Source organism: Onychostruthus taczanowskii, unplaced genomic scaffold (assembly GCF_017590055.1).
Source record: "Onychostruthus taczanowskii isolate IOZ18803 unplaced genomic scaffold, ASM1759005v1 scaffold58, whole genome shotgun sequence".
Taxonomy (NCBI): domain Eukaryota; kingdom Metazoa; phylum Chordata; class Aves; order Passeriformes; family Passeridae; genus Onychostruthus; species Onychostruthus taczanowskii.
Window position 1 is genome coordinate 365033 of NW_024503457.1, and position 72089 is coordinate 437121.

The window sequence follows — 72089 nt, forward strand, 5'->3', positions numbered from 1 at the left end:
AAATTTCTGACCTAGGGAAGTCCACCTGCATTCTTTCTTAGACACTCTATATTCATCGACTATCCACTTTCTGATAGATGATACAGGAGTTCTCTTTTACAGCAAGAAGTTTTTCATAGTGAGGTCTGAGTAAACCATTCCCTCTGCTCGTCTGGGATAATGTCATAACCTAAAAACAGTACAGTACACCATCACCCCACTTCTTCAGTAGGAGAATAAAATACAGTAATACAGTGACAATTTAGAGAAGCGTGAAGATCCAAGTAGTCACCATGATTTCCCTAGGAATATTAGTGAACTAAGGTAATGATCTATTAAAGAAGTAATATTTGCTTTCTAAAGGGAAGAAATGAGAAGTTTAATATGTAATTTTATATGCAATTTCTGAGGAAGTTCATTGAATTTATTACCAATCAAATCACAGTAGAATAAGATATCAAAAAATCCTTAGACCACCTTCCCCCCATACCTTCCTTCTTCCTCAACTCATTTTACTCCCTAAATTCTCTACCTTCCCCTCCCCACCTGGAACCGCAGTGAGATGGGGAATGGGGCCTGCAGTCAGCCCCTTCCCCTTCACGGGAAAGACTCCTCACAGTCTTCCCCTGCTCCAATGTGGGTTTCCCAAGAGTTCACATCCTCCCTCACAGGGACACGTCCTCCAGTGTGAGGCACTCCATGGACTGCAGGTGGATCTCTGCTCCACCACAGACCTCGCAGGGCTGCAGGAGAATCTCTGCTCTCACACTTGGAGTACCTGGCCCTCCTTATTCGCCAGCCTCGCTGTTTGCAGGACTGCCTTTTTCACATGTTCTCAGTCCTCTCTGTTCAGCTGCAGCTGTCCAGGTTTTTTGCCCCTCCTAAATCTGTTATCCCAGAGGCAGTGCCACCATCTCCAATTGGCTTGGCACTGGCCAGTGGTGGGTCCATTCTGGAGCCGGTTGCCTTTGAATCTGTCAGACATGGGGGGAAGCTTCTGGCAGCTTCTCACAGAAGGCACCCCTCTACCCAGCCTGTTACCAAAACCTGGCCACACAAACACAATTCATTACTCAAATGTGGAATGTTGAAGCCAAGATATACAGAAACCATTGTTCCTCCTATGAGATGGATGAGTGAAAGCCTATCTACACACATAGGTAATTAATCCCTTCGTTTCAATTTTTTTTTTTTCATGGCTTATGTGGAAATTGTGAAGTTTGCATCTGTATTTGCCATAATGGATGTTTAAGAAAAATATAAAATTCAAACTGAAAACAAAACCAAATCTGTTTGCTGCTCTCAGTGGCATGCCCTCTCAATTTTCTGTTCTACACAAATAACAAATATTTTATTTTCAGAGGTAGCCTGAGTGATAGCTACATACTTTTCTACAGTAATCTCAAAACAGGCACCTAATATTTTTCTGCCACTACTAAATGGCTTCTGATTTATGCCTGTCTGCTTCTCCATAGTCTTTTCCCAGGTTTTCAGGTGTCATGTTTTGGTAGAAATCATGTTACCTCCTCAGTGTCCAATTCCAGCTATATTCATACTAATTACAGTAGGAGCTGTCTCCACTACTGCATTGGTATTTCATCCTTGTTATACTCTTTATTGGTTAATCACATCTGTAAGACTGTCCTGACATGGACCATTGCCCAATTCATTTTAGCTTTTTATGATTAATTTGTAAAACCATAGAATCACAAAATGTCTTGGGTTGGAAGGGACATTCTTTCCTAAAAAAAATCTAAAATTACTTATTTTCCATTTGGTAGTTTGTTTTTTTTTTTTTTTTTTTTTTTCTTTTTGGTTGGTTGGTTTGTTTTGGTTTTATGTTTTTTTGTTTGTTTTTTTCTTTTTTTTTTTACTTCTACATTTAGCTATAGGTTCATTTCCATAGTCCACATTTTTCAAACTTGTGGAAAATGTCACATACTTTTAATAAACCTCAGAAATCTACTTTGTTTGGGTTAATTATCATATTTTATATTTTTTTGCTTCCAGCATTGTGAGACTTTTCATACATCTGCACTTCTACTCCTGGGCCATGCTAACAGCATTTGTATCAGTCTTAGAACATAACAGCTTTCATCTGCAAGGCCTACATGTATCCCTTTTTTTCTTGTACAAGTCTGCAATATACCTGCATCCCCTTGTGCTCAGTCAGATCATTGATCTGAACATAAATGACTACATGGAAAGAGAAATACATAATAATAAAACAACACTGTTCTTTTAAGTCAATATTTCTTATCAGTAAATGACACATTTCATAATTAAAAAAATGTACTGTGTCCTGATTAGAAAATTTGTCTTTTCCTTTGTATAAAAGAATTAAGTAGATTTGCTATATACTCATATTTGATATAACCAAATACGATTTTGCAGTTTGCTTTCTTTGTACACTTCAATAGTGGAATTTAAGGATTAGTAAATACAGCTCAAAACACAAGTTTAACTCAGTCCAGGATAGGTCCCCAAATTGGAAATGTGGTCTTTATCTTGTTCTTAATGTAAATAAATGTTTAGGATATTTTTCTAAATTTTTTTTTTTTAATGAAGTCAGTTTCTTAAATTGGTACAAATTTTTCTGTCTTTAGTTCTATGTGCAATGAGCCATAAAGACTGAGAAAGGAATGGCCTCTGGAAAATGAGTAACAAAACCTGTTTGAACAGGTTGTACCTACAGATCCTGGGCATTACATTATGTGAGCTACTGCTGCTTCCCTTCTTCCTCCAGAAGTAGACTTGAATGGCTCAGAAGTTCCCATAGCAGCCAGAAGGATGCAATTAAAAATCTTGTGCTCTGGACGTGGCTCGAGAGCCAGTTTGGCCATCTTTTAGGCAGCATGAAAGAGCACAGCAGTTGTGAAACTGTATTGGCTTCACAAGGCTTCCTGGTGAGAATTTTCCAGATTCCATAGGATATCTTGATTAGTGCTTGATCACACTGTCCACATTTCCAACTAAAACAACATCTAAGAGTCATACAAACAGAGAAAATATTTAAAGTAGTTATAACCCAGATCCCTAAACTGATTGTTCTAAGTTAGAGTTTCCTTAATATACTTTAAAAATATGGCAAACAGAAAATTCAGGTATGAAAGCTTTTCTTTCCAGTGAAAATACTATGCACATGCTAATAATTTAATATTTGAGTTAAAGGCACACGCTTCCTGCAATATTCTTGCTAGATCTAGAACAAATCTACAGAAATTAGCAAAGATATGAAATTTTAAGAAGGCAATAAGTTTACTTTATTTATGGATAGATTAGGATAATGATAAGATAAATAATAAAGAAAATAGGAATAGGAAATATCCCCTCTTTGTTCTTTTTCAGTAACACAAAAAGCAATGACGAGAAAAATCCAGTTTTCAAAAGATTGGTATTTTTCTTAAAGCTATGTAAATAATTTGTGGAATGTAATTATTTACCTTTCTCTCTCTACATCTGGCTGTATTGCTATCTCTGTCTTCACTAAGACAGTAAAATAAAAAATAAAATATAGCAATCCTTGTTATCATCACACAGAATGATAATTTACAATTTAGATTTAAACAAAACAAAAAAAAATTACTTTTAATTTTTACCATAAAAACTGATCAGTCAATTATTTGGTATTAAATAAAACTCATATTTTAAATCTTTCTAATTTTGCTTGATGGGTGATTCGTGAGTGAAAAACTGGCTGAAGGGCAAAGTGTTGTAGTGAACAGGTCTACATCTGGCTGGAACCACCCAGCAGTGTTGTTCAAAGTTTGATTTTAGAGACAGTTTTGGTCAATATTTCTATCAGCAATCTGGATGCAGGAGTTGAACACACCATTAGAAAGTTTGCATCAAACTGAGAGGTGCTCTATGGATGGGATCACTGAGCTATGATGAATGGGATAACATATAGCAAGTCTAAGTGCCAAATTCTAGATCTGGGATGGAATAATGCTGGATACAAGTAGAACTAGGGGAAGAGCAGCTGGAGAGCAACCCTGCAAAAAGGGATCTGGAAGTGCTGGTCAACAGCAGGCTCAGCCAGCAGGGAGCCAGCAGGGAGCCTGGGCAGCCAAGAGGGCAAACCCCCACCTTGGGTGCATCAAACACAGCATCACCAGCCACTCCAGATGTGATTATTTCACTGCATTCAGCATTCCTGCTGCCTCAGTTTGTGTAGTTTGGAAGAAATGAGGCTGAGGTATCAGGGAGCTGGAAAGACACAATGATAACCAAAGGGAAACAATCCACAGGTGGTGTTTTTTAACAAGCTGCTGTCCCATAAGGATGTTTACCAAAAGGGTGGTTTCTTAATTAGCCAATGGTGATGGTGTTTTGATTAAATGATCAATCAGGTCCACCTGTAGTGAACTAGGGTATAAAAAGGGAGAGAATCAAATAAATGGGGCTGTTGCTATTTGCCTTCTGATATGACTCTGTGTTGTCTCAGTCTCAATGGTGACAAGGTATGACCTCGTTGCTCTTTACAGCTTCCTGGGAAAGGGAAATGGAGAGGAATGTGCTGAGCTCTTCAGCCTGAGATCTAGTGACAGGATGCATGGGAGTGGCTCCAAGCTGCATGAGGGGAGGTTTAGACTGGGCTTTAAGAAGCATTTCTTCACAAAGAGGATAGCTAAGCCCTGAAACAATCTTCCTAGGGAGCTGGTTGGTGGCCCAGGAGGGGAATAAAAAATTAGTCCAAGGGCCAATATAGGGTAATGTATATACAAAGCATATGCAAAAATACAGAAAAATAACCCTTATATCCTCAGCAAATGGGCTTAAAATGTCTTCCATATTTGCAACCCTGACTTTAAACTTACATCAATAGATAATTTAGCTGTTTTGAAATGTGACTTTGAAGTCTATGAACTTTTCTTCCTCGAGTGATATGATGTGTAAATAAAGGAGGAAGATATTTAGTTTAAAGGAAAGGTACAGAAATTCAAGAATGCCTTTTCCCAGGTAATTTATAGATGTGAAAACCAAGTTTTTCTCCTGGTTGCACTTTGTCAACCAATTTTCATCTGATGCCATAAAAAGAAATAATAAGTTTAAAAAATTGTGTTGTCTTAAATCTACATTAGCTCTTCTTTGGGTAATTGTCCTCAGAGAAACAAATAAGGTGTTCACACATTACTAATTAAGAAGTTTGAACCAGCAGCAAATATAAATATATTTCAGATAAAAATAACTTTAAAATATCACTTGGAAATATTTAAATCAAATCTCTCATTTTTATTACCTTTCTTTCCCCCTGGCATTTCTATTTATGATCTCCAGAAGTGGGATTCCTACCTGGATATTCTGCAACAGTGAGTGAAACACTTTGTTGTAAAATGAATGGGATTTCTATCAATCACAAGTCAATGCATTACCTTATCTTCACAGAGACTTGCTGTGTAATTCCTCAGCAGCCAGGAAAAACATACCCAAGTGCAGTGCTTGTGCACTCACACACACTTCCCTGATCACCAGCTGGACAAAAGCTATATCTATAGCAGAACCCTTTATTTTATCCTTGTATTGAAAGGTAATTATGAAGTCAAGTTGAGAGATGGCTGATAATAAATTGATTTCAGACTTTCTGGGCTTGTATACAATTCCAGATCATTGTAGTATTTCAAAAGAGTAGTTTATAGAAAAATTTCTCAAGTTATCTATATCATTTCAAAACACTGGACAGCATAATTTTAAAATAATTATTTTCTACTATATTTTCAGATACTAGTGACATTATAAAGCAATGAAGAACAGTAGCATTAATATCTACCTCTATGAAAATAGATTCATAGTATGGTGTTGTGAGTAACTCAAAACATTGTTGTATGCCATTTCTAACTGTGTCCGAAAAATGTTACTCTCCCTTTAAGACCCAACATGGCCACATCCAGAGTTGGGGCAGCTGGGAGGTGGCAGTCACTTCAAAAGTTTGGGACACCCAATCCAATTTCCACTTTTCCCTGGCAGTGTTTGCTGAAGGCAGAGACTCTACTTTGGTTGTTGTTTTTTTTTTTTCTGGCATACAATAGTAGCCAATTGGAAGAAGTGCACTTCACATTCAAAAACTTCTGGAATGAACGTTGCAAAACCTATCAGTTTTGGGTTTTAGTGGCTTGGGGATTTTTTGTTTCATTACTTACTGATTTTTATTGGTCATGTGTATGTTGAGACAAGTGATATGGATCCACATTTCATGGGAAGTAGGCAAAAATGAAAAGATTGAAGAAAAAAAAACAAAAAAAAACCCAAAAAACCAACAGTCCTGTAGAACCATTAATGCTGGAAAAGACTTCCTACCAGGGGATGTTTAGATTGGATGCTAGGAAAAATTTCTTCACTGAAAGTGTGATCAAACATTGGAACAACCTGCCCAGGGAAGTGGTGGAATCACTGTCCCTGGGAGTGTTCAAAAAATGTGTAGATATGGCACTTAGGGACATGGTTTAGTGATGGTGTTGGCAGTATTAGGCTACAGGTTGAGCTCAATGATTTGAGACATCTTTTCTGCTGGGAAAAAAAAAAAAAGAAAAACATACACATGATCTCTTCAGAGAAAATTAAATCTGTTTTGAGGACAAAATATCTGTAGAAAAAATGGAGCAGTACCTTTGGAGAAATCAAGTTCAAGTAGCATGATTTCAGTTTTCTAAAGATGACACACTGCTGCAAAGGTGGTTTTGAAAATATCATGGTACTGGCTATAAAGATCACTTTCTATTGGCAGTTCAGCACTGAGAACAGAAGAGGCAGTGCATAAGTTACTAGAGATTTGAGATGAAAACAGTATTTGGAAGATGAAAAGCATTTTTTCAAATGGCAGCAGACAAAGTGTGTATACCAATAGAAAAGGAAGCTCTCGGCAATGACTGTATCAAAATTAATATTCACTGAAAGAGACAGGAGTTGTGGGCTAAAATGTTATCTAATTCTGTATGCAAAGACTGTAGCAAATTGTATTTGCACAGGCAGGAAGATCGAGAATGCTGTCATCCTTAATTCTGAAATCCCTAACTTTCGAACTTTGACATTCTTTTAACATAATTTTTCAATATAGTGTGTAATGTATAATGCATATATGCAGAAAAGGCAGTTCTGGCAGTAACATGTTCTCATTTTATCTGTTGCTAGCTATTTCTTTTCTCAGAAAACTAATCAAACCAAAAAGCTTTTCATAATTCACATCAGAAGGGAACTGACTTTCTTCTATCAGACTTAATTCTTTCTTTTTGTCACTATTAAAACAGTTATCTGTGCCAGCTAATTTGACTTTGACTTGCATTTATATACTACATTCTTATATTTGATTGTCTGAAAGGAAAAGGAAATCAAGTACATAAAAAGATTCAATCAATCTCTGTCTATTCTAGTCTCACAGGTATGGTAAAAGGGAATGCTTTCAAAAGATCTTTTTCTCTTACAAAGATGATTGGGACCAAACTGCATTGAAATAATAAAAAATCCCCTGACTACTAGGGGCAACAATCAGAATTGGCAGTCAATTTGTATTCCACCAGAACATTTTAGCATGCCATCTTATTTCAGCAAGCAGATGGTGTAGCGTTTAGTTCTCAGCTGTTGGGAACGTTGATGGACTCATCATCTTTGGCACAGTTTATGTTGTACTTTTTAAATAATAACGTTTTTCAGTGATAGACAGAAATTGCACAATTCAACTACGCACCCAATGCTCAGCACAGGACAATGCATTATGTGAAGTTAGTGTTTTATTATCTTCTGCTAGTAACTTCAGGTTTTCTGATAGTCTGAGAGATTTCATGTCAAAAAGCATTAGTCATTTCATGTGTTGGATTTACCTGAACTTGGTCTGAGAATAAATGTCCGAGACAACTTGTTTTTCTTTTTTAATATATAAAATATGTAGATTGTCCAGGCACTTTGAAAAATTTGCCTTGTTTAAGGTAATCATGAAGATTCATATAAACATCAGTAAGAAAACATTGGAGCTGCCAAAAAAGTGCTCTTCTGTATCTTTTATGAGATCTTAGAACTTAAAAGTAAGTTACAAAAGAACTATTTTGGCTTTAATAACACAACTGTTGAAACACTGAGTCCCAATTTTTCCTTTCTTTGCAAGGTATTTCCTTGAAATCTCAGACTCTTATATTTTATTTAAAAAAACCCAATGTATTATAGCAGTCAAAGTACAGGATTAATTTACTTCCACTTGGAAAGCCTTCTCAATGATAAAATAGATTCTACTTTCCCCAAAATATATAATGTCTGAAAAAAAACCAAAGTAGTATAGAACAGGTTCTAATCACTTGTTCAGAAAAGGTCATATCTAAAGTCTGTTTTAAAAATGATTTGCTGATTTTACATACAAGATTTTTGGCCAAGACAAACCATTGTTTAAACAGTGAAACATAAAATTGCACTAGACAAAATAAGAAGCAAGATTAAGTTACTGCTTCATAATGGTTTATAATCCAAGAGTTCAAAAAGAGACAGTGTAGCACAACAAAAATATCCAAATAGTTCTAAATGAAGGGTCATTTCTTAAAGGAGTAACTATCAAATTCTGAGAGTTCTTATTCAACGACTACAATTTCCATTGTTCATATTTTCTCATCACATAGCAATTTATATAGGTAATTTTGTTAATCTATGTTCACATAACTTTATTAAAAATGTGTTCTCATTACACAGAAAATTTAATTATCTTTACAGAATAGAATAGGCTGAATATTAACCCTGCAATTTGCAACTTCTACACTGTATTAAGATAAGCTCTGAAGCACTTAAATTACTCATATTACCTAAACTGAGAAATTTATTGTGCAGTTTAGGAAATTACTGTTTTCTTTGGAAAAAAAAAACCCATAGCAAAGCAAAATAACCCTGAATAGCTACATCACTTTTTCAGGTGATTAACACAGTGAAAATTACCCACAGATAAACATAATTTTTTTCAGACACCAGAATGACACTTTTTTGAGAAAAATAATTGCCAGACTAAAGCTAAATAGACTATAAAAGAGAAGATCTGTGAACAGACACAGACAAGAAAGATGATGAGAAAGGCAGAAAGAGGAGAAAAAAGTTTTTCAGTGGCAAGATGACTCAAAAGTTTACCAAATTTAAAAATGAGAGAAAAAAAATATTGTCTCTGACTGGGTACACTGGTAGACAGGCCTCCAGGCATGTTTGAAAATCAAGACTTCTTGCTGAATTCACTATGCAGTAAGCTTTTTTTCCCTCATGCTTGTCCAGTGCTAAATTGACATTGTTGTTTTTAGAGATGTTTTGTGGGTTTGGTTTTACTTCTTTGTTTGGGTTTTGATTTTTTTTTATTTGTTTGGTTTTTTGGTGGTGTGGTTTTTTTTTTTTTTTTGGCTAAGGTTTCTCCAATGGGATTCAGTGAGCAGCTCAATTTCAGTATGTTTTTACTTTAGAGATTATGAACACTATACAAGTCAGTCTGACTAAAGATGCTTCAAAGTAAGTGCTGCTAATGATCCATCTTTCACAGCATTAAATATTTGTAAATAGGGAGTTAATTTTGTGTGACAATACAAAGAAATTAAGATTATTTGGTTGGTAACATAATATGCAGAAGTTCTTCATGGCAACTTTATATGTCCATCCTGTCAATCTACATTCAATCTATTATTTTATAAATAACTGCATGTCTGAAAAGATGACCTCATAAAGTCTTCTTGAATAATTTGTTGATTGTGTATATTAACAATTAATTGTTAATTAAGAAGAATGTTAATATAAACAATATACACAATATTGTGTATATTCTTTATATTAATGTTCTTGTCTTTGTGTTGAGTGGACAAAAGGTCCAAAAAATAATTCATGTACAAATTCCGTTTACGTACTACAGTTTGTATTTCTGCTGGTGTAGTTGAAACATAGTGCTTTTCCTCAGTCTCTCTTTGTTTTCACTTCCTTTTGCCTGAATTAATATTCCAGTTTCCTTCCAAGAACTTCTTTCCTAAGAATAAGCTCTCATGTATCTTAATGCTACTTTCTTTTCACAATGAATCATACAACATAAGGAACAATGGGACATTGCACAGCTGTATCAAAATCTTTACATTCTTCAAATTTTTCAAAGCTCTTTCTTGTTGAGGTATTTGCGACATATTATTTCTTTATATTGGAATAGCTCGAAAGATTAGAATTCAAGTATGATTGAAAGACTTCTATGTACATTTGTACTGATTCATAGCTGTGTATTTTATATCTTGGCAGAAAAACTCAGATTAAAATTAATTACTGTACATTATATTTCCTAGTACTTATGACATTTCTGTTCTTGCATACACTCTTCCTATAGTCGCATTATAGCAAATATGTCTGAAGATGTTTATATATTTCCTTTGTCACTGAAATTTTATCAAATATATGTCTCTACCCCGAAAAAAAGCAACCATAAGTCCTAGAGGACTTCAGTTTCCTGTGAGGAGAGAGCAGGGCCATATCATGATCACAGCCCTGGATGTAAGGAGAGAAGAGGCCTCCTTGAAAGTGTCCCAAGGAATACAACCATGGAGAGAATAGGGTCTGAGTGACCTCGATGATATGCAAGGATCATCTCCTTCAATCTCAAAAACAGGCTGCCTCAAAGAAGCATGAAGTCAAGGTAAGGTGGCAAGAGCCCCCAGTGTGTGCACAAAGAGTTCCTGACTAAACTCCCACATCAACAGGAAGTTTACTGGAAATAGGCTCAGATGTCCAGGGACAGGGGCAATAAATGTACACTTTCTGAGGGCAGTAATGGAGTTCAGAAAGCCAAAGCTCACCTGGACCTGAAACTATCAAGGGATATGAAGGGCTACAAGAAAGGAGCATGAAGAGGTGCATCATCTGCCAAAAAAATCAGGAAAATATAGGCCTCATATTGAATGCTATCACACATGTTCACATTAAGTCTGAAGCACTCAAGTCACTGTTTCAGGTAACAAATGTAATGTGACTCCATCGTAAATTGACAGCCTTATTTCTTCTAATGTAAAATGATTATTATTGCTTTTACTCCTTATTTTCTAATATGCTATCCAATGCTTTCTAGTATATTTTTGTCTTTTAATATATATAAAAATTCATTTCAATTTTAATATATACTCATTTTAATATATATATTACTCATTTTTATATATATTAATTCACTTTTTAAAAATGTATTGTCACTGGAAAGCATGAAATACATTATTATGTATTATGTTTATTGACAGTATTGTATTCTTATATTTTACTCAGTGTGGATATTGGAAATGTCTCAGTGAGTTTAGTGATATAATACAGGAAATCAAATGATATCTAAAATTTTGCAGATGGAAATGATGTCCCCTGAGGGGTGATTAAGGGACTCTGTTTTCTGAAAAATTATTTCTTATAGACTTTTTTATAACTAATTTTTTTTTTTGGCCTTCCATAAAAATACTGCTTGAGCCTTCACAGGCCAGGATAATGTTACCTTTTAATTTCTATTTTTTGTAAGGTTGTCACTCCACAGGTCAAATAATGTATCATCACTGTGCAGAGAGAAACTCTCTTCTTATTAATAAAAGGAGCTCATCAGCTTCCTTATCCAGGAGCTTGCAGGGGTAACTATTTATCATGTAACTATTCACTATGAACCCTAAGTCCCTTTTAAAGTCACAGCTTTCACAATAAAGTGTCAACAATTACTTTTTAAAAATACATTAGCAAATGTACTGAATAACTGTGAACCAAACCAAATTTTTGAGTGATCCTGCCTACAGTAAAGAACCATATTTCATGGGGGACCTGTGAGATTGGTTGTTCTCTTCTGTCACTGATGATGCAATTATATACAGGTACATTCAGTTCCTCATTAGATAACACAGCTTTAGTCATGCAGCTGCATCACAGGCTTGGGCTACATCTAGACTATGTATCTCTATATTTTATCTTTTTAAATCTATATTCGTTAGACAAATTCATATTTAGCACAAAGCAGAATGGTTTCATTTGGAACCACTCTTGTCAAATTTAAAAGCATGATGCTGTCATTTCTACATCTGTAGGCATAAGAATGTACAAAGGTATACGCAATGGCACTTGAAAGAAGACTCTCCGAGTATATTGAAAAAATGCTATGTAGTAGTGAGTAGGATAAATGCTACAATTTTGTCATTCAAAGCACATTATATTGGCTATATACTGAAGAATAGAATTGAATTTTCTTAAATCCAAAATAGCTTGTAAATTTATCTTCAGAGAAATAGATGTGCATATATCACAGAAAACACCTTGAAAAAACCCCAGAAACTATGTATAAGTAGGTTAGAATTATTCTTATGTGTGTATGTATATATACACATATATATATATATATACACTCTTAGAAGATCTCTTTTGATAATTTCCTCAAATTAAAAATATAGCTGCATATATATGGTCAATGCTGCATATGATAACTTCATTTAAAACAGGAGCTGTGTAAGGCCTTTTTAGCATTCCAGCTGTGATTAAGAAAGGATGGTAGATATGCATAAACATGCATTATTGTGATGAATGCAGGCTAAGATATTTTACCCATTCTTGCCACAACTTTCCAATCAGTAACAAAACTCTTTGATCTTACTTGTAACTTGATTAAGAACTCCATAAAAAAAACCCAGCCATGTTATAATTTTGCCTACAATACTTCAAAAATATTATTCAGAATATTATTAAGAAATACCTCAATATCACAGGACTAGATATTCTGTCAAATTCTCTTACCATTTTACAGGGCCATCATATAAAGCAAAGGGGAAGGGTTCTCTGGAGGTTTCTGCTCCACAAGCCAGCCTTGTGCACAAAATAGAGTCAATACTAATAAGGGCCAGAATCCCCAGTCCTTTTATAGTTGGGCCTTGAATACCTCTATGAGTGGGGACTTCACAAACCAATTTGGCAAGTATTATACATGCTTAATTGCCTTCACCGTTGTGCTGATTTCAGATATGGTAGAGTTCAGGATTCCATCCAATCCAACCTTGGACACTCTAGGAATGGGGCACCCACAACTTCTCTGGGAAACCTGTTCCAGTGCCTTACCACCCTCACAGTGAACAATTTCTGCTTAACAGCTAATCTAAATCTCTCCCATTTTAGTTTAAAATTGTTCATCCTTGTCCTGTTATCTGCCTGTGTGTAAATCACTACCTCTCCTCTTTATAACTTTTTTTTAGTATTTAAAGGTTGAAATGAAGTGTTTTTCAGCACTCTCTTCTCCAGGCTGAACAACTCCACCTCTCAGCCTGTTTTCATAGGAAAGGTGCTTGAGACCTCTGATCAGCTTTGTGGCATTCTTCTAGACTGGCTCTAATAGGTCTCACCTTTTTATTTTATTGGTGACCCCATGGCTGGACACCATATGTCAGGTTTGATCTCATAAGAGCGGAGCAGAGGGGCAGAATCATCTCCCTCACCCTTCTGCCCATGCTGCTTTAGATACAGCCCAGGATACTGATTTTCTAGGCTGCAAGTGCATATTGCCAGCTCGTGTCCAGCTTTTCATCCACCAGAACCCCCAAGACCTTGGGGATTTTTATCAATGAATTCTTCTCACAGTCTGTACTCACGTCTGGGACTGCCCTAATGCAGGTTAGGGTTGTGGAACTTCATGAGGTTCTCATGCCAAAATCAAGTCCCCACTACTCTCTAGAAAAGCTGAAATGATAAGTCAAACAAACAGCTTTGAAACAAGTGAAAGACACTGGCTGATGAAAACAGATCCAGGCATTAATACAGTCCAGGTCTGTTTGTGGAAAATATTTTAATAGTAGATTTTGTGATAAAAGTTGAATATGCTTATATTGAGAATCCATCTACATTTTCAGTACTTTTTGGAACTGGGGCAGGGATATGAAGTAGCCTCCACTCTTGCATTCACTTTCCCACAAGCTAAGTGCCCATCTTGTAAGTAGCTGGAATAGAACAAAGCCTTTCACATGTGCAAACACAAAGTAAATGCTAAACAAGTGAAAACCAGAAGAAATTATGAGCATGTACTTAAACCTTTCAGAACAAGCGAAGAAAACAGGTGGGGAAAGTATCATTTATCTGTAGATCATCTGGAAGTTACAAGTGAATGTCTTTAGGGATTTTCTTGGGGGTTTCTGGAGGGGGCAGATGAAATTTGATTGGTTGTTTGATTGGGGTTTTTAAAGATACAAATTGTTTATTCAAATATTTTATATGATCAGTTATTTATATGACACCCATGAGGTTTTTCTTAGATTTTCATTGGAACTAATCAGATTACCCAATTCAAACTAGTAAATATATCAAGAGGTAAGACAACGTTTTCCTAGCATTAAGATGGAGGGTATTTCATTTAACAGTGCATAGAGGTTGAAAGTGATTTTATTTTTGGACTTTTTTTCCCCGGTTTTATGAACCATAATTTAGATACTAAGGTATTTTACAGTTTTCATACTCACATATTCTTCTGGCTTGACATGTCAGGTGCTGACAGTATGACATTTTGGCTATTCATCTGTCTTATTTCAGTGATCTGCAATGTGTGTGGAAATCATAAATCTCTGCTCTGCTCATTGACAAATTTTTCAGGCAGTGTTGCTCAGCCCAGTCTTATTTAATTATTACTCTGAGTTTCATCACAAACCCCATATTTTGAAGGACATCTAGTGAAACAAAAATACCATATTTCTTCTGTACATTTGGTGCAATGCATACTCAATAGTAATTATGAGAATTAAGAGTATAATTCAACAAGTAAATATTTCCAAAATCATAATTGTATAATTTGACTAGTACAGATATTCCAGTTTATCAAATGCATTTTGTGTTTGGTTTTCTTAAAAAAATAACAACAAAAACAGATAGGCAGGAGATAGGATGGGGTGAAGGATGAAAATGATAGGCTTTTCATATGGTCTGAAGTAAAATTGGTGAAATATTATCAAGGTTTATTGACATAAAATAAATTACATCACATGATAGTCAGGAAAAAAATACTAAATAAAAAGGTCAAAATAAAATTAAAAAGTTTTCAGTGCTGCCTGTACTGAATTATTTGAATTCATTAGAGCCAAAATTGACTTTAGCATTTATCTATTCTTCTTTTATGGTTTCTATATTAAGATAAATAGCTTTGAAATCACAGAAATGTAGAATATGAAAAAAGAAATCACATTCAATTCTAATCATACTCAGGGTTTCCCAAAGTCATGCTAGGGAAAGAGAGCCTGCTGAACAATGCCAAGATGGTAAACTGTGCAAACTGCAGTTCTCGCAATGATTGCAGTCATGTAATTCTCATAGATATAGGAGACTATTGTCAGCATAGCTCCCTGGCTTCTCAATACCTTGTATTTAGTTGTTTTTCTGCTATTTTTAGCCAGAAGAATTGTTCCTCTTCTTCCTTTCATGAGTCTTTATGCAGTAGAGGGTTGGAGAGTGAACTGTCTCAAGCACTGCAATGACCATCTGTGCTACATTAGCATTGGTTCTCTCCTTGGTTTCTTTGCCATCTCTAAGCAAGTCTTGTGCTAGCCCTAAAGCAACTCTGTTATGAGAGATGTTAGCCAAGATAATGCTGTAACTCTTGGACCTAGAAGTGAGTCCTTGACATGAAGGGCCTAAATTTTGCTTATTTCTCTTATTTAAGGACTGCTACTCCAGGCACTTTCTTTTTGGGGGGTATTGGTAGTCATTGTTCATTGGTATCAAAGCTGTAAGGAATTTGGCTCTCTCAAAACAATAGCAAAATGTTTGCAAGTGCTCAGATTGTCCCAGATAATTCAGTCAGTACTCTTTTATGTTGAATTATGCCAGTGATCCATGAAAAACTCTGTTGAAATGAAACTGTGATTTCAACAGTTTTCATATATAAACATTAATTCTTATAAATATGTGTCTGTGTGCATGTCTGTGTGCCGTTGCTTGCCCAGAAAATCAAATGTTTGATAAAATCATAAAATACCCTGAGCTGGAAGGGACCCACAAAGATCATCAAAGCACAGCTCCTGGCCTTGAACAGGACAGCCCCAAATATCACAACACACTCCTAAGAGCATTTTTCCAAACAGTTCTTGACCTCTGTCAGGTTTGGTGCTGTGACTACTTCCCTGGGGAGCCTGTTCCAGTGCCCAACTACCCTCTGGAGTTTTTTTTTTTTTTTCCCTTATGTGCAACCTAAACCTCCCCCGCCCCGACACAATTCAGGCCATTCCCTCAGGTCCTGTCACTGGGCACTGTTGCGATGAACTCTCTGTGTGTGGAGACACAAAGTTTTACTCTATTTCAGAAGGCTGATTTATTATGTTAAATATTATACTAAAATACTACATTAAAACTATACTAAAAGAATAGAGAGAACAGAGAGATCAGAAGGCTACAAAGAACAAGAATAGAATAGAACGCATAACAAAATCTTGTGACTGCTCACAGCCTTAACACAGGTGGTTGTGATTGGTCATTAAGTGAAAACAATCCACATGGACCAATGGAAGATGCACCTGTTGCATTCCACAGCAGCAGATAGTTATTGTTTACATTTCTTTCCTAAGGCTCCCAGCTCCTCAGGAGGGGAAAAATCCTAGGAAAGGATTTTTAATAAAATATCATAGCTACAGGGCACCAGAGAGAAGATCAGTGCCCGCCGCCCCTCTTCCGTAAAAAGGAAGTTGTAACTGCAATGAGGTCTCCCCTCAGTCTCCTCCCGGCTGAACAGACCAAGTGACCTTGTTTTGACATTTCATCTAAATGAGAATGCAAACACTAACATATTTTCTTAAGTAAACATTACTTCTTTTAGTCTAAAAACCAGTACAAGTTCATCTCAATCACTGCATTTGGTCTGCTAGAATGAATGTGACCTGTTGTTACATTAATAGGGTTCTTTTCTCTAGACTAGTCCTTTGGGATGTACCAGTGTAATCTCTTGTCTTCTGGCATTCTTTCCATGCCAAAGAACAATTGTTATGTGAGGACTTTTTTTAACCTCTTTTTTCCCTGTGAGAATGAACTATTCAGTCCTGTTAGTTCAACAAGAAAAAAATTGGAGCATAGGAAATGGACCAGCTCCAAGGTCACTATCTGAATTAATATGGAACATAAGATGTTTCAGGGAAGGTATAATAACAATTTGTATAGAGAATGACAATGATTTATAATTTGAAAGAAAATGAAGAAAAGCAGAAGAGAGAGAGAAAAAAAAAGGAAGACCAAATCCAAGAAAGGGAATGAAAACAGCATTTCATTGTTGTTGTGCAAATGTGCTGCTTCATCAGTGACAACCTCTAGTGTGGGGACCTGAGATCAGGCCTCCAAGTCTCTCATGCCAAAAGAGCAAAGTGGAGTAGCAGGCCAAAATCAACACAAGCCTGGAAGCCTTCCTGATGTTAATTTAAAGAAGCTTTGCCAAGGAATTTCTTGCATCACTGGCAATATTGCCAAATGGTCTGACTTCAGTCAGAACTGATCTGCATAATAAATAATTGTTTCCTGACAGACTAATGATACCTCCCTAAATTAAAAAGATTTACAAATTTCACTTACAGATACTTATGTGTTAATTTTAAAATTAAAATGAAATTTTAGCAAAATTTGTAGGAACAGCGGGCATATTCAATACCATTGTGTGTCTATCCATTTTGTCTATAGACCCCCTTGTGATAGACTGTAAACAATTCAAACTGTATTTATAAGATAATTCAAAGGCAATTGAGTCCCTATAATCTTATTGAAAATTTGTGGAATCTTGGAGGAGTCTCAGATTTGTGCCTTCACTGAGGAAGAAACCAGAGGAAAAATAATTCATGCATATTTTTTTCTGGCTGTGTCAAAAGAACAGCTTCTTTTCCTGGCCAGACAAATGCACATAACTCTCGCCAAATTGTATCATCTGTTGTCTTTTCTTTGGTGGAGAGAATTTCTGGTGACAGCATAGAGCAGAAGGGAGTGTTACCCTTGCTATGAGGAAAGGGTGACAGGTAGCAAACCAGGCAAAACTGAAAGTAATCTGCTTCTTCTTGCTGTGCTGCTAATGAAACAAATTACTTCACTGAAATCTTATGACCACAGAAACATTTTAAAAATATTTATAGGATTCATATATTTTTGCATTAATCTCATTTTCATGTTAGAACAATATAATTTCAGTTTCTGTGCTCTTTAAAAGTACTAACTTTTATTTTTCAAATTTCCCTCTTACAATTATCACACACATTATATCTCTATAAAGAGATATTTTTAAATTAAAATTAAACTATAGCACTATTTCCCCTTCTTGTAGGCTTGCGATTCATAAAGAGTGGTAGGAGTACATGGAAGGAAACTGTCCTGTCTGTTGTAACATTGCTATCATGAATGAAACAGGAATTTTCAAACTGATAAGAAAAAAAAGTCCCTCCAAAAGAAGATCAAGCAAAAAAATCTCCATATCCCCCATTGTCAAGTGTGTTGAAAGCTTTTACCTAGAAAACTCTGCTGCAGCACATTAAGCTTAAATTCAAAGAAAGAATTTAACAATTCATGTCAGATTATTATGGTTACTTTCAGACCTTTCTCCAATGAGTATAAGTCTTCTCTGTGGCCTGCACCATTCATAGCTAGTGAAAGATTTTTCTAATCCCTACATCCTAGCTGTTTTATGCAGAGAGAAAGACCATTGTTTAGCTTCTAGTGACAAATAACTGTCAAAACTAATACTCAAATTACTGTGAAATGTTATAATTTCAACACCAAGAACATTTTAGTACTTAAAATCAGTAAAAATGTGGCCCATCACTATTTAGGATTTCTAGATCAAATATTGGTTGCGCACATTCATATACTGTTGCTGATTTATTTCAGTCAAAATCACTCCCGCCGTAGGTAATTAACGTTTTGTAAATTTTTTGTAAACTGTTTTCCTGAAATTGCAGTGGTGACAAATGGCTGATGTTCTTTTCACTCTATTCCCTCAAGAAATTGAAATTAACTTTTCTTTTGCAGTGAAAATCTCATTTGCCTTCATAGATCCTTGTTACCCTGCACATGTTCTGTTCTCAAGAGAATGTTTTGATACAGAAATATAACATTTCATAGGAAAAAAAAGCACCACTTTTTCAGACTTCAAAGAAGCCTGAGCATAGTTGTGGAGGGAATTCTTTTCAGTGTTATTGCTTCATAAAATATATTGATTTCAGAGCTCCAATCTGTTCCAAAGAGAATACTTCATGGAATCTTGTTCAGCTCCTGTCCTCCCCAATGCCACTGGCAGAATGTGTTACATTTATTCACAGTACTCACTGAGGGAAAGAAAGAGAAAGGAAATACATAGCTATTAACATTTAGTACAACTGCAGTTCACTCACTAACAAAGAAAAAATAATGAATGGGGAATGAGAACCAGCAAACATAAAGTGATTTATAAATAGAATCTAAACAGATGTAACATAACCAAAATCAAAGCTGAGACTGCTGGGGAAAACTCCCTCAAAATATCAGGATTATACCTGCTGGAAAAAATGTATGTTGACGGATCAAATTAGGATATAGTAAAGCAGGATTCATGCTAGCAAGATGAGAGTAAAATATAGCATCATCTCAACTTAACTTGCTTTTTTGTTTCTTTGTTTGAGGAATATCCTCAGTGTCTAAAATAGAGAAGCCCACATCAATGTTTCTCCTTTGTGTTTATGCTCAAGAGACACCTGCCAGGTATTAATTTGACCTGTTTCAGACATCTGTGCAAGGGTAAGACAAATGAAGCTCTCAAAGTACTTCATTTTTCAGAAAAATATCCTAGCAGAATATCTTCTCTGATGTAAGTATGCATTTTCAATGAGATTAATTTCCTACCCCAAGCAACATTCAGCTTTCCTGTTCTGCTGTTCCTCACTTCCATTTTACTCTAACCAGCAACCAGAACCTGGTAAAGATGATCCTAATACACAAAGATGCTTTAAAGAACTATTTCAGTATGGTGCATCTTACTGCTTTACAGCTGTGAGGACAGGCATTTGACATTACCACTACTGGCGTTTTTCTTTTTCTCTCAAATACTTAGGACATTATAAATTTTGAAATGACACCTTTGGTCAGTCTTTCTAAGGTGATAAAACAGGGAAAATTTTGGTTATTTAGGTAATGTCTTTCATACTGCAGCAAGCTTGCAGCTGAATAAACTTTCCATGAGTGTAAGAAATGCTAAACTATTCTGTTTATGCTTAATGGGAGTGAACTTTAGGTAACAATTTTCAAGTGTTCAAAATATCTCACAGTAAACTCAGTCAAATTTGAGTAAAACTTCATAGATTTCATATAGAAAATGAAATTATGTCTTCAGAGGATCTTCCTTTCTGATTCACTCTGATCATAACAGCACTACTGCGTCCTAAAAATCTACCTTTAGAAATTTCACAATGAGAGATGTATTTTTCCAAGCAACATTGTGAAACTGTTTCATTATGTCTATTCAGGTTCCAAACGAGGTGATCTTTGTGGGCCACATCTGATGGGAATTCTAGGTGTTAGTAACCACGAGTGACCAAATATAAAGTTTACAGTGTCTTCTCTGAAAAAGATTTTAGTCGTGAGGAAAGAATTGCATAAGGACATGATGACAGCAAGCTCATACATTCAGTAAGGACAACTCATTCAACCAATGATAGTATCAAACTGGTGAAGGAAAAGTGGTCAAATATGTATCTCATTAAAAGAAAATTTGATTAGTAATGGACCCAAAATTTAGTGAAAATAATAAGCCTCTTAATTGCAAAGGCATTTGATTCTGAAAAAATATATAAAAATGTACTTGAAAATGAGGTGACTATAAATAGCTTGTGCTTTCTGCCCAATATCCTCTTCTTATGCAACAATATTTCTTTTACAAAAAATTATTTAGTCATCATGTAGTACTGCAACTAATGCTATTATCATATTGTATAACAAGCATCAACTATTCCTTCAAACAATTTAAAGAGTGAAGGAGATCAAGAGATAAAAAGGAAAGTACACATTTTCTATGCAGAGACTGACTCAACATGGGAGCAGGGGAGTGAAGTTCATTCCAGCACTGATTGCTACGAGTATCATGGGCACACTTTGAAAGAAAAGGAAGAATAGTATTGAATATGAAGGTAATGAACAATCTGTCCTCCTTGCAACACATAAAAATGCCATCCTTTGAGGTATTGCTTCATTATTTTTTTATGATTTTTGTGCTCTGAAAAAAAGCTGATTGTACAAAAGGAAAAAAAAAGAGAAATCAAAAGAAACATAGAGTTCTGTATCTAGAAAGACAAAAGCAAAAAGAGTCATACTGACAAGGACTGCAAAACATACATTCTTGCATCTATAAAAATGACACAATTCCTTTTTGTCCTGTATTTTTTTTCCAATAACTATACCACAAGGAAGGGATTTTCTGATCCTTCCTACAATCTGACAGTGATGAGACTATTGAGATATAACTATCAGTCTGTTTGGAGGCCATAGGGAAGTTTCATGCTTAGTGCATTTTCTGACAGAAAAGCATTTAAGCAAAGCCATGCTTTATTCCAAACACATGCAATATATGTAAGTAGCATAAAAAGATTCCAAATACATTTGCTTCCAAAACAACTGTATGCTTTAATGCAATAGAAAAATTTACCTATTTCAATTAACAGTTTTGTTTGCTTTTTTGGTTAGCTATGTTGCTTTCTATTATGTTAGAAAATCTAATTTTAAAAAAGTTCACCATCTGTGAAAATGTTTAATGAAGTACAGAGTTTCATCATGCCCACAGATTACTTTGCTTCATATCATATGCATATATTTTGAAAATATGTTTTCTCTCTGAGAGCTTATGAGCAAATATGAAAAAAGGTATAAATTGTAATGACAGGCAGCTAGATGGTATAGCTCACTAGGAAAACCTCCTACATGAATCGCTCATGAACAATTATGTACTTATCTTAAGACTTTGTACTTCTTTCATTTGTTTCAGTACATGAAATCTCCAGTTAAGAAAAAGGCTGATTATTCTCTGTTCAATCTTATAAGAAAATAGAAAAACTTGAGAGAACTCTGCAGGAAAAAAAAATGCATTGAACATTAATTTCTGAAACTTTATTTTTGTTTCAATGATTGAATTAAAAAACACTTTCAAAAAAGCAAGAGTCACTTCTATATCATCTTTTGCATTATTTCTTGTTCTGTTTGTTGTCCATTAAAGAAGTCGTAACAAAGTATTCTAAATATGCTGTTTGATGAATATCGTATTACCTGACAAGGTACTGCATCAGCCTGAACTTTCAGAATGCAATTGCTTAACAGACCTCCCAACAATGGCATGAAACGAAGACAGAAAAGTGACAGATAATTCAAAAACTTACCTGGGTGACCAAACAAATTACACCAGCATATCAAAGAAATTACAACACTAATATCTGTTCTGTTCTTTGGGTTTCCTATGGGTGTTATATATATTGCATGGAGGATTTTATTGAAATGCATGTTAAATACCCATATTATTCACAAGTAATGCTACTCAAACTCCTGATGTCAACTCAAATGACCACCCATAAAACTCTTGACCTCAATCACTTACTGGGTGCCTGTAAGTGATGCAGATTTTACAGGAAAATGAGATATGAATATTTCAGGAACTTTTTAAAGAAATATATCAGTATTTTGTTTTTACCTCTCAGATTTTAAAAGCAATGTTTTGAAACTGTGGTTTACAGGTGGAACAGGAAAAAATTTAGCCTTTTAGTAGTGAAGTAATAAAATAATATAAACATAATATTCCAATTCATTATGATATGAGGGTCTAGAATTTAAAATTTTTCAAAGTTGTATTATTATTAACAGAGACAATGTGATAGTCATCAGTAACATGACTCTCTTCTACTCAAAATTACATTTACAAAGGAACAAAAATAAGGAAATCAAAGGAAAAATTTTGCAAATAGGATTGCAAAGTCACTGTAATTGAAATCCAGCCTGGATATTAATGTCAAAGATGGGTTTACTGTGAATCTAACCTCTATCATTCAGATCTTCTGAAGAACAGTTTCCCAGGTGTTTGATTGGATTTTACTCTATCCATGCCCTGCGGGCAATGAAACACAGACTTGACTTTAAGCTGTCCTCAAATAATGGCTTAGAATACATTTACACTGAGCAATTGTATTGCGCTTAAAATTCTGTCACATCACTGATACTGCTTTGGTTTGCTTTATCCTGAAGGGAATTTTATGTACAAAATCAATGTTTTTATCTGAGTGAAGAAACGACCAACCATCTTGAAAGTGCAAAGACATTTGTCTACAAAAGTCAATATTTTCAAGGGAAAAAGAAAAAAAAGGAAAAAAATAGCAGCCCTTAACTTTAGTATGTAAAGAATAAACTGCTCTTTCTGGAATGAATATGAAAAAAAAAAAAAAAACTGAAGGTAGTAAATTAGAAAATGCTAAAGAAATTATGAAACTGTATTAGAGTAGGGGTTTTTTGTATTTTTTTTTTAAATAGTGAAATTATACTTTATAGTCTGACACTGAAAACTGGGTGGTATAAGGGAAGCTGTATACTGATGCACTTAAGCTTTTTCTTTGTGTAAATTTTTGTAGGACTGGAACCCAAGTGCAAAGAGAATGAAACACGTAGTTTAGCTCTAACTAGTATTCCAAATAACAAAAAAAAAAGCCCTCACATGTCAAAAGTATTGGAGACTTAGGCTTAGGCATTCTTGGAATTAATTAATTGCTTCTAATATTACAGTTATGGGGATCCATGTTGCCTTCCACTTCCTCAGAAATTTGGATTTGGAAAACAAATATATGAAGGTAACTAATATCATCATAATACTAGTGAGGAAATTCATCTTTTTGTTGCAGAGTAGCACCTGTTACAAATTTGTTGCACATTTATCCTGATGAATTTATAAGTAGAATTCATGAATGATTTTAAAACAGTCACCACAATAAAAAAAAAAAAGAAAAAAAAAAAAACAGTAAAACATGATTCCAGAATCCAAGAAAATATGGAGAACGATTCCAGTTCAGACTAGATAAGAACTTTGGTAAAAAATAACTGAACCATGTAAATGCTTCAGAGAGTACATCTGGAGTTAAAATGTCCTTAAAAAGATTTTGTTAGTGTGTTAACCTTCTCAGTGAGCTATAAATAACTTGGCTTAGAGAGGAACAGCAATTCTGCTTGACTATATACAATGCTATAGTTAATTTATATTTATCTCAAATGTATCTCCACAATAACAGTGATCAGAACACAGCAACTTCTGCAGTCAGACCCTGTCTTGCAAACAGCTGGATAGCAACAACTGCTCTCTGCATACACATCTCTATTTGTAAACATATAACCAACCACCTTGTTTGGAAGAGACTGTGCTTATGGAGATGTAAATCCAAGAACAGTGGAGATGGACGAGATCAGACCGTGGAGAAATGTTTGTTGCTGAACTTGTAAAATATGAAAAAATGGTTCTGTAGTGTATGATATGTAGGGACTGTAATTTATATCACTTTATTTAGTTTCACTGCATTAATGCATGAATCCATGATGTTGTTAATGGGTGACTTAAACATTTCTCCAGGTTTATAGATATTCAAATATATGAACTCAATTAACAAAATTGTCTCAGATGCAAAGCAACATATTAGTTGAGAGAACCAATTTTCCAAGTATTAATATTGGGATCTAGTCCCAGTTCATTGAAGATTTATAAGCTGAGACTTAACCTCCAGGTTTAAAATACTTTAAAGCCTGAGTAAGCAAGATATGTCCTTTATTAAAACAGCAACAAAACTAACTCCGAGATATGGCCTCAACATATAAAGAGAACCATCAGAGAAAAGTTATGGGTTTTTTTAATACTAATTGTCAAATGCTAAATTAATTACATGTTTTGGTAATATGATCTGAAATGAACAGGGAAGTAAAAATCTCACAAAAATAATGGATGGGTTAACTATTACTTCAAATTCTTTCCTTCAAAGAAAGCCATATCGTGTTTTCTATGTATTCTCTTAGTCTGCCAACTTAGGAAAATGTCAGAAGTTTAAATTCAGTAATGCAGTTTCATTATCTTTATGACCTTCCCTATTTATGGAATTGTAGGAGAAGTACAAGATAACAACTGGGTAACAGTAATATTTAAATTGGCAGGAGAATAGATTAGGCTCATAGTATTTTCTGTTCTCATTACAGACATTGTCATACAAATGTAGAATTCAAATTTTAATGCCTCATATATTTTAGCAATCACAATTGTAAAATGTTCTTTTGTGACCTTCTCGGTGTTTGTTTTCTGATTTATTAGCACCTTTTATGTTTTCCGCCCAGAGCTCTCATAATATGTAAAGGGAATGTCAAAATGCTCAACCTATATATATTTTGCACTTTTTGAAAGTTTATATGTTATAAAGAATTTACAGCAGAAGGCAACTTCTAAGTGGACAGCATCAAACAATAAGTGAATAAAATAAGAAATATTTCATCAGAAATGGCCATTTACATGCACTTGTTTACAAAGACTAGAAAAGCAATTAGAAATTAACTCTAAGAAATAAAACAGCCTGATAAAACCTTTTGACTTTTTTTCCTTTTTAAACTGTTTTAGTATTTTTCAAAAATTAATTTTAAAATAATGATAATTTAATGGATTACTACATAGCTCACGAATGCATACTATAGCCTAACTATTGAAATCCACTAATGAATTCAAGAACTAGAAACATATTTCTCTTTCCATGTCAAACTACACAGAATTTGCAAATGAAATTAAACAAGAATTCATAGTTATTGCTGCCTCATAATTATGTCTTGAAAGAAAACAGCAAATGGATACTACAGCATCAAGAGTAATTTAGGCAGAAAAAAAGTTGTACTTGATTCTTTGAGTATTTCAGGTCACAGTTTTCAAACATTTAGATTAAAATAATTTTCAGAGCACAGCTTCATGCAAGTAATATGGAAATAAGATATATTATTAATACAATTTTTTAACAAAATAATGCAAGGAAAATGATGTGAATTAGTCAAAGTTACTGATGAATCTATGTTGGAGGAGAAAATGGATGAGCTGAAAACACAGCAGTCACAAATTTTAAAATCTCAAAAGCTATTCAGTTTGAATAGTACTTGTAAGTGAAAGTGCTAGTAAGTAAAAGTACTTATAAATTCTTTTCTGTGTGAGGTTGATATCACCATAACTGCTCTTTTGATGGATAATTTTTTTTTTGTGTTTGACCATATTCTTTCTGTATGTTAGACTTAATGGTCAAAATCATAAGCTTTTTATTGAATTTCTTATACAGGTGGTATCCAGCCAAATTGTTACCACTGTTTTCCTGCTTTTCTGACAAACAACCAGACAAATATGTCTTAATATAGACTGTATAAAACTTATTATGTAATGGAAACCTATTACACCCTCATTGATAAGAAAAAAATTAAGCAACATGGTTGGGTTAGTGGTAACTAAAAACATCAAAAATTACAGGCATGTTAAACTAATCCTCAAAGCAATTACTAGAAAGACAAGAAAAGGTAAATAAAGGGGAAAAAATTAGTGAATATTGACAGAACAGCAGCAATGTCCACACTTTTATTGTTGCCCAAATCATAGAACAATAGTTTGGGGAGACCTTTATGATCATCTCATTCCTACCCTTCAGCCATGAGCAGGGACACCTTCCACTTGACCAAGATGCTTCCTGTCCCATCCAGCCTGGTCTTGAACACTTCCAGGGATGTGGCATCCATAGCTCCTCTGGGCAACCTCTTATGGTGCCTCACCAACCTCACAATAAAGAATTTCTTCCTAACATCTAATTTAACCTGCCCTCTTTCAGCTTATAGCCATTCCCTCTTGTCCTGTCACTATGCAGCCCAGGCAGAAGTCCCTCCCCATCTTTCTAGCAGCTCCCTTCAGGTACTGAAAGGCCACAAAAGGTTTCTCTGAAGTCTTCTCATTTCTAGGCTGAACAACCTCCTCTATCTCAGCCTATCTTCATAGGAGAGGTTCTCTGGCCCTCTGATAATCTTCATGACCTCCTCCTCATTCTAGCAGGTCAGCGTCTTTCTCTTGTTGAGGACCCTAAAGCTGGATGCAGCACTGCGGGTGGGTGTTATGATCTGGTTTAAACCCAGAAGAGCAAAGAAAACCAAGTCTCTACATATAAAATGGAAAAAACTTTGAAAGTTCAAAATATACCCAAAAAAAGGTGAGTAAAATCAAATAAGGTTAGATGTTGGTGCCAAAATTAATTGATATATTTATTTAATAGCAAAAGAGGCAAAGAGGAAGAAAAAAAAGAAAGAAAGGAAGAAATAGAAAAAGAAGTGTGTATGGGGGGTGGGGGGACAGGGAGACAGTGACAGGGGTTAGGTGGAAGCAAATCACTATTCCAGGGGTCCCAACAACACTTTGTTGCTCCCCTCCATCTGGTCTTCTGGTGGTGGGTGTCCCCCATTGCAGCTGCCACCCCGTGCAATGCTGAAGAGTAGAGAATTCTTTTGGGTCAGGTGGGAACGCTCATGTGCCTCCCTTGCAGGGCTCCAGTTGGACACTGTCCCTTGCAGCACTGTGGATCTGTTGCATCATCACTGATGTAGGGCTGGGAACCCCTTTGGGGGAGCCTTTGACAGGCCATGACACCCCTCTGCTGTGGATAAGCTTCTCCCTCAGCTGGGCTCCTCTGCACAGGGGAGGATGGACAGTCATTGCCTCTCACCAGAGACTTTCCAAAACACCCCCAAAGCCTCTCTCCCCCTGCCCAGTGCTGTGAGGGTCTGTGCCAGCCTGGCAGCTGATAGCCCTGGGGCTGTGGTCTCCAGCTAAGCTTGTGCTTTGTGAATGTCCCCAGACCTGAATTGTTACTTTATTTCAGTGAGCAGTGTGGGGCCTCAGCCAGGGCATGGTGGTCTCCTGTGCAGATTTTGTAATACAGTTCTGCTGTAACAGGCAAAAGTCTTTCATGAAAATGTGTGTCATAAACCATAATATTTCAGTCTCTGGCAGTGAGGTCTCACCAGAGTGGAATAAAGGGGCAGAATAATGTCCCTTGATCAGCTGCCCACTGTACTTTTTGTGCAGCCCAGGACACAGTTGGCTTTCCGGACTGTAAAGCGTTCATTGCTGTGTCATGTTGAGCTTCTTACCAACCAACACACCCAAGATCTCCTCAGGGCTGCTCTCATTCCATTCTCTGTCCAGCCTGTCTTTATGTATTTGTATCATGTGAATGCCAGCTATACAAACTGGCCCAAGGACCTAAGCTGAATTTTGTTACACAGGATGTATGCAACAGAAGAGCTTGACTGGAGTCACAGATATTTTTATCTCTCATATTCCTCTCTTCCTTAGTCCTGATGTTAACATTAGAAGAGGACTCAAACTATTTTGTTTCTTCCTCTAACTCTTATTCCCATGTTATTTATGATTTGGATTGATTTGGATTATTTTTAAATTTTGTCAACACCATTTCAAGTTAAAGGTGAGACTGGAAATAACTGTTTTGGTCAAAAAAGTAAGAGGACTTAAGAGAGCTTTCTAGTTCATTTTGTAGTGTAGAGGTGTGTTTATTGGTGCCACTACATGAAAGGTATTTTATATTAAGACCAAGACAGACACTATAAAGAATCGTGTCAAATTAACACTAGTGGGACAGAAGCTGGAAGAACAGAAAGATCTTAATTGAAATATCTTGAAAAAATTAATTCAAAAAATAGATGAATGATGAAAACCTTGGATAACTCAGAAGTGACAGCCTAAAGCATTTCAGCTTTATTCCTGTCTTTAATATGCAAGCAGATGAACTTGGTTCAAATATACAAAAAAAATATTAACTATAAATGTGTTTGGAATTTCTTTTGCTATCAAGGCAAGTGATAGAATAAGATTAAAGATATTGATAGCCAAATGTAAAATTAATAACATTTTGCTATGGTCTCTTGCTAGAATATCCTACCTGCCAACAACTAAAATAAAATAAAATATTCAGCCCAGATTTTTCAGTAAACCTCTGAACTTTTTCCATTTTTAAAATACAGTATCTAACTCATAATTCTTAAAAGTATAAAAGAAATCAGTTTTGAAATTTTAGAGACACCCCCTTTTGTTTGCCAGATTTTTAGCTGAAGTGTGCCATTCTACAGAAACCTCCTGGAGCCTGAACCTCTTTATTTTGTAAGTATTAGGTTTTCCAGTATGAAAAATAGTACTTTTCAGCCAGCTTCATTGTATGCAATGGCACAATCACCCTACATTGCAAGATAAGTTCATCAGCTGTATCTGCTCCCAGAGAGTACCAGTATGCAGACAGACTCAATCCCTTATTTAAGAATGGCAGTTTGTATTCAGATCACATGTTAATGAACTTCCAGCTTCAGCATCTCTCCAGTTTTAGCAGAGTGTCTATCTGGAATAATAAATACAGATCTGAAAAAAAGAACTCTGTACTTGAGTTTTAGTACATGGAAATTTCCCCCATGTTCCTTTCAGGAACATAATACATTGTTTCCTGAGTGTGTTTGTCAGAACACCTTACACATTAATTAAACACTTTCACATCTACTTTATACACAATTGTCTGTACAAGTATCTTGACTATTATATTTTTTTTATTTCACTATTTATCTTTGGTGCAATGAACCATATGCACCTATAAGAAACAATCACTTTTTGCCATTTAATGATTGCTTTAGTCAAGCCTGGATTGATGGCCAGAATTTTTACTCATTACAGCATTAACCTAAGTGAAACTTTTGCAATGTAGAAATGTGTTGCCTTTATCTTATCATAAGCATTATGTGCATTCCTCCCAGTTAATTCTTATCTGTTGTACAGACAGGAATGCCAGATCCCTCTTTTCAAAAGGAAATATACAGGAACATCCCTCCACATTGGGGCACTCGTTAATGAAACAGCTAAATAATCATATTAACACAGAACACACCAGTATTAAATTTCTTTCAGGATGGGACATAGCCTGTAAAATCTCTTTGAAAGTACCATGTAGGTCTCAAATGACAACAGAGTCAAATCTGTCTCTGCAGTCTAGAGATTTATTCAACTTTCTTCTAGCTAATGCCTTCATTGGGTATTTTGCAAGACCTGTAAGCTCCAAGCATAAATGCAGGGGATGTGCCAGAAGAGTGATAGATGAAGTGAGCGTTAAGAGATGCAATACATGACCCACAGGACACCCAAGCTCTTCTGTAGGAGCAGAAGGAGGCCAGAAATGTGATTACATTTAGGAAAGTGGTTTCCACCCTACTAACAGCACTGACAGTTTCTCTGCTCACTATAACAGGGCCACCCACCCTATACAGACACAAGCTCATGTTTATGTGTCTGAATATAGAACTGAACCTCACCCTGATATTTCTAACATTTATCTTGTAGATAGTCAGTTTCTTAGATTTAGCAATTACTTCTTTGATTCAGACATTTTGCAATGCTTGTGAATTTGGTACCAAATTAGCTTTTTATGGAATAAGCCTCTACTGAAATGATTTTAAGTTTTTCAAGCCTTATTCAGACTGTAATAAATCTTTGAGGGGTGCCGGACTCATATTTCAGTCAGACACTATAATCATTTCTTGTTGTTGAAGACTTGATTGAAAACCTGCTGAAATCAACTGATACAGTCATATGCCTTCAACAGCTTACGGATCAGTTTCTTCCAGACTTTTAACAAATATTAAAAATTATCTCATTTGATATTTAAAATTAAGAAATTATCTTTTGCTTTCAGAATGAACTCTATAGACTCCATTTCATTATTTAGAAACTGCTCCATGCAGATGGGAAAATGCAAGATCAATAGATTAAATTTTTCAATAATTAAAACAGAATTAGGCAAGAAAATATTTTAAGTTCTAAAATGATTTAGCATTTAGCCTCAGATAAAATTTCAGCATTCTTTATATGGATTTGTATTGCTTATTTGTAATCCTTTAATAGTGACTTTTACTTCACAAATACATTCAAAATTCATTTTATTGTGTTTCTAAGCTATTAGAACATGAATAAAGAATGTAGCATATAAGACAGTGTTATGGTTATCATGATACAAAGTTAATATTCTTATTTTTGTTTAAAGCAAATGCTTACATCTTTGGAAAGAAATTAAGTCCATTATTTTGGAATATCTGAACACATTGATTGTTTCTAACTTGGAAGTAAAATAGTTCCCCTTTCCTTATGTTGCTTTGATATCCCACCCCTCACCCAGGAAAGGTATCACAAAGAGAGTTTAACTAGGGGTGACGGGAGCAGTGCAGCACAGGCACAGCTGTGCACAAGGACAGGCTGGCTCCAGCTTACACCAACAGCCCCTTCTGTCACCCATCCCCACACCAAGGAGCCTCTCCTAATCCTCATGGGTCTGGACCAGCCTTTTATTAACATCCTTCCTCTCTCCCGTGGGGCTCCCCTGGCAGTGGGAAGGGGCTGGTCCAGTGCCTTGTGGGGCTGCCAGGGCTCCCCCTGCCCTGTGCGTGGGGATCAGACTTTGGCCACCATTGCCTGACAGGTATTTCTTCTGTCCTTGTTATAAAAAAATTAGCAGAGGATAATTTAATCAGGCCATCACCTTTTGGAATGATTTCTGTACTTTGCTACAAGACAAGCCTTGTTAAATAAGGGAACTTGAATTATTTAGTAAGACAAGAGAGCCATGAAAGAAATTCTTAATTGCACAGAAGAACCTTGATATGCTACTTGCAGGCAAAAAAGTGAACTAATATGATTTATTATACAACTAGTGCCAAACTAGGAAGTGTCTTTCCTAAATTCTGAGCAGCAACATTCTCATTCCTATCTTTCCTATGTGTTCTTAGATTTCTGAATCTTCTAGTTGTCTTTCTGCTTTCTTCCAATTATTCTCTTTTCTGCTTCTGCCTGCTTGTCTGCTATTTTGAAAGGAGCTGATGCATACTTTTTAAATGTGTGTGGATTTTTTCCCAGTGTCTCATGCCATTTAAACCAATAGGCAAAAGGTGTTTATTGGCTTAATATTGTTTTCTAATTTTAAGTGACTTTTTATCACAAAAGTGGCTCAGTACGCTTCTTCTATTCAGTGGAATTTTAATTTAGAATTTAGAAGCACTGCAGGGAAATGACTTACTAAGTGACTAGGCCCTGATTTGGGGTACTTACAAGGCATGGGAAACTACTGGCAAACAGCGACAAACATGGTGTGATAACTGACCAAAATTACAGACAGCACTATTAGGAATAGGTTGCCAAGGCAGGAAGAGGGGACTTTTAAGGAGGAAAAGCTCCAATTTCAGAGACAACTGGAGACGTGCTTCAGGAAGCAGAGCCATGCAAGGCCAACATGGCTTGGCAACCTTGACAGTAATAAAATATAAGGTTGAAATTACCCAGGTATACCAGAAATACCAAAGGTGGCAAAACTGGGACCTATGAGAAAAAAAGCCTTTAGAGTAGGATATTTACCTGGTACGAGACAGTTTCAAGGAAACGAAGGTTCTAAGGTGGTGAAAGTAGGGTTGAAAAACGGAAAAAAGCCATCATGAGGTATGTGAATCCTGTCAAAGTTCTCACATAGGCAGGAAAACAGAATTTTGATAAAATAAGAACTGGGTAACATCAGCACCTCACAACAAACCCCTGGAACATTCTCACTAGTTCTCCAGCTCCACTGTCTAAATTTTCGTCTACAGAGACTTCATAATATAAGCATTTAAAAATATTTAAAATTGTAACAGAACACATTGTAGAAACATTACTTCTAAACAGTATATGCTGAAGCTTAAATTTAATTTTAAAAAAAACAGGAAAAAATATGTCAGGCTTTGATAATAGTGGCATTTCTGCAGTCTATACTGTGGCAAGCCTTTAACCTTGAAAAAGATCCCTTGAGATTAGTCTCTAGAAAAGCTGGTATCATATGCAGCATCTTTAGCCTCAGGTTAATGGGATAAATAATTGAGGCAAGTACTCTGTGTAATGAGGTGAATTTTAACATTTTAATATAATAATCAGATCTAACCAATTGTCAAGTCTCTCTACAGGCTTTATCTGCCCTGGGACTTGCTATTTTTAGCACAAAATGTAGTCAGGAATGCAAATTAATGTAGTAAGATGACAGGATAGGGCAGAAGTAGAGCATAGCATGTATCTCATGTAGTTACAGAAAATGAATCCCTGCAATCTGTATCTACCCTTTCTACACCTGTACCTGCCAGAGTGAATTGTAAAATCAGCATCTGTTCAAACCTGCTGCCTAACAGCTCCTAATTAACTCACCTCTATAATTCAGTCTTTACTCTGTTTACTACCTACTTGAAGTTTAAGTGAATGCTGAACAAAACAACAACAACAAACATCAAATATCAAATCATATTGTAGCTGTTGTCCTGATCACTGGCAAAAGAGGAGTTTTATCCCTTTTTATCTGTTCATGATGGCATGCAACATGGCCATAATTTGCAATGGGTGAAAATAAGGAATTTGACTTTGTGTAAAGCTTCTAAAATATTTATAAAATTCAAACCCCAAAGTTTCAATATGCATGTTATTATTCATTTTGTTTGCTATACCAATGTTTCAGAACAAGCTCTGATAAATAAACTACATTGTTCTAATTCATTGCAGCTACTGATCTGCCAGAGTAGTCTCAGGTGAACAGGTTGCTAAAGTTTTGACAGCACACAACAACAAACCATAATTTCTGCCTTTTATGCAGAAGAGACCTGTGGCATAGGGTTAGCAAAAAAAAAAAAAAAAAAAAAAAAAAAAAAAAACAAAAAAAAACCCACAATAAAAAATACAAGTATTTCCAGCAGAAGGAATTTATCGAGAATTGTAGACATTCTCAAAGCCTTGCAATTACTTTGTGTAACTTAAGTTTTTACTTTTCATTGGATAATAAAGCACTTGCAGATCTGACAAAAAGTAAAAGTTGTTTTGTGTTATTTCTATCATTAGGGAACCAGAATGGGTCATGACCTAATTTGTATAGATACAAATTAAAGCATCTTCTGCATTGTTCTGCAGTAGAAACATCATAGATGTAGAAAGAGAATGGATATATGAATGTATGTTTTCATTTTTGGTTAATGTATTCATCTACAAACAGGAGCATCATAATTGTAATCCCTGCTTCTTAAGATGCTTCCTCTTTGGTTGTTGATTTTTCCCCTTATTTTTTTGTTTTGTTTTTGTTTTCTTTCCCCCCCCCCCCCCCCCCCCCCCCCCCCCCACTTGGTCTCACTATGGTGTTAATTTGTTTGTTTTAAATACTGAAAACTACATAAGATACTACTATCAGTCTTATGAGAAAGGGACTAGTTATAGTACACACTATAGCTAACTCAAAACATTAACTAGTAGACTTTTCTATTAACATTCTTCATTTTTTCTTCAGTCTCTTTCTGTCTTGAAATTCTTTCTCACAAATATTACTTATTGCTAGCTTATATTGTCATACTCTACTAAGACAGACTCTGAACAATTTTTGCATCTGGTTAAAAGAGTCATTCCTCCTGAAACAGACCAGAAGGGCAACTAGTGGGAAGCAAATATATGCTGAGGTGACCAATGAGGCAAACAGCATCTCATTTTGTATCAGCTTAGCGTGGCCAGCAGGACCAAGGCAGTGATCATCCCCTAATTCTTGACACTGGTGAGGCTGCACCCCAAGTCCTGTGCTCAGTTTTGAGCTCTTTGCAAGAAGGACATTGAGGTTCTGGAGTGTGTCCAGAGAAGGGCAACAAAACTGGTGAAAGGCTGGAGCCACAAAGTTGATCAGAGGAATGGAGCACCTCTCCTATGAGGAAAGCCTACATAATTGAGATTGTTCAGCTTGGAGAAAAGAAGGCTTCAGGGCAACTGTTATGGATCAAGTGAAGGTCTAACCTCAGCCCTACCTTAGGTTCAGATTTTTAGCAGCAGCTTTATCCAGGTGATCTGCTCCTAAACCACTTTGGCTCACCAGTTCTTAAGAATGGCCAATAAGGTCTGTTATGAGTTATTTATTGAACAGGCAAGAGATTAACAGACAAAAGGCCTCAAACAGAGTTACTTACTACACAGGTTAAAACAAACAACTAGTAGATTGCATAAGACAGTGCACGACATAAAGGTACCTGTATTATAGCTAGCAAAGAAATAGTATAGCTTGGGAGTCAATGTAACTTACCACCAAACTGATGATCGGGTACACAGATTCCTTTCATTCAGGTCCCGAGAGAGTAATCACAATGCAGAGTCCTGACTTTGGGGAAAAGCCCCCACACATTTCCAGGTAATTGAAGAAGACTTCTGCTTGTGCAAGTTTTGTGTATCTTTTATATTTTGTAAAGTGAAGTTTTTGTCAGTCAGAAATTCAAGCTCATCATCCTTCAATCTTGCTCTCAAGGCAAGATATTTATTGTCAGCTGGGAATGCTACCTCCGTGCTACTCACTAGCAGACAGATATCCAGCTTGAGATATTTCACCAGTTAGCAAATTCATGGAAGGGGGAAGACATCCTAAGCTATTGCACCAGCAGATGGACAGAACAGATAAGCCCTCCTGTAGTGGTGAACACCCTGCAACAGTGACCTAATTGCAGCTTTCCAGTGCCTGAAGGGAGCTTAGAGGAAAGGTGGAGCAGGATGATTATTTACAAGAGCATGAAGTTACAGGATAAGGTGAAATGGTTTGAAATTAAAGACAGTAGTTTTAGACTAGATATTAGGAGAAAATTCTTTACTGTGAAGGTGGTAAGGCACTGGAACAGGTTTCCCAGAGAAGCTGTGGATGCCCCATTCCTGAAGATGTTCAAGGGCAGGTTGGATGAAGCTCTGATTCATGTATGCGTGATTTTATTTCTTCTTGATAAATTTGCTCATTAAATTGTATTCTGAAGCTGTCTGTTGAAAGGTTTCATATTTTATACTTACCTGAGACCAAAAAAAATTATCAAAAAAACCTATGGAACATAATGATGAAAGAAAGGTTTAAAAGTTTTAAAATTTAAAATTATGTAATTAATTTATTTTGGAAAGAAATAAGAGATATATTACAAATAGGAGAAATCCATTCATCTTAGAATATCACTGGAGTCTAATGTTTGCTACACTGAAGGAGGTAATAAATAATTTTACATGTGCATTTAGTTGAATTTGGAGACTAGACAAAGTAACTTTTTCACTATCTATCATTGATTAAGGAAGTATTATTAAAATGTGCTGAAACTGTTCCTTAAAGACCTTGTATGAGGTTCAAATCTCTGATTTAAAGTATTCTGTTTAGTCTCTATATTTAAATCTAGTCTTATTCTATCTTGTTGACTCCTATTTGATTGCTCAGATGTAACCAGTACTTGAAAGTCTAATTCAATAATTAGATTTAGAATTCACAAGAATATGACAACTTTACTAATATGGTACAATATTCAAGGTAATTTAGTTATCTATTATTCTGCTATAGACCATGCAAAAATATACAGATTCTCTGAGAGCAATTAATGCAGTGTCTGGGAGGTAGAGGCAGCCTGTAGTCCAGCTGCCTACAAATATGCACTGGTTCACTGAGATGCTTTTAAATACCAGGCAGAGTACCTCTAGACACTGTGCACAAAGGTGCCCAGAGGCTGTGGCACAGCCAGAGAGTCACTGACACCTCGCACTCAGCAGCACCTGGGGTGGCTCTAAGTGTCTCCATAAGAGCACCTGGGACAAGCTCATGCTTTAGGATAGGAGAGCCCATTGGCAGTAACTACAGAGGAATGATTCCAAGTTTATTTTTAAGTGGCTAAATTTTGGGGCAGTTAGCTTTATGATGAGAAACCCTGGTATGCTAAATAAGCATTCAGGGACAGTGTGATGGAATAATTTGTATTATAACCTTTTATTACCTAAAGAAAGAACACCTGCCAGTATTTTCATTAGAAATTAACTTTATCTTTGTGTCCCTGAATGAAAAGCGAGGTGGGAGGGAGTTTGAATTTAAGTCTTATTCTTCTCAAGAAGGGAAATTTAATGTACATAAATTATTTGCTGAATGGATATCTCTATGAAGAACAGTAGTAATTTTGCTATCACAGTCGTATTGAAAAGAAACTGAAATAATAAATCTATCATTCTCTCATGTTGCCACTTAAAAATAATAATTAAAAAAACCAAAATCTAAATGTAGTGAAACATTCTGTGTTCTGCTCATAATCCATATTTTGGTTTCTATGTTTCTGTTAGGGTCAGGTAAATTAAAAATTCCAATTTTTGTCTTGTGCTTTATTTCCCACCTGAAAACACTGAAAAAGTCACCAGTTTTACTTAATTTCGTGCTGAATTCTTTCAGCATACTACAGATAAAAAAGCATTAGTCAATCCAAATGTAGTCTTAATAACACCCTCATGCATTGAGTTTAAGTCTCACAATGCTCAGAAGACTTGCAATTCAGCATCTTATTTCTTCTTGCCCTCTCTGCCTTGTCACAAGCTAAAACAAAAGCCATAATGCAAAAGGTTAAAAAAGAAATCAAATAACAAGTGAAGTCATAAATGTGACAAAACCAGACAAGACTATCTTTTACTACATTTCTAAAATGCCTTTTTAGAAAATTTTGAAGACCTTCGGGAAATGACAGTAAAAATAAGGTTGCGGTACCCCCTAAAGGAAGTTAAAAGCAGCTTTTTTTAAATTCTTTTTTTAAAAAATCACTTTTCTTTTTCATTGACAGGGAAAGTCAGTTCACTCATCTCCTCATGACATATAAAAGGAAAAAAAAAACGTAAAAGTTTTTTACTAATAGTCAAAGAGAAAAAAAAAAAACATTAACCAATAGTTTAGAATTTCCTGATGATTGTTTTAATGGGAAGGTAATATAGCTGAAGGTCTGGTTATCTCTGCATTTTAAGAACATGCATAAAGATTCAGTCAGAGGTGAACTGAATATTAATATTAAACAACAGCTGGAATTCCTTTAGTATCACTATGCTTATAGAATGATTATATGCAAAATTTAAGAGCAGGATCACTGAAATAATTTTGGAAGATAAATAAATTGGATGGCAGGCTACTGAACTGTTTTTATCTTGCAAACTCACCTTGTGAGACAAGAAATTTAATTCCATTTTATTATTTTCTTTCATAAGTACTCAAGTGCTATAAAAGAACTTTCATGGCTGGAGCAGGAGGGTACTACAGAAGAAGCTGGGTATGCCGTGGTACATCCAGTCACATTAAATGTCTATTCATCCTCACATCACATCATGCCTACCTTGTCCAGTTTTCACTGTTTCCAAATTACTCTTCAAAGTCTGAATTGGAAGTACATGAAGTTAAAAAAGGCAAGCCAGGAAGACGAGAGATTGGGTGAGAAGAGTTTTAATAAAATAAAAGCAAGTAATAGCAATGCTTTAATTTTTAGTTGCTGTGGAAAAGAGTCTGTAGCAATTAATTCTCTCACCAGTCATGGTGTACCCTAGATATGTAAATAGTGTCTACTGCACATGTCTCTTTAAAATAATATTTTGACATTTATCTGTGTATTACACCACAGCCAGACTAGCAGGTACCAAAAGACTACCAGGTACCAAATCCACACATAACTGGATTTCACAAATGGATAAATAATATTGTTTCCTAAAAACTTCAGCTTCCTAAAAACTTTGTACAAACACTAAGTTCAAGTGCCTGCTCTGACTCATTGGTACTTTGGTCTATTATAATTACAAGGGATGTAAGTAAAATAAGTCCTTTATGTAAAGGACAAAGTTTGTTTTCTTTAGTAACAAAGTTTAAAGAAATAAAAGGAGTGAAGGTAAATTAAATTGATGCTTGCATATAATTACATAATGCATTGAAAACAGTGACTGCTGTACGTAGATATCAGTGACTGAAGCCACTGAGTATATCAAATGAAGTTCAGTTATAAATCAAACCACTAGACCAATCATAACAAGCTGCTAGTGTGTGTATGTTGTTTGACATACTTAATTAGCTGTTAAAAGGGATTTTTGGCATTGAAAACTAAATGAGAAGCTGATTTATGAATAAATACACCCCCAAATACACACTGAATTAATGCATGGACAACAAGAAACATGTGTTTATTATACAGCAGAAAAATACTTCACTGGATTATTATTGCTATTACTACTAATTAAGATTTTACCTTAATTTCCCTCATTTTTAAAATTAAGAACTATTTTTTTAAATTTGTTCAGCCCAAGGATTAGCATACCAAAAAATAAATTGATTTTGTGAGTAAGTATTTCAGGTTTTTGAGTTTTTTGAGAGGCTTGTGCTACTACTTAAAGAAGCTACACATACTAGTAACTTAAAGACCCTGGATTATGGCATTTGTACATGGCCCTTCCTTACCTTAATTTTCTGCCTTGCCTGAGTTCTAAGGTAAAAAAGGAGAAAAAAGATCTGTTAACAAGTCTAACAGATATGAGGCATTCCATGAAAGGGCAAACTGTCATTCTGCTTGTTCAAAACTTTTTAGTTGTTCTTTCAGAAAATAAGCAAAAAAATTACCTAAAAACACTCTCTGAAGTAAAATAAATAAAAAATAAATTAGCTTTTGTCCTTTCTGGGCTCAGCAGGTGTGTATGAAAATAGTGCACTTTTCATGTCAATGTACATTTAACTGAACTTCTATAAAGGTCTTTTCCAGTGTTCTAAATTTCTGGTGAAATAAGGAGGAAGTGGGGTGGGGTAAACCTTGTCCTCTTCACTTATGCCTAAAATCTTAAGATAGATATTGTCTTCTCTGTTACTGTAATCCGAGACCAAATCATTCTATATTAAATTAACTGAGTCCCATACTATGTTTTTCTGTCAGATTTCACAGATATTGATGCCATGTCTAGATAAGTGATGGATTTTCTTTCTTGTTAATCTGGTGATATGCTGCAGGGTAATGACAGTCTCAGTTATAGCATGTTCTCTGCAAGTTATGGGAATGGGTAATACAATATGATCTCTACACAGCCAAAAAGCACCAATGCTTGGTTATGTTGATGTCTCTTTCATCTTCTCACCTTCTTTGTACTTTTCCACCTTTTTGTTCCTCTTTGTTTATCATATTATAGCTATTCTGACATAAACAGTTAGTATCACAAAGAGCTGTATAAGCAGCATTTTTTTTTTTTTTTTCTATTTTACATTGTCTACTTGTTCTTGTTCCTCTTGTATTCAGAATTCTCTTTTTGAAAACAGAGGGAGGAAAGATTCCATTTTTTCTTGTTTCCTTAGGACTTTTCAGTAATTTTGATTTCTATGATCTTCAATGAAGAGTAGGGCTGCTGGCAAATGGCAAACCATTTTTTTGTGATAGCTATTAAGCAGAATAACTCCTAATACTCCTTATTATGTCCATATAATGAAAGGTGGAACAAAAGATAACTCCAATATACCTTTTATTTTACTGGAAAAAAAATTATACGTAAATTTCTAATTTATTCCACAAAGATCAGACTTCCAAATAAGGTATTTTATTTAAAATTTGACTGCACAACACTGGTACAAAATGGCCATCTCCAGAGTTTGCTATAGCAATTCAAAAATTGCTACAGCATTTAGATTTGGAGGTTTTTGCAGCCACTAGTTTTCTTAGGAAGCAAAACCCACAAAATCTGCAGCAATCATGATGAGCCAAATGCACTGTAAATTTATTTGGTTGGGTTTTTATGTCCACTAGTTTATATGCTAGTAAAATTCTAACTTGCCTACCGGTGCTAGCTATAACTTAAATCCTTCTCTGTCTTATCAAAATAGTGAAAATAAATAGACAAAACAGACTTAGTTTTCAAATGTCCACAGGAAAGGCAAAGATATCAGTCTTTTGAGCAAGTATGAAAGATATAATTTAATAAGCCTTTCTTTTCAGGATCAAAACTATGTCCCCACATCTCCTGTTACTTGACAAGTGACCGGAATACCTTCCACAAGACCACATCTTACCTTCTCTTTAGTCCTGTGTCATTGGCTGTCTACCTCTAATGTCCGAAAAAAAAATGCAATTATACTCATATTGCATGTAAGTTTTAAGAGAAAATTAAGATTACAACTATCATGGAATAGGATGTCTATTTTAATGCATCAGCAGTGGAAGTACAAATAGTGTGCTAGTGATGTAGCTTTAATATTTTTGTACTTAATTGCCTCTAAAGCAGCTGAGCTATGGCACAATGTTTAATGGTGAGAAGAAAATAAAATTTCTGAATTGCTAAAGGGAACTATGTTGAATAGTTCCTTTAGACTGAATAGACTAAATCTCATATATGTGGACTATAAAATTTTAATTTGCTTTTCCACTTGACTAGGGAGGCGACTGCTTTGGTAACCACAGCTGTAGACCATGATAACTCATTAGAAGAATGTGTGACTTCACTAAGAAATACAATTGGTATAGATTAAATATAGTGTAAGGAACTACTTTTAAAAAGAAGAGGCATATTCATTTTGAAATTACAATTGGAATTTCCATCCACAGAACTCAATATTGAATCCAAAACCGAATAAAAGTTCAACCTAAGTAAACAAGATCAGCTAATTAATCTAATAACACTGTAAAAACCACATAGAATAATAAAATGTTAATTTAAAATGGAACTGCAGTCCTCAAGGCACAGAAAAAGAAATGAAAACCTTGTTAAAACTGACTTTTAATCAAATTTGCCATTGGCTGGATGTGTGAACTTTATTGCCTTATCTGCTTTTGGGCATTGATGCATTAGGTACTGTAAATGTTCCTGTATTACATGAAGTTACAATTCAAAATGCTTGAATTGTGCCCTTTCTGCCTTCACTTATGGTAGTCTATGATAAAAACAACATGCCATTTTATCACTAATATCTTCGCCTCAGTGCATTACAACAAAATATTTCACTGATTATCTAATTACATTAATGTTTACCTAATAGTTATTAAAATAGCTTTTTTTTTCATTTTTCATTGCTCTAGGAACCAGAAGTTTTACACATTATTATTGATTTAATAAATTATGAAGTGAAGCTTGTGAAATTAGAAAATTGGAAAAAAAAGTAAAGTTATGGAGTCAAATTTCAGAGGTTTTGTTTTCAAAATCTGAGTTATTTTGGTACTTTGATATTTCATTTTCTATATTTATTTTTAATAATTTAACTTTTTTCCTTTTTTAAAATTTTTTTTTAAGGGCAGCTCCATGCCACTTGTGAGAAGGGTACAGATTTGAGGATAACCATCTGTTCTTTCCATCCTCATTTTCCACTATTTAAAAAATTACTTTGGCATTTCTTTAGCAATTGGGCATTATATAAGCATCTCCCAGTCTTCTCCTCTGAAGTCTTATTTTAGAACTGTTCTTGTCAGTGAGCCAAGTGATCCAAGAGGAACATATCAACACCAGTGAAACTTACTTTTTTTTTAAAATAAAAAAGCTCACATTTTATATGCACGGAGAGAAAATTCCAATAAAATATTCAATTTTGACCTGTTTAAACACAAAACTCTGAAAATACCCTGCATGAAATAACAATTTTTGTGTAAGTAACAATAGTATTGAAATGTAGCTGTTTTCTATAGCGCAAAACAGACGTGGGCTATGTGGTTCTTGATATGGTCATTGAGTTTATTTGAGATATTGACATTCTGATAAGCTAGACAGAGAACATGAGTTATGTCTTAGGGGGTATGCTAGCAACTTAATGTGAAATTACCTGCATGTCATTGAAGAGACATAGACTATGTGTCACAAGTCTCCAGTGACAGAGACAATAACCAAATGGGGACAATTATCAATCCCTCAACACAGAGATGTTGCACTGCTTGGTTCACATACACACTGCTGAGGAAAAGCTGGGTTTACAGTAGGCTTATCTTAAAACAATCTAAAATCAGTTCAGGCCAAGGCTTTAAAGTCAAGGGCTAAACTAAGTCCTACATTATTAGATTGACACAAAGCCTGTGGCCTTAGTGAAATACCCTGTTAACTGGATTGCAAGAAGAGCAGAGAGCCAGCCTCAGGTCCCAGTAAAACCTCTGTCCTCATCCTACATGAATGTGGACCATCATTTTTTTAATGCTGCCCAGAACAATCTTAAAAAGGATCTGGTTTACAAGAACATTTTCCTGAATATGTGCATAATCTGAGTTGGGTTTCCTTCCTACTCATTTTCTGCCATGAAGCTATAGCAAGAGAGATGAGGCACTGTTTCCTACCCTGATTGTGCACCTGTGGTTTGAATCACAACCACCCACAAAATTACATGCTGGGATGGTAAATACTGAAGTCTGCCAGGAGGCTGAGCAGGACAGTGAGGTGCTTTGCCCCACATGTGCAGTTTTAGGGTATCTCAGCCATCATTTATGTGTCAGCTGCAAAAACTGCTTGTAGAAAGCTATCATCTGAGTGCTGCACTAATTTTTCTTTATTCATCTCTACATTGACAATTAAATGAGTCTTTGGAAGCTATTTATATAAAATACTCACATCCACTGAAATAACAAATAGCAGGGAATCAGGATTTATGTTTGTTTATATAAAAAATCATATTTTGAAGCACTGTGTGATAACAGCACTGTTTTATCATTTTTTTCCTTAACAGGAGAAAAAAACCTAGCAAAATAGTCAGCATACAAATTTCCTCTTTAGTTAATTTTCTTCATCTTAAAAGATTTAAATATTAAAAATGTTCAGAGATATTTTTGTTGTTGGTTATTGAAGACACTTCATATTTTTCACATTTGTGAAATTGTCCTAAACCAAGACACTGTGTAATTGTAACACCAAGGATATATGTTCTGAATACAAATAACATTAAGATATTTGTGGAACAGCTTAAGAAGAATAGGTGACAGAAGAATTAAGCTATATGCTTCTGAAGTAATACCTCTCTTTTAAGAATAAATTTTTTGACTGTATATTTCAGATTGCCTACGGTTTGTTCAGCTGCCAACAAAGTTTGTTTTTGTAGCTGTGTAGATGACTAGACTCAAAAAACTAATTTAAACTCAATAATAAAATATTGTAAAATGGCAGAGGGATTTTACAGTTTAAATTTAAGCACCTGCCTTTATTACTAGGTTCATTTTCTGGACACATCATCTTTTCCTTTTTTTTTTCTTCTTCCCACTCACTAAATGAGGAACATTAACTTCTAACTTTAGGATCTGAGAACTCCTTTTAAGTTAGGTGCTAAAAGCAGCCAGTAGGTGAACAACTCATGCACTGAATTCTGCAAACCTCCACTTAACCTTTGCTTCTATACAGTCACAAAATTTAACTCTTGCTCCTTCTACAATGGCATTGCCATCAATGGTAGGAAGGATTCACAGGTATGGCTGTTCTTAAAACACAGAACTATTATTCAGTTATGCTCTTTGGAAAATGCTCTGGTGCACTTACAGGATTCCTTATTCCATATTTTGCACAATCTTTGCTTTTTTAAACTGAAAAATACACCTGGTAGTGTATTACTTGATTGGTAGTTTATTTATCTTGGATACTATTATGCAACTATTAAAATCATTGGACTGAAAGATTCTGGGACAACAGAAAGCCTTTGTCTCCAAATATATTTGCTCCTATTTGACCAATGGTTGTGGCAGGTGACTGGAAATTTAGGAACAATTTACAAATTTGTACTTTTTCAGCAGGTTTTTTGATTCACTTTTCCAAAATCTAAGACAGCAAAAGGTATTTCTATGCTAACTGGATTTGGTGTTTTGTTCACTTAGAGGATTTCTGCACACTAGGATAAAAAAAAAAAACCAATATGAATATGAAAACTGGTAATGCACAAATATGGTCATATGAAGACCATATTTGTGCATTACCAGTTTTCATATCTTACACTAAATACTGAAGTAAATATACATGGCAGTTTGAGAATGGCAGTAGAGAACAGATACATTTTCATATGAAATTGAGCTTTTAAACAAATACCACGATTAAGTCTAATGAATGTAGTAAGAAGTAGTAATTGAAGGGTTCTAAATCTGAAATTGGAGGAATCCAAGCAGTTCTATCGTCACCTTTAGCAGTGAAGAGCTTATTCATTTGCCAATAAGAACAGACATCTTAGTCAATATTAAATCTTGTGAATTGACCCAACCTGTTAAACGAAAAAGTACTTTAAACATGAGAAGTGACTCGAATAAGGTCAATGACAGTTCTCATTATCTTCTAGAAGAAAGATATCTAACACTGTGTAATTGTGACTAAGATTTCTTTTCCTGGTCATTACTTGATTTCATTCTTGTGTCATTCATGTTTTATTGTAGTGTTGATAAAAATAATGATGCCAAAATATATTATTTATTTAAATGTAAAATTAGAATATTATCTTTCTATGTTATTGATGAGAAGATCAATTGAATGATCAATAGAAGATCAATATTGAAGAAGATCAATATTGAATGATTTCTATGAAATTGATGAGAAGTATTAATGGGAAAAAAAAAAGCATTAGAAAGTAAAGGTTTACTTGAAACAGAAAACCAGCACTATTACAGACCTAAAATTCTTGTTTCATAATCAAATCACTTTGGGTTTATATCTCAGGCCAGATTTAGAATGCCTGAAACCCTGTAAGCTTTGAATAACTGAACAGAGACTTATAATAATAATACCTATTATTATCATTATCATTAAAGTGAAAACAAAATAAAAGGCCTTACAACATTTTTTTAAATTGAACCTTTTTAAAGGTTTAAACATTTTAAAAACCTTTATCTTTTAATTTCTATTGTTTGCATGTGAACTGCTGGAAATGCATTCCTCAGAATTAGTACTTACGGATTGATTCCTAATAATTTATTGGAAATAAGTTTCCAAAACCACAATCGCAATGATCAACAAGATTAAATACAGAAGAGAGTTTAGATTTGAATTAAAAGAAATGCTAAAATATTTCACAAAATTAAATCTTTATGAGGACACTTTTTTTGTATGCATAGACCAAGTATACTTGGAATATACAAATTAATACCTTTTCTCTGCTCTTTGCCAAAGATAGAGGAATATATCTATCCATATTAAATCCTCCTCTGCAGAACTTAAATGTGTAGAACACTAGTTCACACATATAATTTTATTAACTGTTTCTCTGATTTAACTGGTGAAGTTGAAAAACAAAAGCAAAAATACGGGAATATGCAAATATGGAGAAATATTAACCAATAGTTAAATATCTTAATCCTTTTAATGTATGAACCATAAGTGATTTTAATATTAAAATATTGGGATGCAGGAGAGTTATGTTAATTAAGTAAGTTCCAAGTGGAGATTAGTTTACTGTATCAATATTATATTGTTTTTCTGGAGTGGGACTGGTCAGCTGTGTCAGATATTGATGTTATTGTGTTTCTTTTTAGAAGCTTATGTTAAATTTACCAGTCAGGTTACCCAAGAAAATCTTGCAGATTTTTTTAGTAAAATACCCAATAACAATAAAACTTTAAATGTTCTCCATAAGGAAAATTCTAGCTGAAACTGGTTCATGGAGTCCATATTTAACTGTAAAACATTAGTGCATCTAAAATGTGAGGCAGAATGCTAGTTCTAGCACGTGGTCTTTAGGTAGCCTTGAAGGAAGTGCAGTTTGATTGGCTGGTTTTTAAATGTAAGCATGTCATATTATTTGCAAACTGTGAACAATATTTTTTGTCTCCTTAATTATGCCAGTGTCACACTTCTGCCCAAGGCAGCTGAGGAAATTATTTGCACCAAAAAATCACATGAAGGACCTGTGAATTAGTAAATTACATGTGAATTAGTTGATTTCAAAGAAGAAATGGGAAGACATGGGAAGAAGAATCCTTTCACTCTTTTTTTTTTTTTTCCTTAAATCAGGTTGTAAGAAAAAGATTGTAGCATCTACCAGAAAATTGTCTCCAGCAAATGCAATAAAAAATTTGGCAATCACATCACCCATACATAGCAAAAGATTTTTTTCTGTGAAATTGACAGAAGTTCTAAAGGAGGGAAACCATATAAACATGGAAAGAGAGGAGAAATCACAATGATTTTTTTTTTTTGTACATTATATATCTGGATCAAAAAATTATTTTAAAAATTCATGTCAAATGCAGTCCCAGACCCTCTCTGGGGGCTCTAAGGAAAAACTGTCCCTGTAACAGGCACTGAGACCACCTGAAATGGAAATGTCTGTATGCATCCTATTGAATGTACTTGTCTCTTTGCCTTTGCCCTCAGCCTTGCACCTCAAAACCAAACATCAAGAGTTTTGAGCTAAATCCTGAAACACATTTTCAAAGCCTTGAGAAATGCTCTGACCTGCAGGAAAACAATTCTAGGGATTCTTCTTACAACTTAATAATATAGAAAATGGTCCTTACCAATGCAGGTGTATCCACTGAATGCTTTCCTGCTGCACTGCGAGTCATGGCTGCTGACCCAAGGGGAAGCTGTACATTTGTGTGTGTGTGAAGTCTGCTGACTGACTGCAGAACAAGAATGGTTGTGTCCATATTGGCAAGAACTGTCCATCTGTAAGGCAAAACAGGTAATGGCTGGTGCTGAGGGCTTAACATCCGAGTGATTCAGGGAGGCCTTTGTGTTGAATTCACTCTGTGGACTGCTCTTGTACCATGGACTGTTCTTGTACCGGTGGCTGTTTGCAGATAATTTTCCCACCGGGATACATCTGCCAGGTTATCTTCATTTGAAACTATTTTTAGCTCAGGATTGTGCTACATTCTCGATGCATGTCATAGCACATCACAAATCAAACTAGATTTGATTAGATCCACTGCTTCATACACGTTCTGAATGAGTGCTTAGGTCACTTAAAGAATCGTCATCAAATGTATTGGCAAAAAGCAGGGTTTATATGAATTTGTGAAAGTATGACTTTAACAGAGTCTAATGGCAAGGTTCACTCTATTACTTACTACATAGAGGAAGCATATATAAGAAAATTTGATTAGAATCAATTTAGAATGATTTACAAGAAGACAAGTAATGCAAAAGGGTAAAGGCACAAAGGATATGATTACAAAAGATAAGGGCACAAAAGGGACTGTCAGCACTTAATCATTGAGTAATTTAATATTTTTGAGGTGATTCAGTAGGGTTTATTTGATTTACAAAAATTACTTAATTATAGATTCACAATAATATAATTCTTGCCTTAATCAATGCACAGATGCAGACAAAGTGTATATATCTGTACATATGGCTGTAAAGCTACCTGTTAAAATTCCACTCAGGTTCAGTGAAATACATTAAATCCCTTAGCATTTCTCAAGAGGTATAGGTTTCACCTTGACAAATGGTGAGGTGGGGAATATCAACCTAGGCCTCATCATCAGTGATGGTCTTTTCAATATCACAGACTTGAGAGTTCATGATCTCCAAGTGTCCCACTTAGAGGGGGATACTGGTGTAGCCTGCTGCAGTCCAGGACAATTCAAAGGGCTTCCCTTAAGACCACTGTTTATAGGATCACAAGAGGATTTTCTCCAGTCATCAGTCAGTTTCCATCCTGGCCATAACACAAGTGGGTAACTACTAGACATTTTTATCAATGGTAGTGTTCCACTCAGGCTAAAATTAATTTTTTTCAAAATGTTTTTTAGAAACAGCAGCATTTCACTTGGGCTATACATATTCAGGTGAATGATTTACCAGGGCTAGGAAGGATATCTGCTTATTCTTTGTTCCTCACCTGGGTCAGGCACTTGATGTTCCTGTTGTGGCCAGAATTATTCCCACCTTTATAATGCAATAGCTTAGTCAAGGGACACTTCAGTGACAAACTTGTGCTATCAAGGAGTTCTTCACCTGGTGGCTCTGCTGATTCAGTCAGGGCTTATCAGGAGCTCCTAAGATAACAGAGCAGGATGGAAGAGGAGTGGGGAGAGCAAGGATGCACCACCACAAAACAAAAGATGGTGGAATTCTCATCCCATCCCTCATGATCTCTCGGTGTCTCTCTGTGTGTGGTGGTGGGTATGTATGTGAGGTTCAAAACATGGCCAAATAATTCAGAGAGATACTTATCACATATATCCTTGAGCAATTATTGCTTCCAAACGCATAAACAAAAAAGTCAACCTTGTAGTATAACGGATTAAATTCCTTTGCAGTTTGCATTTTTTCTATTTCTTTTCCATTTTAGCAATGCATTTTGAATTTTCTTCAAAGTAGCTCAATATGGACTATGTGCTCATTAATAAAGAGGTATTGTAAATGTGATACTGAAATTCTGCTTTTTTTCATTTATTAATGGAAAATTATTTTTATATCAGAGAGGCTACTCAAGGAGTAATAAATAATTCTCAGAGCACATAGTGTTCTAATACTTCACATGATTACTTTTCTAATTGTACATTAGCAATTCAAACATAGACATAAATGTTCTGACAAATCTACCCAGGTAATGAGATTCTATTTTAAAAATTATAATCAGTTTAAATCCTATTTAGGCAGATCATTTTAACAACTTAATCTGAGTTTGATTAATTAGTTGTCCCAAACATAGAGCAATGAAGGCATCATGAATTAGCATTGAATTCTGATTTAAACTAGGTGATTTGCTCCACTGTGCCAGTTAACTCTTGTAAAGATTTTAATGGGCTTGCCTAGAGTTGTTAGTTTGCAAGCAAGTTCATAAGGAAATAAAGATATCTGAGGTTTTTCTCCCTATGATGACAGGCAAATACTGAGGATTATGTCCATCTTCAGATACATGAAAGAAGATATTTCTTAGTTTCTTAAACAGTTTGAAAAATCCCAGAGCAAAACATAAAAATTTGAATGGATTCTATTGTTTATTAAAACTACTGAAACATATGTAGACTATATAAATTCCAATAACAATTTAATTAAAATCTGACTTTTGGTTGTTTGTTAGTTTTAAATATCTCTGTAATGGAAGCACTAAGAGAAAACATTAATGTAAAACCCAATGGAAGTGCACAGATATCTATTTAGGTAATTGCAAAGTAATAAGCTCAACATTAAATGTCACATCAAAGAACAAAGTAACATGTTACTGAATAGATTATTTCTGTACAAAATTACACTGGTTTGCAGTGCTTTTTTATCTAACAGTTCTGTTCAATTAAGAACTTCTGGACTCAGCCCTTGTAAAGCCCCACCTCAAACCTTGTCCTCAGTTTTGGACCCTCACTTCAACAAAGATATTGAGGTACTGAAGTACATCCAGAGAAGGACAAGGGAGCTGGTGAAGGGCCTAGAGATTGTCAAGTTAGGAGCACCTGTGGGAGCTAGGGTTATTTAGCTTAGAGAAGAGGAGGGTCAGGACAGACCTTATGGCTCTCTAAAGCTAACGTGAAGGAGGTTGCAGCCAGGTGGGGGTCAGCCTCTTCTCCCAGAGGGCCAGTGACCGGACAAGAGAACACAGCCTTAAGCTGTGCCAGAGGAGGCTCAGGTTGGATACCAGAAAGAATTAATTAAAGAGGTTGTTAAGCATGGGAACAGGCAGCCCCCAGGGTGTCACCATCCTTGGAGGTCTTCCTCCAAGAAACATCGAGGTGCGGCATTTAGTGCTATGGTCTAATTGTCAAGGCAGCGACCCATCAAAGGTTGCACTCACTAATCTTGGAAATCTTTGCCAACAGAATTATTCCATGATTCTTGGCCAGACACTGTACTTAGGTTTAAGGAGATAAGTCAGCCAACCTAGAAATACTGGTGTTTTATGGTACACTATAATAATATCAAGAGCATTACATGATTCTGGTGAACTGTACCACAAAGTCATTATTTATATATACTTCTCAATGAGGAGAAAAGGTGGAACCAGACATGGCCTTCAGTCTAGGAGGGAAAATTAAATAAAATGCAGTGTTTGAACAGTAAAAAGAGAAGTCAAATGCAAAATTAGTTTTCATTGTTAGACGTAATAACTGGAGAAAAAAATTTATTGATGAAAATGGAGGATTTTTCCTGATTTCATTGTAGCCAAGAGGGTTGTATTTTAGAAAGATGCAAGCTATTCCTTCCTTTTAGTTCTAAACTGAATGACTGATGAGTATAGAGGTGAGATGTCATACATTGAATTAAGAAATTGAACATCAAGGTGTTGCTATCATGAACTCCAGAGTCCCATTAAAGATGATTAGGATTAGCAGGGCAGGTGATTGCAGAGTCTGGGTTTGCTCTAAGCAGTGTCCTTGTACTTAAGGAAACTGCAGAACTTCTGCAAAAGAGCTGTATACAGGCTTGACATTTGCCAATATGCACACTAGCAGAACCTCTTATAATTATGCTCCCTGATGATTATTAACCTCACACAAATGCCTGGTAGTAGAAGTTGTGATATTAAAAACAAGGCAGTGGTTGAAACATGCTATCAAAGTATATGCTCAACATCGTGAGAAACAAAAGAAAAAAAAAAATCAGTGACTTTATTAAGCTCAAACTAAAGCTCAGACACTGTTTTTAGACAAAAGCAAACCAAGGATTTTTAACAAGACAGGGTCCCTAGGTTGTTAAATTTCTCACCTAAACCTTACTTCTCCAAGTAATCCTGTGGAAGGCACTGAGTGAAATGGTAGGGATTGCCCTGATTTGATTCAAAAGGTGTACTCTGCTGAGCTTCCTGGTAACAGCTAGAAAGCAAATATTTGCAAAGGCAATTGAATTAGTGTTTAAATGACAAACACTCAATAAAAAATACTAGAACCATTATTGCTACTAGAAGAAACACTGCTGAAGCAATTACATTGTAATACAGTGCATACTGTAAACATAAAGTAAACAAATTTTAATATGTTCCTGTTATTTTACTCTGGCTGGGATGATTTCCCACAAATACCTGCAAAGCAACGCCACTGATCTGCCTGAATCCCTCTTGAAATCCATTCTTTCACCAGAAAAGAGAATCTTCAGAATAGCTACTGTCCTGAAGGCGAATGCAGAGACCCACAAACAGACCCCTGTTATTGTCTTATGATTTTCTGATTCTCTGAGCTCATGTGTCCTTATCACCTTGCTCAAATTAATGCAGAGTTCACAATATTTTTGTTAAGGGTAGATTTTTCTTCAGCTTCTCTGAAACATCAGCCACAGTGGGTTTAAGCGTTCAGTTTCTGAATTGAACATTAATCAAGTAACAGTGAGAGAAATGTGAAAGGTGACTGAGAAATAAGCTTATTTTTGACTGACTTAAAATTCGCTATTCAAAGGTTTGCTTCTCCAGTGGAAATATTTTATCTATCTGCAAATTTGAAAAAGAAATAAAAAAAGATTGAAAATTGCTGGTCTAGTAAAACAGTATTCTATTTGATAACTGATTCACAGTCTGCAAAACTGGGAAGAAGCATGTGAGCAGACTTTGTGCAAAACATCTTTATACATCAGACTTTATATGCATCAGACTTATACACTGGATGCTCAGCTACATTGGGCCACAGCAGAGAAATGTTATGACATTTTCAAACTGGAAGTCCACTTTCTCATCATCTTAAATCTGTCCCTTTATACTGTGCTGATAGGCACTAAACTAATAATAGAAATGATTATCAGTTACATGCTGAGATCTCAATATTTCTACTATAAATAGAAATTAACAGTCTTTATTCATCTGGAGACTGTGACATAAACAAAACATAGAAGCAGTCTAAAATATTGTTTTTTCTATGTTCTATATGGAAGTCTCATTAAAACTTGAATATAGAAGCAAAAATATCAAACAAACCTGACACTATTTTTTTTAAAGTCGCCTCTGCTATCCCTTAAAATCAGGGAACCTTGGTCGTATTATAACATTTCTGGAAGACTGGCAAAGAAATGTAGTGCAAGGAATTTTTTTTGTTTCATAATGCCCACAAAATAGGTAGTAATTATGAATTATTACCTGAATTATTTTGAATTCTGGAGTGGATATATAAGAACTGACCACAATTTTCCACAGTTTTCGGTGGACAACTGATAAGTTCATCTTAACCCATTATATTCTGGAACATAATTCTGAGACAATGATTAATGTCATGATTTTGCTTACTTTTCTTGCACTAACACAATCACAATTTTCAGAAAGTATTTAGTTACCATACCATGGTTCAGTTTTTCTGAGAAGTTGCTTCTAAAAATTGCCTCATTTGTTTGGTCAGAAGAATGTTAGGTCTACCACCAGCAAGAATACAAGACCAGGACAGTACAGATTTTTGGTTTGAACTGTGACAGAACTAGAACCTTACAAAGCCATTAATAGCATGGGTCAGGATGAATCTTTTTATATAAGTAGTCATATGTGCTTCAGAGCTGCTTTGTTATGCAAAACCACTGGTGAGTTATAGGGATTTTTTATTTATCTATTCTTATATTAGCCTTTTTAAGGTACAGTGTACACATACAGACCTAGCAGCCATTTTTTTGTGATTTCATTGCATTTGGTAACTTGGTCACCTCTTGTTTCCCCAGCTGTGTATGTAGGGTTACATGTAGACATCTTTTACCTACATTTCTTTGTATCAAAGAAGGCAGAAATGAAGTTTCAGTCATTCTTTGGCCATGGCCATTGAGAAAAAAGTGATTGTGGTCATTTTAAGCCACTTGAACGGCTTTCCAGCCTTGACACACTCAGGACCAGTAGAAGATTGTGCATGCTGAGAGTATAGCACCATATTCACTGAAAGGTTAGTTTCTGTTATCTTTAGTAAACAGTTGCCAGGTCTGCCTAAAACAATCACAAATTATTGCAGCATTGCTGCACACTAGCTCAATCTGCCATATGGCAGTGCTGTGGAAACGATCCAGACATACTGAGGAGTTATTTCTTTTTTTAGCTTCCTTCTTACCCTAATAAAACATGTTTGTTTGTTATTTTCACTGGTTTTGTTGTTATATAAATATGGTGGGAAAATCTAATGTGCTTTATAAATTATGTCAGCTCTGAAGAGAAGATTCTATTAATAACTGAAGCAGCATGAAATTTTAACTTTACACGTACTCCCTTGGGATTTCTTACTCTAATCTCTTATGGGTCTGAGATACCTCCAGCACTATATTGTGTCATACTTGTTATTAAATTTATTCCAGTACAATTTCTTTAATTTTGTTTTGTGAATTTAAATTCACTGTCATTCCTCTGCTCTTCCCCAGTACCTTAGAATAGTATTTTTAATAAAAAAAAAAAAAAAAAAAAAAAAAAAACAAAAAAAACTCAAAAAGGTGAAAAAATTCCTACCTTTACTACTTAGCTCTCTTGTGTCATCATCATATTTTCTGAAAACTCTCTTTGCCCAGGATTCTTCTCCTGGGAAGCTGAGAAGCCTCAGAGAAAAATGAAAACAATATTATCTGAGTTGCTTCTCCTGTGTTATGCTGCTTTGGAATGTGGTATGGAGATTGTTTATCCAATATGTGAATTGTTTTTACTTAATGACCAATCACCATCCAGCTGTGTCAGACTGTGAAGAGAGAGTCACAGGTTTTCATTATTATTCTTTGTAGGCTTCTGTCTGTATCCTTGCTCTATTCTTTAGTATAGTTTAGTATAGTATTCTTTAATATAATATCATAAAATGATAAATTAGCCTTCTAAGAACATGGAGTCAGATTCAATCATTTCTCCTTCATCCTGGGGACCCCAAATATACCACACTCTTGAGCATGACAATATGCCAGTAAGCCCCTATGCATTTATTCTGTTCAGTCAGATAGTCAGGTAAGTTTTTCACACATGCCAGTGATGCCTCTAACTGCTTGGCCACACACAGGAGTGCAATTGTCTTAAAACAGCAATTTGGAATCAATGCAAGGCTCAGCCACAGACCACACATCTTTCCCTAGTTTTTTTCTGCTGCTTTTATTTAAAGTGATTCCAAGGAATTACCATCTAATGTTAATTTCCAGATTCAGTGATTAATTTTTATTTTTTTAGATTTTATACACTCTAATAGGTATAGATTTTAAATAAATGTTCTCCCTTACAGAATGGAATGCTTAATTCAGATAGTTCAGATATTTTATGCAGTGTCTCACCTAGTTTCTTTTACAGATTCTACAACTGTGATTGTTTATGTCAGTTGCTGCTGTCAACTGAAAATTCATACAAATAAGAAACAAAAACTGGATATTTAACTAAAATAAAATTATATTAGTACATAATTATTTTGAGGATGGAAAGGATAAATTAATCATATATTCATTTGATCTGCTTTGCTAGAATTCTTGTCCTTGTTAAAGTGAAACAAGAGAAACAAATTCAGTTGATCTCTTTCAGGAAGTAAATATACTTCAGATTACTGTACTATACCATGCTTATTCAAGAAATCTGCTTCAAAAATATAAAAATTGTTAATTTAAAACATTTCTAAAAATTAGGAATCAAATTCCGTTGCTTATATTATTTATCAAAAGATGTTATCCACAAGGTAAATAGAAAAATTGCTGGTTTTTAGATATGATGTATCTGCTTTTTATTAGATTTTGGGATTACTTTTTGGTTGATCAGGAGTCTTCAAATTGCCAGTAAATTCACACAATTTAAATGCAGTCAATTTCATTTCTTTTTACATGTTTCTTTCGTAACCATCCTGGTCACATTTTAGCATTTTACTTATATGTACTCTTTGTTTTAAACTCATAGTAAGTAAAGATGCTCAGTTAAAGGATCAAGTAGCACAGATGCTACATTTGTGGGTTGTGGAGGTTTTTTTGGTTTTTGGGGTTTTTTTTTTGGTTTGTTTTTTGTTTTTTTTATTATTTGTTTGTTTGGTTTTTTGTTTGTTTTGTGGGTTTTGTGCTTTTTTTTGTTTGTTTGTTTGTTTGTGGTTTTTTTGTTTTGTTTTTGGTTTTGGGTTGGTTTTTTTTGTGGTTCTCACCTCTGGAGCTGCAGGGGTGGGAAGCTGCCAGAAACTTCCCCTTTACCTGACAGAGCCAATGCCAGCTGGATCCAGTATGGATCCATCACTTGCTAAGGCTGAGCCCATCAGTGGCAGTGACAGCACCTCTGGGATAACGTATTTAAGAAGACAGGGAAAATATGAGCAACTACAGCTGAAGAGAGGTTTGAGAACATGTGGGAGAGACCACTCTGCAGACACCAAGGTCATTGAAGAAGGAGCAGGTGGAGGTGCTCCAGGCACTGGAGGTTGTCCTGCAGCCTGTGGGAAGACCATGGCGAAGCAAGCTGTCTTCCACAGCCTGTGGAGGTCCACAGGGGACCTAATATCCACTAGTACTGTAATCCTGACAAGTCCATTGGGGTAATTCTGATCTCTGTGATACAAGAAAAACAGCAAAGACGGACAATCTAGCAGAGAGTTCTTCACTTGAAAGCAATCTGTCCAGCACTTTAGAAGGCTACCTTGACAATATGTGTTGAAACACAATCCTATGCTCCATTTTTTCCATTTGTAATTTAGTTTGCACCAGTAAAAACACCCAAATTTTTGTGGGTTTTTTTTTTGTTTTTTTTTTCTTTTTTTTTTAATTATGTGTTTAGTGACAGTACCAACTTGGTCCATTCAAATGTAATTGATATTTCAATAATCTTTTAGGACATATCCACTTTTCTTTTTTCTTCTCCTGTGGCCAGTTACATACAGCATTCAATTCAGAAAATAAAACTTGAAATGCTATCATTCGAAGGGAGTAATAAAACAATATTATTAATTAAATTTCAAGGATAAATTTGGTAACATTTCCCAAAAAAAAAAAAAAAGTTGGTGGCTAAATATGATTTATTTTATCGTAGGTAGTCTGACCCAAAACTCACTGAAGTCAATAAAAAGCTTCTTACACACTCAGTAGGCTGTAGTTCAAGCCATGAAGCTGTTTCACCTGCAGAGCATTATTCAAAAGAAAGGCTGTGTTCAAAGGAAGCCATTATTCATAATAATTTTTTCTCTTAAAAGAAGAAATAAAGACAGGCACCTTATCCAGACTCAAAAGCAATTCAAGATGAGAACTAAAAATAGAATCCAATCTTAGTGATAATAGAAATAGTAGAAGCATTAGGGACAATATTGAATAATGGTAGAGAACTGCATAATAAAGAAGGTATGGATAATTATGTGTATTGCTCCTGAAGATATATTCAGATGAAGAAATCATTTATATTGCATTTTTATATGCAAGTCTCAGATTTTGCCATGTTTTTTATTGGAATTCTGCTTCCTGTTGTGAAACAAGTGCATGAAGTCTAATGTGCCTTTACAACAATTTTATTTTCTACATTTTATTCAAGGAAAAGTAATGCAAAATAATCTTTGTATGTGTTTGAGTTCTGTATTCATTAAAATTGTGTAAATAACATTTTTCTTATCACATCATTCTTTAAAGCAACTTATAGAAAACTACACTGCAAATTTATTAGTTACTCTTTTTCTACAAAAAATTATCTTGTAGATGAGCATGAATATGCATCATCTGTATTGATTCTTCACAGCTTTAATTCTCGAATCTTGTATTTCCATTCATTTGAATTCTCCTTGCTGTAGATATAGGATTGTAAAGTCTTATAAGCCCAAGATTTTGAGAAAATGAAAGTATCAAATTTCAGTACTTCAAAAAATATTTGTTAGGTTTTTCATAGACTTGGACATATTTTCAGTTGTACATTTGCTTGTTTATATCAAAACTGTCTTTCTGTCTGGTGGGAGTTTTATGGATATATGATAACTGACCACAATTTTCCACAGCTTTAAGAGGCTAACTGATGAGTGCACCTTAACCCAGTATATTCTGGAGAATAATTATATGAAGTTTGCAGATAGCTTCTCAGAGTTCAGTTTTCTCCAGCACATGATCCTTGGCACACTGAGTGAGTATCACTGTTAGCTCAATTGGCCAGCAAACTGAAAACCATTTTTTTGGTCTATTTACCCATTGAATCATAAAGGAAGTAGGCAACAATCCCTACTGAAGATAAATTGGCATTATGGCCCTCACCACACCTTTAAAACCAAAACAAGTTGAACATACTATGTCATAGAAGGTCTCATTTCATTACCAGCAACTGCAAAATACATGAAGTTAATTCTGTTCTGCTACAAATAAGCAAAGTTATAAATAACTGAGATTTTATCAGATTTTCTATATTTCTGTAGGTAATTTTGGGATTCTGCTTCCTGGAGTCCTTTTGCTATTTCTTGATTAAATTACTGCAAGTTTTCATAAATGATAATCAAAACTAATATTTTTATTACCTCAAGGGGTTAATTACTTTCATTTTGCACTGTCAGTCCTCATTTCAAATCCTTCTTACTTCTGAGGAACTTTGAGAAATTTCCTAATGAAGTTTATATGCTCTTTTACATATGATCCAGATAATTATCTTTCTTTATTACAAGGTCAGCTACTCACCATTCAACACTTATAATCCCATCACAGTTTTTGAGGTGCTCTGTGTTTGTGAGCATGTGTGCAAAGAAGATTTGTGTTTATAAGCTAAAAGATAAGCAAGGTAATTTTTCAAAGACGTCCATACTGGAGACAGAAGCAGGATTCAAAGCAGTACTGACAAGACCCCAAGATACCAATGACATCTGAAAAATCACAGAACCTCTTTTACACTATATAATTCCATAACTCAAATAAATCTGAAGACATTGATCATCTTATCAAGGAGTTATTTGAATGAAACAATAGTAGTGACCTTTTTATCATTATGTTCTACTGACATAGAATGCTATGCAAGTAATTTTTTGCATGTTTGATTAAGTGTTGAGTTTATGGAAAAATATTAAATGTAAAGGTTATAAGGTTAAACAACATATAGGCAATGTAACTGTAAAAGTAAACCTTGTTAATGGAATAAAATTTAGATTTTTATATGCTTTAAAAAATCTAAATGTAGAATATTTGTTCAGATCTTTGGTTTGCTATATGGACTTTTTCCTATGTTATTGGTTATTTCATTTTTATGTTATTTGCTTGATGGCAGTTGAGTAGTAAAGTGTAGCAATTCTCTAAACATAAACATTGCTGACTGTTCTCTTTTGAAATGGCTTCTGTTCTTCTGTAATCACTTATGAAAGGTAAATTAGAAATTGTGGATCTGCAAAGCTAGAGTTTTTTCTTCTGATTTTCCAGGCACACTCCTGAGGCTGCTCACCTCTTCCTCAAACAAACATAATTGATGCATTATCTATACACAGCTAAACACGCATAGAAATTTATTTGTTGATACAGAGGAAGGAAGAAGGGAGATGGTCAAGAGAAAATTCTGAATTTTCGCTCTTCTGATATCAGAGTTCCTTTTCTGCACCTAAATGGAGAAATCTACTCAGATTTTCAATTCTGGAAACAATTTTTTACATTTCTTCTGAATAAATGTGCGTTTTAACATGTGTTAGAAAAGCAATCTATTTAGTAAAATATAGAGAAGTTACAGAAAATTCTTTAATACAATTTGCAAAGAAAAGAGGAATGGGAGAGTGGATCTATATTGTTATAACTGCAGACATGTCACTGTCCTGCAGCAGTCAGGGCAGGAGGTACGTGAAGCCCCTCTGGTGTTCAATACTATATCTACTCTACTTATCAATACAGAGTTAGTTTAATAACATGTCATGTGATAAGGAAAAAAATACATACCAATACTTTATATTCATCAACTACATGTTGGTGTGCCTGTTAATAGGACTGCTTATTGACCTTAGTGACAGTGCTGATTAAAGCAAAAACTTTAGCTGGTAAGTGCAGGTTTAAACTCAGATTTCTATGAGTTTATTATCTATTTATTATTGATGTCCATGGTATGAGATTTTTTTCAAAAGTATGTAAAAATAAAATAAAAAAAAAGTGTGAAACTGGTATATACAATAGTTACAGACCAGTTATACACCTGTCTGTTAGATGTCAGTCAAAACTGGTATATTAACATAATGTGTGCCCCACTGACATAGCAGATTTTAATTAGTGATTAAGGAAATCGTGGCTCCACTAATATGCATTTCCTTTGTGGATATTTTCACTCTTCACAATGGTATCAAGCTGTAATTATTTTAAAAAAAAGTTTACTTTAAAACTTCTACCTCAGAATCTTGTTGGAAAGAATCTGTTAGAAGACAAGCAAAACAATAGAACATATATTTTAGTTTGTTGGTTGGTGGGGTGGGCGGGGGATTTCCTGGTAAAAGTGGATTGCGTAGGATGGGGAAGTATTATATGCAAAAATGCAATTCTTAGTAATGAGATTAGTTCCTTAATTTGATCCAATGAGTGAATATCTTTAAAGTCAGCTGCAGGACTGATTTTGCAGGTTGTTTATGAGAATACAACCACAGAATATGATTCCTCTTTGTTCAAGGTCAGGTAAAGTATATTTAGATTTAAACATTATTTCATCTTCCCCAACACTGGACACTTCCCCAGCATTGAACAGATAATACTCAGGAGGGGTGCAGGGCCATCTTTTCTAGACTACTTTTCACCACAAAGGATGTAACAGGTGATCCTTGAGGTCCCTTCCAATTTAGTCTTCCAGGAATTATATTCTTTAGTGTCTTTCTTATTTGACATAAATGAGAACTTTATGAATGGAAGAAAAACCACAGCAGTCTATGTATTAATTTTGATTTAAAATTCTACCTAATGTTGGTATTGCAAATCTGCATATCCTTGGATATGGTAATATTACCATTCGATTCTTCTCTTTCTTAAACTAAAATTTAATTGGTTTTGGTTCCCTCTGCAAGGTGTCTGATAACATGTTATGACCTTTTCATTATGAAATTTTCAACATTTTCACAAGACTGCAAGTGTCATTTCTGGCAACTACTTCAGATAAATTGATATTTGACCTTCTGTTCAGTGTTCAGAATATGTTTAGAAGTAACAATGGAGCCATTTTTGAACATACTGATAATAAGTGTGATCAACAATAAGGTGAACTTAATCAGAATTGATGAAGGTGCGTTCAATGAAAGCCACAAAAATATGATGATACATGGCAGCCATGCAATGTATCCCATAAAAATACTTTTAATTAAATCAAGTGGTTCCAGACAAATTCTCTGATTGCTAGTCCTAAAGTCTTCTTGGCACACAGTTCTGTGTTATTTTAATAGATATCTTGAAAACTAGATTTTATGTATTTCAGAGGACAATCCTTTCCAATGGAAATGAATTTTATGTCCATTTCTTAATTTGAAGAGTTCCTGAAGTTTCCATGATGGGAACTCATGACTTATTCTAATGATGTGGTGTCCTTGAATATAGAGGCTTTCCTCCAGCTGATATAATTTGCCTAAAGTGAAGATCATTCAGGACTTAAAACAGCTACAATTAATCCTATTGAGTTCTAGAGCTATCAGAGGGTAGAGAGGGTTCTGTTCTTTTACAAATAAAAAAGTGGAATAATATGTACATTAAGACAGTGCTTCAAGTACCAGAATCTCCTGCCAGAAGTTAGGTTTAAAAAGAGACAGTCTCATATAAAAATGAGGTCAATATTTAAATTTCATCTGAAACCTGATCTTTATGCAATAAGGAATTGAAATGATACTTACACTAAGCTTACAGAAATAAAAGAAAAACTGTATTATCAGTCCAGTCAGGATAAGTGTTGTAATTAAAAATTAATGTCCCATGCATTTTGTTACTAATGTTTTAAGACATTGATTGCATTTAAGTTCTGATACCTAATTTAAATCCATTTGAAAGTACTGGAAAAAAAGGCTTATTTGAAATAAGGATGCACTTTAATACATATTTGGGAAAATATGCAAAAAATTTTGAAAGTTTAAGATAGTAGTATTTGTTTTGGGTAATCATTAGATTATTTATAATGAAATATATTCTAAGAAAATAATTTCATAATAGAACTTTCCACAAAATACATAAACATCTTTAACTGAAATAAAAAATCAATTGCAGTTACATATAGGAAAATAAATGAAGAATATCATTGATTTCATCTAAGAAAAAGGACATGACTGTCAAACACATGGTCAGTAAAGAAAATGAAAGGTTTCTGTTTTAGTGGAAAGGGAGGCTTGGAGTCTCTTTTTAGCACTTTTACATATCAAAAGACAGTAATTAACTCAGAAGGGCCAGAATTACTCCAAGGGTGCAGAAAAGGTCTACATTATACAACTGTGCACCACAGTCTTCCAACAGTCATGAGGCTGATTGCCTATTCATACAGATAGCTTGTGCTCCATAACAGTTTCTCAGGAAAATGCCTCTCTTCCATATCAAAACGACTTTTTAACTTCTGGGGGTTTTAATACCCTTTTTCTACTTTATTTTCTGCTCTGCGTATTGATTTTTCTAACCTTTTGACAGGAGCTTTACTTGCCTTGTCTTTCTGCATAATTCTTTTAAATTACATTCAGACCACAAGACAAATTCTAATCTCCATTATACAAAAATACAGTAAATCCATTGAAGTTAACAGAAATGTATGAGATTCAAAGTCTGAGTCTGATCAAAACCAGACCTATTGGCTTTTAGTAGTCTAGCTTTTAAGCCAGGGAAAAGTACAATTGGCCAAGTTCATTTCCAGTGGAACTACAATAATTTCTGCTGACTTCTAATAGAAGCAATCCAACATTTTCTTTAAGACTTTTACTTAAACCCATTTTCCTTTCTCTGAAAAATGGAACTTAAAAGTTTAAATATTTTGAAGGTATGATGGTAATTACTGTCATAAGTTTTCCAGTAACTTTTAAGGACCTTCCCTAACTGTGAGTCATGTGTACATAATTTTGTATCCCAAGATTTGGATCCCTGTCATGCAGTTCAAGTGACCTACTGAATGTATCATTTTACCCTTTTCCTTAGCATATCATCTTCCTATTGGACAAAAGGTCATATAAGTCAGTGATGTGAAAATCCATCCTGAAACTCAGGTAGCAGCCACTTTGGATAAGCACTTGCATTCAAAACCTGGAAAATGCTCCAAATATTAAAGGCTCAGAGAGTGCCACTGAATTAGTCTGGCATGATTTGCCCTTGGTGAAACCATACTGACTGTCTCTGCTCACTTCCCTGTCTTCCATATGTTTTGGCACATCTTCCAGCAGGATCTATTCCGTGTTGTCAGAGGACACAGAGGGGAAGCTGGCTGGTCAGTATTACACAGGGCCCTCCTTATTATTCTTTTCAAAAATGAGTGTGACACTCACTTTCTCCAGTCACTGAGGACTTTGTCTATTTGCCGTGATTTTTTAAACATGATAGACCAATGAAATGATTGCAGGCCATACCTACAGTATCCTGCGTCTTTCTAAAAACAGGAAAGATGTTGAAGCTTTTGGAGTCAAGAATCAGAAGTTTTAGTGAGACCGTCACTGCTTAGGCTGTATTTCAAAACTAATGTACACACTTGGCAATTCCAAAGAAAAGAAAGAGTAATCCCTTAAAATTTTATATAACATTTTACTATCTCATATAATTACTGATTTATGCAAATATATTTCTTAATCTTAAAACCACTTATAAGTTATTAACTTCTAGAATTCCACTCTCAGCATGACTGCACTTCTCTGGGCTTAATAATTCTGAAATGACTGAAACTGTAGGATTAAGCTTCAGGGATCTTTAGTACAAAGAACAAATTAACAAATTGTTTCATTCATCATCAATGGAACATTTGAATCAACCTTAAAACCCTCACTATTTCAAGTCAAGGCGTATTTGGAATTGCAGTCATTATTATTTATCTTTTTATTATATTTTAATCTGGAGGTATGCATGCCAAGGAACTTTCCTGTGGAAAATATTTCTTCCTCATCTTATAACTGGTATTCACCATGAGCTTTTTCAGCAGATATATTATTCTGTACATGAACATAAATGGCCTTTTCCTTAGGTCTTGTAAGTACACTGTATGTAATTTAGGAGAATACTCTCTGGGAAAATAAACAAAAATAAACAATAAAAACCTAACCAAACAAATTAAATCTATGAATCTTTGTATTATTTTAAAATTACACTCTCTATGATGGTTTGAGCCTCTCTGCTGTTTTAGTATTTAATAATTTTTAATACTGCATACAAGATTTTTTCCTCTTCAGATACACTATTTCATTACAGAGGATGTTTTTGCTCTATAGGCCTATAGTGGTTGGATGAAGAACTCAAAAGGACACTTATCACATTCTTGACTGATATTTTAACTAGATATTTGTGGCTTATGAGACACAGCATTCCGTCATTCTCCCTGATTGACTGTAAGATTGAAAATCTCCACCATATCAAACCATTAATTTTTCATCAGTTATGCATTTAAACATTTTTATTTAATTTGAAGAATATAAATTTCAGCACAATTTCCAGTGAGTCATTAGTAGGTCAATATGAAACTTTTGGTACCAAAAAATTTGATGTATTTTCACATAGTTATCTCATCTAAGACCATAAAACACCCTCTAGGAAGTGTAGTAGGAAGCATACAATTTTTATTCTTTACTTGTTGCTTTTTATTCTAAGTTTTTTCAGAAAGTACCTGAAAGCCGCTGGTTGAATGTCTTGGGAAATTGTATGAGCCAGTGATAAAAAACCCTCTGTCTCACTGCAGTACTTCACCAAGATATTTCATATGTGAACAGACAGGTGAAAGAAGTTGGTTTAGTTTCTGATGAAGAGAGGCTGACACTTGGCAATGCATTTTAGATTGACTGTGCAATTTCCATAAAGATGTTTCCTAGTAAACCTTTCTAGAAAGTGCTGTTCTACAAAATGATTTTGAGGTCTCTGACAAAATTCAACCAATTAATAAAACAATCAACCTATGCAAACAGCATAAATTCAGTTTCAATTTATTATGTTTCCATGATTAACCAATAACTCTAGTAAATTATCCAAGAATTATTTTGATGATGATTTGTTATGGACAAATAACAAAGAGTTGGTGATACTGATCAGACTTGGGCTTTTTTTTTTTTTTGTTTGAAATATAGACAAATTTTTAGAATGTCCTTTTTCAGAGCTTTTCTTACCAGATAGCTGTGTACTACAGAATGATTATTTGCTATGTTCAGTATTTGGACTTTGTATTTCCCAAAATCTAATTTAGTTTCCAAACCTAAAACTTCTCACTGAACTGGAACAGTGAAACAATTGCTCCAAGCTAAATTAGATTTATTAACTCTTCTCAATAGAACAAGAATACAAATGATGTCTTAGAAATGTGTGCAGAGTCCAGCAAACACCATAACATAATTTTGAAATAAAATGTTACCAAATTCATTAGCATTTGTTTACATATAAAATGGTAAATTAATTTGAATGCTTAAATTACCCCATTGCTTTGTTGTCTTTTTTTTTTTTTTTTTTCAAATATTGCATTTTGTAGCCTTTCTATTGATTTTTCCAGCTTCTGGCAGTACTGTTTCTTTTCAAATGTTCACCCTATTATTTCAGCATCTGTGTGATAACTGATTTAACAGCCAGAGCACCAGCTTCTAAAGTGCCCTGAATTCATAGATGATACAACTTAGGATTGTACTTTTGGGAGAAAACTCACTTAAACCATCGTTCAGGGGTGCACTCAACTGCCATGAGAAGCCAATGGACTGATATAAGCTGTTACTGGTTAACTTGGGTTATTGCATGCAAAGTGTCTTGTCTACATAGTGGTTTGTTTCATACTGTCTGAAATTTTGATCTGTGCTAATGAACCCAATTTGGAAGCAGGTTTTATGGAACGGAGAAATGAGAAACATTAAAGCAAAATGGTCTGGGTTGAATTTCCCGGCTGTAAGACTGTTCTGTATCCAGCATTCTTTTCTCTGTTGACTCTGACTGACTACACAAATAAATCTATGAGTGTGCTTGTGTATCTCAGCTACACTAGTATCATCCAGACAACTCTTTCTATTCCCATTATCTATAATCAAGTGCCATGCTCTGCAACAGCCCAAGGCAAGTTCACGTAATTGAGCTCAAAACATGATTGTTCAGCAGTTGTGCCTCGTGCTCTGTGTGGCTCATGCTGATGTCTTAGATTTTAATGAATCACAGAGCATGGAGACAGTCCAGGCTCATCTGGAGAGCAGTCTAACACACAAGTATCAGTAGGGACAAATAAAGGGAAAGGGGACACTTAGCAGTGATCTGGCACCACAGCATGGAAGAGGGGTTGAGCTGGGTTATGCCAATATTAGGAAAGATAAAGTTAAGAGCAAATACAACCTTGCCTGAGGCTTGAATGGCATTTTTGGCAGAGATATAATCGCTGAACTATATCCTATAAAAGTCATACAGCAGTTCTTGCAAATTGTTACACACAGGGGAAGAAAACTCACAGCACCTTTCAAGAATAGACATGTTTTATGAGTTAATCTAAGTTATCTGCATCAGAGTGAGGTCTCTCAGATTTGAGCAAGTGTGTGAATTTAAAAATCTGCTTTTCTACTCTGTTTGATTTTTCTATATGCAAAAGATATAATTTGATGGAAACAAAATAATCATCCTTATTAAATATAAATCAATGTTATATATATATATATTTTATATATTTATATAATATATATATATATATATAATAGGATGAACAATATATGTGTATGTTTTTGAAATAAGGTCATGGTAAAGAATAGTTCTGTGGAAATCATGCATTTTTTTTCTCTCAATTATCAGTCCAGCTCCTGGGAGCTGTGATCTTTTCTGACTAGTGCAGAATTCCTGTGTTTTCTTAAAGCTCTTCCAGTTAAGTAGAATGTCTAAAGGTCTTGGGCACCACAATTTTTCTAAGCTACCAAGCTATATATTAAGCTGTGTAATAGGAAGGCCTGCAAGGGCCCCATAAATTCTGGCTTTTAAAGTCCAGGGGATTGTTGGGGTTTTTTTATGTCAAAACTTGTAAAATATTTCTGATGGAAATATGTTTAGTTCAAGAGTCTGAAAACGTCCTTGTCTAAGCAGACCACCCTAGTTAACAGGTGTTCCAGGCATTCTTCTTTTCACTACAAGAAAAATCAGAAATGCCTCAGTTATGAGTATGAGACACTCTTAATGTACCTTAGAGTCTAAAAAGAATCTCAAGCAGACAAAAACTCTCTAGGTTATTAATATAAGGATTCAATAGCAGTAAACATTGAGGATGTCAAAACAGTAAAGAGTTCAATTTACTGAAAGTGAAGTCGAAAACAATACCTCTTATACAAAACACAAGGCAAATATTCAATCTATAAAAATTTATGTAAGATCAAACCTTATGGCTGGTAAATAAGAATAATTAGTCTCTACACTATTTCCTGAAGTGGTGGCATTCTTTTCCATTGCAGCTTAACAGGCCATTTATAAAAAGTCTCTTTGCTAAAAAACCTCCCAAATACATTCTTTCAGTTCTAATTGTTATTGATTTCCATAAAAGAAGATAATAATATTTTTAAAATATATTTTTAATGTACAATTCATATGGTGTGTCTTATGCTCACAGTAATCACTCTGGTATTTTTTATTATCCCCATGCTGACCGGGTGAATCTCCTTTTTAGCTGTAAACGTGGCAATGAAGATTTTCGCTCTTTTAAACTCTTAAAACACTCATTAGGAGCATAAGATTTTTGAATTAAAAAAATTTGCCTGTAGTTACTGAAATATATTTCAGAAGAAGGTCAGGCTAAAGACTACAAAAAAAAAAAACAAAAAAAGAAACAGGATTTATTTATTTAATGTTAAATAATAAATATACAGCTCTAAGGAAAATCAGGGTATGCAACAAGCGTCTAGAAAGTTTATAGATACTCAAGATAGACTAACATCTGTGCAAAGGACATTAAACTCATCTGTTTGATCTAATCTGAGTCTCTTTCTCATACAACAATTATAAAATGTTAAAGACAGTTGATTAGTTCCTCCAGTGTTTTCTAATATAACACAAATTTATTTCTTACTTTTATGGAAAAGGAGATCTGGAAAGGACCAAAAGTATCTATACCTGATGACAGGCATTGAACCTAACTGCCTAGCTTAGTTTTGGGGATTGCCTCCCTGGCCAGTTCCCCCACCCCCACAGAAAACCAAAATACAAAGCCAAACAAACAAATGAAAAAACCAACCAAATTAAAAAAAAAAAAAAAAAAAAAAAAAAAAAAAAAAAAAAAAAAAAAAACCCAATTAAAACAAAAAAAACCCTTGCAAAACAAACCAACCAAGCAAAAAAACCCAAAATCTAAAACTAAACCCATGCCAAGAGCAAAACCTCCAACAACTCAAACAAAAAAGATAGAAAAGGAAATGGTCTGCAATGCCCTGCTGGAAACACATGTACTATGGTCCCCAGAGAAGAGTGTTTCTTCCTGGGGATTATCTTCATATTTTGTAAATTTCATTAGTTTCTCTACTGGCTGCTCTTTCTCATTATGTTGATGGATTGAAAAATACTTTGAGAGGGTGCAGAGGTTGCATCTTCTCACTGAGTACGAAGCTCTGAGTGTAAATTTTATATGAAAAATTCTTATTGGTTATTTAATCTTATTGGCCATTTAAATTATTAGCAACGTTTAAATTATTGCTACTGTTATCTACCAAGCTTTATGTGAGTCCAGGGGTGTGAGGGCATGGGCACTTTAGATGCAGGTGTACAACACTGCAACAGGAGACAAAGAGGTGCGGGTTTACAAAATAGAAGTGAAAGGCATGTTACATTATTACAAGTGGTGGACTGTGGAGCTGAACACGGAAGGAGAAGAACCCTTGCCTTACAAAGGTTAACACCACCTTCTTTACAGAGATGTCTTACAGATGTAGTCATTTATATTTCCAAAGTACTCTTTAGTCCTCAGCAATCTTTCCTTAAAGATTAGGAACTGTAGATAAAGAATACTGATGTTACTTGAGTTCTACTAAAATAAAATTTAAAGGTTTATCTTTTTTTAATCTAGGAATTTCTTCATTGTGTTTGTGTAGTTCTTACTCTTACTTATTTCAACATATATGATTCTTGACTCTTCATACTTTCTTTGCATCCTCACCTTGTTTTCCTTGTGTTTCTGAGAAATACATACAGATTACATATGGGGGGGACTTTAGGAAGCCAAGGCAGTGACAGCTTCAAATTTGGTTCCAGCTACAGAGACAGATGAGTGCCTCATACTGCTGAGTTTTCAGTACTTCCAAGGGTGAAGATTCCATATCCCATCTGGACAGCCCCTTCCAGTATTTGGCTGGCATCATCATGAAGACTAATTTCTTTATTTTCAAATGGAATTTCCCTTACTGAAATTTTTCTTTGTCTCCTTTGTCTTTTGCTGTGCACTTCTGAAAAAAAAAAAACAAAAACAAAAACAAAAAAAAAAAACAAACAAACAAAAAACCTGCATTTTCTATGAGTATTCATTATGTAGTAAAAGGAAACAAGTCCTCTTAGCTCATGCTTCTTCAGGCTCACTAAACCCAGTTCTCTCAGATTTCTTGGTTGGCCACATGCTCCAATCCCCCTAGATGAAGCTGTAAATGCCCTGCTGCTTATAAGGATTCATTTTGAGACCCTGTAAAGCCCTGTCAAAATCCCTATGCACTTTTCCAGATCTTCATATGAAATGGTGTCTTCAAGGCTGGCTGGTTCTTGGTTTTTCTAATTTTGTCTGACACACTGTAGAGCTGACTTTTATCCAGAGATGTAATGGTGCCTTACCATTTCCCAGGAAGCCCATGTAAAGATTTCAATATTTGTATATACCTTGAAATCCTATAAGCTATGGTTTTCCTATGTCCCAGATCTTCTTTGTGTGTCTTTTTTTTTTTCTTTTTGTTTATTTGTTTGTTTGAATCTAGCTAGGGGTTAACTAGATATACATTTCTATTTATGTCTGTGTCCCAGGTGGCCAAGGTGACCAAAAATAGGCATTCTGTATTTTTTCTACATCATCCAGCCTGTTTCACTGTCCCTTAAAGATTCAGGGCTGAAACAAAACTGGTGTGTTCTAACTTGATTCAGAGGAAGGAGGAGGTGTGGCGTCCCTTTAAAAATGGGAACACACACACACACACACACACACACACACACGCACACGCACACGCACACACACACACAGAGCAAACTCTTTTGTTCGCTCTGGGCTCCCAAAGAGGTTGCTTTGGGCAGGTCTCCAAGTCACAGCCTGAGAAGCTCAGGTAGCACAAGGCAGAAGCTCTTCTCTTCCTCCCAGGCTTTGAAGAATTTTGCAATGCCTTCACTGCTGCTGACACCTGCCATTTGTTGGGGGTGTGAGGAGGAACCCACTTTACCTGTTCCAGCTGCTGCTTGCAGCCTCTGCACCACACTGGGAACTTGGACCCTCTCTCTTTAAGTTCCAGCTGCTGAGAGGGAGTTGGTGCTACAACATCTGGAATTTTCTGTCAGAGGCCTGGCAGCATTTTGGACAAAAATTAGTTCTTCAATGGTTTTGTTTTGTCCCTGTTCTGTATTGGTTGTTGTTTGTCTGAAGAGGGAGTTCTGGAACCTTGGAGGCTCAGGTGCTCTGCTGTTTTCCTTTGTTCTCTCTGTTGGCCACATAGTCGAGAGTATGGGCCTTCTCTGCCATCATGTCTTTGTCTTCTGGGCCACACAGGCTGTATGTTGGCCACCATCTTGGGGGTAGGGAAGGGGCTTCCATGCCATCTTGTTTTTGTTGTTCCTGCTGCATCTCAGCACCTTTGTATCCAGTAGTTTTTGCTGTTATCTTGGTTGTTGCTATTTCTTTTTAGTAAACTGAGGTTTTTTTGGTTTTTTTTTCACTTATATTTTCTCGCATCTGTCTCTCCTTATTGGTGAAAGAGGAGTGGTTAAAGCTAAAAAGGAGGTAACTAATTTTGGAGTCTCCACACTGTCTAATTGTTTTAAACTAAGACAGTCTGCTATTCATCTGATAATTTTTACTGCTATGCTGAGAGTTTTGTGTAGAAGAAGGTTTTTTCCATATGAGACAAAATGCAGATGTTGCAAGAACAGACATAAAGACACAATGATGAATAGGAATTCTTTATCTCAGTCTTGTCCTGGGTTGCTGACCTGGGTTGTTGATCATTCTCTAAGCTTGACGTAATATTTTATCAAATCTCCCTGCTTAACTGGTGTAGCTATCCCCACATCCTTTCTTAGGATTTTGTCCCTCCTGAGGAGCTGGGAGCCTCAGGAAAGAAATGCAAACAATAACTATCTGCTGCTGTGGAATGCAATAGGTGCATCTTCCATTGGTCCATGAGAATTTTTTTCAATTGATGACCAATCACAGCCACCTGTGCCAAGGCTGTGAGCAGTCACAGGATTTTGTTATGCATTCTATTCTATTCTATTCTTGTTCTCTGTAGCCTTCTGATCTTTCTCCTCTCTGTTCTTTTAGTATAGTTTTAATGTAGTATTTTAGTATAATATATAAGATAATAAATCAGCCTTCTGAGAAACATGGAGTCAAGCCTTGTGTCTCCACACACAGAGTGTTCGCCACAACAAACTGGAGCTAAGTGCTTGACCAATGGTATGGGACCTATTTTAACACCTAAAATTTCAGACAAATCTTTGATTAGTGGACCTGTAAATAGCAATTTGATCTAAACCAATGTCTTGCACTACCATATCCTTCAACTGTTCCACTGGTTATTCCTAGCTTGCCTGATGATCCATTTCTGTTGGTTACCTTAAACTTTGTAGTGAACATATCTGAAATATCTTCTTTACTATAAAAGACTCTCCTGTGTGAACAGTTAGTACATTAAAACCTTTATTTTTTCTAATGTCATTCCCTAATTCAAGGCCAAGGTCCAGTGACCTTGAAGGCTTGGTATTTGTCTGTTCTGACTTTTTTCATTTGCATTGCTGAGGAACATAGGGCTTCACAGTTCTGTGTTTTCTAGTCACACACTCCCAATGTCACCTGGCTAACACCAGGGCTAAGCATTTCTTTCAAAAGGTGTGAAAGTTTGCTCCAGGCAAGTAAGCTTTTGATCCACAGGATATGACCTGTAGTGTTTCCCTTTCCATTTACATTAGAGTTATACAAATCCTTCTGGTCAATCACAGAGCTTTCAGTGAACCCACAAGAAGAATGAAATTGAGTTACTTGGGTTTTACCTTTTTTTTTTTGCTAACACTATTAATAGACTGTAGAAAAATCTTATCTCATGGGGCTCCAATCCTACAGGGTCTTCCTCTCACTCTCTTTACAATGCAGTAAGTTTGCATGCTTGTCAAATTTTGTGAAAATCCAATTCAACAGCAGAGGAATTTGGGAGTAAAGCACCAACAGGAACCATAGTGAGGGCCTCTTATACCTATAAGAACGCAATTTTAAGACAGATAGAGGGACTTGAAAAAGCACGTTGTGCTGCATTTTCTT